The sequence below is a fragment of the Hippoglossus stenolepis genome, chromosome 2 (assembly GCF_022539355.2).
Source record: "Hippoglossus stenolepis isolate QCI-W04-F060 chromosome 2, HSTE1.2, whole genome shotgun sequence".
In the NCBI taxonomy this organism is placed as follows: Eukaryota; Metazoa; Chordata; class Actinopteri; order Pleuronectiformes; family Pleuronectidae; genus Hippoglossus; species Hippoglossus stenolepis.
The window spans coordinates 17,653,482-17,717,521 of record NC_061484.1 but is presented as its reverse complement, the minus strand read 5'-3'; the positions used below and the strand labels follow the sequence as shown (position 1 = coordinate 17,717,521).

The 64,040-nt window shown below is 40.5% G+C and overlaps 3 protein-coding genes across 4 annotated transcripts in view; 1 reads left to right on the top strand and 2 right to left on the bottom strand.

Annotated features, from left to right (window-relative positions):
* Window positions 1–19,590: 19,590 nt before the first annotated feature.
* gpr83 (G protein-coupled receptor 83) lies at window positions 19,591–29,320 on the bottom strand. Its single transcript, XM_035180723.2, has 4 exons — window positions 28,871–29,320; window positions 27,975–28,100; window positions 22,055–22,188; window positions 19,591–21,347 (listed from the first exon to the last, which is right to left on the bottom strand). Exons 1-4 carry the CDS (start codon window positions 29,318–29,320, stop codon window positions 20,639–20,641), a joined length of 1,419 nt encoding a protein of 472 aa, XP_035036614.2. The 3' UTR covers window positions 19,591–20,638.
* Window positions 29,321–37,516: 8,196 nt separating this feature from the next.
* On the top strand, window positions 37,517–44,275 carry ankrd49 (ankyrin repeat domain 49). The gene is made up of 3 exons (XM_035144945.2): window positions 37,517–37,664; window positions 39,353–39,585; window positions 42,031–44,275. The coding sequence occupies exons 2-3, from the start codon at window positions 39,355–39,357 to the stop codon at window positions 42,505–42,507; spliced, it is 708 nt and encodes a 235-aa protein (XP_035000836.1). The 5' UTR covers window positions 37,517–37,664; window positions 39,353–39,354; the 3' UTR covers window positions 42,508–44,275.
* A 4,671-nt stretch (window positions 44,276–48,946) lies between these two features.
* The window catches only part of si:dkey-117m1.4, a 17,997-nt gene continuing 2,903 nt past the window's right edge, over window positions 48,947–64,040 (bottom strand). The window contains exons 2-9 of one of the 2 annotated variants that reach the window (XM_035177276.2): window positions 59,112–59,206; window positions 58,699–58,777; window positions 58,133–58,487; window positions 57,161–57,235; window positions 55,546–56,678; window positions 54,473–55,302; window positions 53,938–54,186; window positions 48,947–50,815 (exon numbers count right to left, since the gene is read on the bottom strand). In XM_035177276.2, the coding sequence (XP_035033167.1) occupies window positions 50,562–50,815; window positions 53,938–54,186; window positions 54,473–55,302; window positions 55,546–56,678; window positions 57,161–57,235; window positions 58,133–58,487; window positions 58,699–58,777; window positions 59,112–59,206 (3,070 nt within the window). In that variant the 3' untranslated portion in view covers window positions 48,947–50,561. The remainder of the gene's footprint in view (window positions 50,816–53,937; window positions 54,187–54,472; window positions 55,303–55,545; window positions 56,679–57,160; window positions 57,236–58,132; window positions 58,488–58,698; window positions 58,778–59,111; window positions 59,207–64,040) is intronic. The other variant, XM_035177284.2, reaches the window with a different exon arrangement.

Genomic DNA, 64,040 nt, shown 5'->3' with positions numbered 1-64,040 from the left:
TAATCTAATTTTGGATATTTTGGATAATGTGGTATTTTTATTAAGTATCGGGACTTTGTAAACATTGTGTAAGAAACTGAGTCTATTCTGAAGAAAACCCCAAAGAAATTATTCATTTTGTGGAGGAGGAAATGTTTGGAAGTGGTTGACTGTGAAGCATCTGTGTGATATTCAAAGAGGTTTCGTAGGTTCACAATGAGATTGGCTCGAGATTTAGGATCCAGAAGGCTGCTGTGTTTTTGCAGGTAAGGGAGACATGGAGAGAAAGATGGATTTAGTTGTTCTCCTGCAAATCTAATGAGGTTTCTTGTATATCCAGTTGTTGTGTGGCAGTGTCCTGATCCAGCCGCATCCGGCCCGCCAGCTCGGATGACTTTGCTAAGTGTGAAAATTACAGAAAGACATAAATTGCATTTCTATAAAAGTAGCTGCTATTCCTAATCAGTCCACTGGGGGTCGCACTGTATCAGTAAGAGCATGCCATAGACTGTAAAACAAGTAAAGAGTAAGAGTAGCGATTTACACTTGTGAATCAGAATGTCTCTTAAGAATATGGAGGTTTATGAGTACAAACGTTTTGTAATTTTTTTAATCGATCCAGTAATTGCTTCAAAAACAGCGTAAATGCGATGTCTGCTCCGGAGGCAGAAGCGCTCGCTGCTCGCTTTGTGACGCGTCACGAAGCGAGGGAATCTGCAGAGGAGAGCCCAGGCAGATAAACAGTGGGCTGATGTCTGAGTTTTTGGTCTTTATGTTTCTAGTTTATTGTAGAAAGACCTTAAAATAGGGTTTATCATCCAAAAACCTTCACCAATGATTTAAACATAGAGAAATATTGTCGTTATGTATGCGTTATTATGCTATGATTTTACTGGTCTGGCCCACTTGAGATCAAAGTGGGCAGTATGTGGCCCCTTAACTAAAATGAGTTTGACACCCCTGCTCTAAAGATTCTTGATATAGATATTTTGGATAAAGTCTGAAATCTGAAAACTTTACTTTTAAAACTAAATCATTCCCAATGAGTTGAAGTGGAGTATAAGTGTTAGGTAGCATAAAATGTAAATACTCAAGTATAGTAAAAGTACCACAAAATCATACACTACCTAAGAAACTGCATTATTGATGTGATCGTGATGGTGGATCCTGATCATGGTGGCTGCTGACCGTGGACTATGATTACAACAAGACTGTTTGATATACAATATGTCTACTCAGATACTCGACCATTACTGACAATAATTCATCAATTCATTGACCTTCCATTATGCTACAAACTGTTTCTTCTAATCAATGCTGTAAATACACTTATTGTTCTGATGTTCTCCATGACACGTGGCATCTATTGCACCTTGTTAAAGCCTTATGAGACCAACTGTGATTTGTGAATATGGGCTATACAAATAAAATATGATTGAATGCCATCGTCTGGAGCAGAGTGTGAAAAACATTTTCTTTTTGGCCGGCCTTCAGAAATATAACACTAACAGCGTGACCTGATGATGTGTGGGTGTTTACACGTCAGTGATTTCTCTTGCTTTGCTGAAAACCTGGTCAGCAGGGGAAGGCTTCCTTCCATAGAAAACTGCTGCAGACGTGTCTTTTCTCTTGTGTGAGGCTGATCTGTTGCCAGCGAGAGCCCGGCTGATTGTCACTGATTCACATTGATTCTGTGAAGCTGGACCACGTCTGGCCGCAAACAATTTTATAAATGAATATCATCAGTAATTAAAAAAATCAAAATCCACTGCTTGTATAAATGGGCAAAAAGGTTGCTGCACCAGATGCTTGGTTGATACGAGCTGTACTTAGTTTCTTAAGGGTGTGTTATTGGTGGAACATGTAATAAATCTGGGCCATCTCCCATTCCCTGTAAATCCTAATGTGCTTACCATGTAGCAGGTTGTTAATATAAGGGGGGATCAGCCAGGAAGTAAGAGAGAAAGCTTCTCTGCAGATGAAATGGATCCCAGTTTATTACCATCTCAACAAAATGCCCTTGAAATAACAGAAACTCTGAGCTACTGACTTCAGACCAGGTTTTTGTTGGTCAATTACACAAATGTTTCCTCATGATAGCAACCATCCAACAACTGTACTTAAAATGTTTAATGATAAATATGTAAGAACCTTTTAGCAATTGTATGTACAACCCTTCACTTTATCAACCTCACTGATGGATGATTATTATTACTGATGGCAATTATCTGAGGGAAACTGGCAGTTACAGCGCTGACTGAGACACACACACAGGTCAACACAACTCTCAGGTCCTGGTTCTCCCAAAGGGTTTAATGCCACTGGCCTGGTATATACAAGCTCCATGTTATGACATCCTGGATATTTTTTCCCTGTGATATTTTTTCCCTGTGTCATAACCTTCAGTACAACATGTGGAGCTGTGCCTCCAGCACAAGCTCTAGGCCAATATTAGCTCACATGTATGCCTCACTGAATAAGAGCTTGCATTTCAAGAAGTCCCATTAATGCCACAAGTTCCGTGCATCCCCTTTAATTTCCTTGACCTTCTCGTGCACAGCAGCCATTAATGTTTCATGAAGTTGGAGTTTTACTAGTCATCAAGATAAAGTAGCTCATCTCATTTCAAGCGCCCTTTTCCATGAAACAATCATTCTGAATAGCACATCCTGCTGTCACGCTATGATCATCATCTCCTCAGGGTGACTGGGACAAGAGAGGTTACAAAATGCTAGTGTGTCTGTGGTCGCAGCAAATTTCTCACCAAGGAGCTGATGTTATTCAACAGGATTAGTCAAAACCTACAAAACCCATCTCCATGAAATTGTGGAGGGGTGGGACATGACCCAAGAAAGAAAATATTTGTGCAGCTCTGGATCTTGAGGGATTTTTTTTTTACTATCTTTAACAAAGTAAAATTGGGTGTTTTTCCACCTTTTTCAGATTTCTAGATGAAAAACTTCATACATACTATATATATATAGGACTGATATTAATGAGCGTGGGCAATTGGGTGCAGATTCATAAGGGGACTGTTGGTTCCAAAGCAGAGGTATTTGCCATTTTAGTTAAAATTGTGTCATCTTGCCTTGAGGTATCTCAGCATAACCAAGTGGTTTAGTTTTGATTGAGAATGAAGTATCTTCATTTCCAGAAAACAAAACTTTGCTTCCTCGAGATAATGAACCCAAAGTCCACCATCTTACAGGCGTAAAAGAACCAATAAGCAATCAATGAAATTTTATTTTCTTGACTTTGACCTTTACTTTTCTAAAGTAAATTGGTCAACTTTAGATCTAAGAGTCGAAGTCCGAGTAAGAAGTTCTATGATTGTGCTTGGAGCTGAAGGATTCATTTTGATGTTTTACATGACAAAACTCCAGGTTTAATTAATGAATCACTTGCTTCCTAATTAGGTTTTATCACTACCGCCGCCCTGAATGAAAAATCACAACAGCAAATAAGAGAAACACACCAACAAATGACCAATCACTTAGACAGTGCGGAAATCCAATGAGTGCCAATCTGTGCCGACAGCAGGTCCTGTTGTGTGTGTTGTTTCACACTTCAGGGCCACAGATTATTAGTGTTGAATGCAACACAGATAACTGTATATGCCACTAGACGTAAGGTGACAGCGTGAATTAGGAATGCATACTTTAGACGTAACACCCACATGTAACATAGACAGTGACAGCAATTCTAGCCTTTCATGGATGATGTGTTGTTGGAATGGGTGACGCAAGAAGAGGGAGATATATGAGGACGCTATGGGGGACATCTTCCAGAAAACGTCCATAACAATAACACATTGAAGGCATTGTTGACTTTGTGGCCTTATTTAGCATTTTCTATGCAATCATACTCGCAGAATTGTTAAACTGTTAAATTACACAGTTGGGCTGTTATTGGAGCAATCAGTGACAATTACTGTGGGCACGTGCATGCAAGTCCAGTTTATCTGGGTGGCCATGGACAAAGATTAGGGAGAGAGAGAAAGAGAGAGACAGAGAGAGAGAGAGAGAGAGAGAGAGAGAGAGAGAGAGAGAAGTGCTCTGTGCATAATGGAAGTTCATTCAAAAGTTGAGGTCTATATAAAACCGTTTTCGCTACTACTACTATACGAGCTCCTCAAGGTTCGATGGCGCTCAGTCATAAACAACCTTGTATGCAAGGAGAACAATTAAAAAAGATTTTCTCTTTCAAGTAAAAACCCAGAATAAAATTTCATTAAGTTCATATGGCCCTAGATTTGTGAGAAAAAAAATTGAGGAAACTTGTTTTTGTCAAGGAACCTTATCACATCCTTACCTCTACCAAGGAGGTTCTATGTTTTCATCTGCGTTTGTTAGTTAGCAGGATTTTACAATGGCCCTGAGAGCGCAACACACTGCAACTTAAGAAAACACATGCAAGTAGACAAAACACAAGCAAAGTAAGAAAACATCTTCATCAATTTGACAACACAACACATTACAGAAACACGCTGCAATTACAGAAAACGACAACGGAAGTCTTTCCAGGGGACAGACTAAAAGTGATGGACACGTCCGGTTGTTGTTGCTGCCGCAGTTTGGAGTTGTTAAAGTCGGTGTCCGTCTGATATTGGAAAATGAGATAAACTGTAATGTTTTGGTTTATCGCATGATTCAGATATTACTGCAGATGTCTAATGTTAACCGACGTTTTGCTTACTATTAGCCTGCCAATTCAAAAATACGGAATACAACGAAATACACACAATTAAACAACCAGACTTGTCCATCACTTTTAGTTGTCCCTTGGAAACACTTCTGTTGTCGTTTTCTGTAATTGCAGCGCGTTTCTGTAATGTGTTGTGCGTAATGTGTTGTGTTGTGCGTAATGTGTTGTGTTGTGTTGTCAAATTGATGAAGATGTTTTCTTACTTTGCTTGTGTTTTGTCTACTTGCATGTGTTTTCTTAAGGTGGAGTGCGTTGAGCTCTCAGGGCCACCGTAGGATTTAGCAAAAACTACTACACGGATTACCAGGAAACTTGGTGGAAGGACGCAGTGTGGGTCAGAGAAGAACCCACTAAATTTTGGTGCACATCGGGATCCAGATTTTTGTTTTTCAATCAAAAAATTAAGCATAGTTAAGGGATAGCTATGAGTGAGTGCAGTTTGATTGCATTTAAGGGGACCTTGGCTAGGTATGAGCTCTACTGAGTACCATTAGTCATATAGGCTACTTTGAAATCAAATGTAGCAGTAAGTTAACTGTCATAATGAGTGAACCAAATATAAAACACACGTTCAAGTGATCAAGTGAAGATTTATTGGGGATGTGAGGGATCTAACAGGTGAAGGGTGAGGGTGTGAAGATGGTGGTTTACAGGGAAGAGCCACAGAAAGGCTGAGCTGTGAGTGGAGCTCGGTGACTGGACAACAGGAAGGAAAATGAGCTGTGGAGCAGAGGCAGAGTAGCCTGAGATGAGCTATGGTTGATAAGCTAAAAGCTAGGTAATAGAGAGGTGTGCAGGCAAACAGGCAACGTAAGATGGCTGATCCTGAGGCAAATAAGAGGTGTGCGCTCTACTGTCTAGACGTGTCTGCATTACATTGTTGTGCCTGATGCAAAAACATGTCATGAACTTGTATCTCATAGAATATATAAGTTTACTTTTTTTTAATAATAATCTTTTCTTGAATTAAGGCCCCCACTTTAATGTTCAATAATACTGGTGCCTTTTTTTCTTGTTTTCCTACAATTTAGCTTAATTTCTGTGATAGTAATATATATTCTTTTGTTCACTGCAATCACTTTGAAAGCATAATTCTGGCTGCTGCAGGCAGCTGTGAACTCCCTGCAAACACCAGAAGGCTGGCAGACAGTCAATAATGTATACAACAAGTATATATTTTTTAGCGTGCTGAGATGAAGGTAGCTTTGTTGAAGGATGACTCATATCTGACTCATATCTGAAATATTCAACAAGCAAAATGCCTTTTAAAGTTCAACGGAAGCTTAAATGAGGCTACAGTATTTGTCTTAATAAGTGTGTTCTCTAAAGTTAAAGGCTTTTCAGAAGTTGTGGAAGGTAATTAAATATTACATATATATGTGTGTGTGTGTATATTTAAGTATGTAACTTTTTACCTCGGCCAACGAGGTTATGTTTGTTGTTGTTTACAGCAAGACACAAAAACTACAGGACGGATTACCACAAAACTTAGAGGAGGGATGCAGTATGGGTCAGGAAGAAAACCATTGCATTTTGGTGGGGGTCTGAATAAATGGGCGGATCCAAGAATTAAGTTTCCCATTCTCTGCAGCGTTGAATCTATCGTGTTAGCGGGGGGTCATTTGCACGTACACAAACATAGCTTTCAAGAGAAAGACAAGTTCTCGCCTGAGAGAGAACTGCATGACGTGCCACTTGCAGTTATGCACACACTGCAGCTGAAACTACGAGGTCTGACTGTCTGCTTGGACGATAACAACTTGATGAACAATAGCACAAATGAGCAGGTAGCAAATAACGCTGCACACAGCTTTACAGTGCAGCAACTGAACAAATCGCCAAGTTAGACATTTTTTTTTCCTGTGAAGAATGATCATTAGTCAATGTAATATTACTGGCTGTGTGGTGATATGAATCAGGTACCTGTATTTTTTTATTTAAATGTAGGTAGGTGAAACAAGACAATGACTTAGCATGGTTGTATACTGTGCACATCTGAGGCATGTTACCTCAAAATAAAAGTGAACTCTGGGGAAAATTCTGTCAACAGTACAAGGTTTAATGCATTTCACATTTACAATATGGCTAAAAAACTGTAAGAAAAGGGGCTTTGAGGAAATCTCTTAGAAATTGGGTCATTTACAGCAAAGAAAGCTTTGGTTGTCACGGTAATGCTAAGGAATGCTGCAATTTATGTTATTGTCAGCAATCTTGAAGAAAAGGCTTCAAATCTTGGAATAATGGAGGTAATTTATAAAGTAAAGCATATACTCAGCAAGAGTTGCAGTCAGCAGAGTGCATTCCTCGCCAAGGCCCCCTTACGAACCACATTTCAATTCACTAGATCCAGATTTTTATTTGGATCTGCACCAAATTTCACTTTCATTAATGTTTATATCATTAATCAAGATCCATGAATTATTCTTTGAGGAATCAATGAAAACATTCAAAAGGCCCTATCTCACAATGCTAAAGAAAGTGAAAGAAAAATCCTTAATCCAGCCCCTGGATTAAGGATCCACAAATTAAATGATGAATTTGGTGTATTTCTTTTAATGCCAACGGGTTGCCAGAAGAGCGTGTTGGTCATTTACATATTCTATAGAATATTTTGAATATAATTTGACTTTACAACAAAGCAACCTGCACAAGCACTCTGGACTCTGTTGCTCCTTTGAGGATGAAATGCACTACAGCACTTTCAGAGCCATGGCTAAAACCACAGGATCGTTTTTAAAATCCTACTTTTAACTTTTAAATCTCTTAACGGACTGGCACCGTCTTACTTATCCGAACTTCTCTGTATGCACACTCCAGTTAGGGAACTGAGATCAGCCACTCAACTGCTCCTTAACAAACCTCAGACAAGGCTAGTAACCAGAGGTGATCGTGCCTTCGCAGTAGCCGCCCCGAACCTGTGGAACAACCTACCACTTCACATTAGATCTGCCCCGTCTTTAACACACTTTAAATCACTACTAAAAACACACCTGTTCTCCCAGGCTTTCTCCTCGAGTTGAGTACGTTTCATCGCAGCTGATTTTATTTATCTTATCCTATATCTTATATTTTATTTTATTTTTTATTTTTATTTTTATTATTTTACAATAATAATTTTGTTCTATTTGTATTACTTGCACTACGATGTATTACGTTTTACTGTCCTTTTGTTGTACCATTACACCTGTAAAGCATTTTGGTCAACCAAGTTGTTTTAAATGTGCTATATAAATAAAATTGACATTGACATTGACAAAAAGATCACAGAAGTCTTGATGAACATAATGCCGATAATGAAATAGCATCACTAATATATTCTTAGAGCGGACAAACAGAGCAACGCGTACACACTTTAGAATTGATAGTTCTTTGGGGTTCCTGATGAAGACCTGCAGCTGTTTGACTGCCGTTTTGCTCAAAGAATAAATTAATAATGCTGTTTTATGGATGAAAATGGAGCGGCTCTGTTGTTTTTCCCATCCTGGTCTGCATTATTCAACATTCATTAACACTTATGGCAGCTTGTTTGTTGTTCTTCTACCTGCCTCACTAAGGAGCACCACGCAGCGCTTCCCTCCTCCTCTTTAAAGCAACGTTAAGATTAAATGCACTTTTATATACCATTTTTAAATGTATCAAAAGAAAAAACGTTGAAATCACCACTTTACATGACAGGCAGGTGTGGATCGTTGATCTTACCGTTGGCGCTCCTCATGATCTTTTCTGCTTCTGGCCCTATCTGTTGGCTCTCTACCTGGATCTGACTCTCAATGACTCTGAACTGTCTGTCTCCCACAATAGAAATAAGGTGTTTTCAATATTCATAACTACACACTTTAACACAACATTAAGACTAATGTCTTTACTCTTTACTAGTCTAAATACGAGAGGGCTTTGACATCATAACTCAGAGCCAAAGACTAATAAACTTACCTGAGGGTCTATGCCTCTGTCTGACTGTCCCTGCCTGTCTGTGCCAGGCTCCTCTCTCTGAGTTGCCTTTGCCTGATGACACATTTGTAAAACATTTCCACGAGCACTTCAATACATTCTTATATCAACTTGCATTTGATGTCACTGGGGTCCTTTATAATAAGTTGTTGTTTTGGTACAGTGAAAAAAGATTGGATATGTCTTCTTAGCAGGTTATTTACAGTAGCTGGTAAAAAGCAAACACCCATTAACCAATTAACTAATTAGAAACCGATCACTAATATTTTGATGTCAATGTGTAAAAGTCAACAACATTCTGAAACGTATAGACATTGAACATATAGAACAGCAACTCTGTGAGTTAGAACAAACAATATGGTTAAATGTGTTTTATTCTATTCTATTGAGTGATAAAACCAACATGTATGACACATCCTTTCTTCTTAATTATATGTTGTAAAGCTGCGGGGGAGCAGTGAAATGTCGCATAATGTTCTTTCTAGCATGTGCATTTTACAGGTAACAATCAAACTAAGTGATGCAGTATCCACAGCATCCTTTGAAACAGAAAACGTGGCATGACTACAGTACTGCATGAGTGTTACGTGGGTGGCGGAGGGCACAAGACGTGATGTCATTACTTCAAACATATTCAGAAGCACTGGATAGTGACATTTCGGACACTTACTAATCATCATTCATTATCCCTCCAGTGCAGAGACCCTGTCAGACGAAGCACAAGGAGGCAATTTCACTTTTCGAAAAAAAGACGGAGACTGCTGGAGTTTTGTAAAATTATGACACATTCCTGCATAGATCGAGGACTGTCGCCGGTTTCTGCGAGAAGGATAAGATTATTTTGAGACAATTGTGAGGTTCTCATACATCCATTATTTATAGGGTTGCAGGGGGTTGCTGGAGCCAGTCCCAGTTGACATTAGGCGAGAGGCGGGGTTTACCCTGGACATATAGCCAGTGTATCACAGGGGCAACATAGAGAGACAGATAACCATTCACATTACTGTCAATATAGAGTCTACAATCAACATTGCCCCAGTCTGCATGTCTTTGGACTGTGGGGGGAAGCTGGAGTACCACACAGATCCGTACAGCCGAACCTTCTTGTTTCCTCTTGCTGTGCGCTGTTTCATAAACCGTGCAGAGTAACATTAGAATATCTTTGCTTTTATCCTACCTGGTTTATCATCAAGAAGATTTTATAGTCTATGTTTTTTCATGAAATGAAACAGATTTTATTTGTATTACTGTTCACGTGTGGCTTATATAAGATCGAATGATTTAATGAATTTGTGTTGTTTTTTCATACATTGCATGTCGGCTATTTCAGAGGTGTGCTACCGACACAATCTTCAGGCCCAAGTTCACATCTTTTCAGAATAAAAGCTCTGTAATTCAGCTTGGTATAAACATAAGGCGTGTCCAAATCTAAGTCCAAGTCCCAAATTTACACTGCACCTTCTTCGGCAAATTACAATATGACAAGTTAGAAGCCGATAAGATGAACAGATGTGCGTTCCACATACAAACAGGCAGATGCACAGATGTTTGTGGAATTAAAGATCAAACAGAGAATAGAAAGTTTTGTACCAACTGTCATGTGTCAAGTGCTTTTCTGAGAAAGTTTCTGCACGTATACGTTCTTAGTAGATCCATTCTTACCCTGTGAGGAGAGAGAAGAAACAATGTTTGTGTTCTTTGTTGATTGTGTGTGTTGAAAGGGAGACTGATGAGCACTGAAGCTGTGCATCTTTAGTCTTATTCAGTTCAGGTGAAAACTCAGCCAGAGCTTTGGTGATGAATTCAACAAAACAAAGTTTAAATGCAGTTTGTATTAATCAATGCATCATTTGTTTTCTTTTGCCAACATCCTCTATAAAACCTTTTTAAGATCATATTTTTGTTGTAAGGAAACATGGGATGTTGAGAAATAAAGTTTTGAAACAGTAATCAATCACCTCATTGGACGTCAACATTCGCAGTTAGTAGAAGAAGGAATACCAAAAAATGTGTTTGATTGTTGCAACATTTTGCCGGTAAGCTGTGGCTCGGCTGAATACAAAATAAAAAGTTGTGCTCAAGCAGGTTGAGTTGGAAAGTTTGTCTGTCACCCACATAGTGCTTGTTTTATGTAACTGTGACTTCAGTTAGACGCAAACAGAAACAGGCTGCTGTGCCAGGCTGCTCACATAACCAGCATTTATAGAGTGAAGGCAAACAGAAATGTCAACCTTCTTAATGAAAAACTTAAAAGGAGCATCTCTGACTTATTCAAAACACACACAAGAAAAGAGATTTGAAAAACGCATCAATTAACTGAGACTTTGATTTTCTGAGCTGAAAATGTTCTTAACCTTGTGTCGATCAATAATAATGTTGGTCAGCTGAAATGTGACAATTCTTCTTCATTGTGCAATTTCATGTTCGCTGATAAATGAAAACAGAGAAGGAGCAGAGAGAGAGAGCAAATAGTCCTGTTATACATTAAAGTTTGGAGAGGTGGTGTGAAACTACCTTGAGCTGCACACGGCCAACAGAAGAACTCTAAAGTAAACTATAGCCCAAAACTCTGCCAAGGCCAAACAGTCCTATGGAATTCAAACAAGCTGCACCAAACTCCACACACTGTGCCTTGTTTTTTTCATGCAGGACCACGAATAATTCCCTGGGAAAACAGTGAAAATGAAAAATGCCCTGTGAAATTGATCTGGATCAGGATCAAAATGTAATGTACTTCTTTCTTGAGCCATGTCACATCTTTCCACCAAGTTTTGTGGAAATCTTTCAGCAGTTTGTGAGAGTCAGCATTAGGGCCACTGAGAAATCAGACTCATGATTTTAATCACATGATCATAAATTATTTAGCAGCAAACTCAAAGCGTGATTGGAATAACAAATAAAAGTCTGAAGCAGTGATTAGGCTAAAAATATTAAAAGTCAGACACACTTGGTACGTTGACATTTTCTAATGAACTGAAAGTAGAAGTTCTTTTATTTGTACCCTGCGCAATTCAGGTAATGAGACTACATTTTAGACCAAAATAGATATAGAAATAAAACCCCGGACATAATGGGGACTGGTCTGGGTCCATTTGCTCAATCATCCTTTCTTTCGTACATTCATCATCTTGTTTGTGCATACCTGTTGTAACTAAGCTGCTTCTCCCATCTGCTCGTCCTCCCCACTCATCTGTTCCCTCTTTGCCACAGTAGGAAACTGAACGGTCGTAGCTATGGAGCATGTGTATGACGAAATCAAAATCCCTCGGCAATGGAACGCAGGAAACATGTCATCATGGCATCAGTGCACTTGAAAATATTATATTTATAATATTATAAACATAATATAAGCATATATTCGAAGCAGAGTGTCCCACTGATTCAACTTTCATGATATACATCTGTGTATATGTAAGTGTGTATTTTATTTTTTATGCAGGTGCAACTAAAGATGGATTGGGTAAGGTCTAATTTCATCACAAGCCATTGTCATGAATAATTTCACTGTTTAACCTTAATCTTCAACCAGTTACTGATGGTGTGACCTGTCTGGTGGAGCCTTCTGCCATAATAAGTTATTTTTTATAATGTTTATATTTTGTATAAGCAGCTTCTGTAACAGTGGATTGTTGTAGTGTTGTACCATCGTACAAATTGTACCAAGAAATACTAGAAAGAAAGATGAGAGTGCATCCACATCATTTTAAATCTGTTCCTCAGCATTGGCACATGCATTGTAATGGACTCGTTTACAGATTGATATTAATCTGATCAAGACAATTGTCTGAATAAGACACTGTCCTAAAAACTGATTTTTTTTTTTACAATTTAACCCAAATGAGTTCATACTCAGAATAAGCAATCATCAAATTAAGACACAAGGAGTATTGAGATGTTAGTCACATTATGTGGCTCGCTGTGGCTCAGGAGGTAGAATAGGTCGTGCAGAAGCTCAGCGGTTCGATCCCCATCACCCCCATTCAGCATGCCGAAGTGTCCTTTGGCAAGATACTGAACCCAAACTTCCCCTGATGGCTGTGCTGACAGTGTGTGATAAAGAAAGTACTGCTCACAGATTCACTTTATGAATGGATGAATGGGAAACTGTAATGTAGTTGAGTTTTGAGTGCTCATCAACTCTAGAAAAGCTCTATATAAATACAGAACATTTGTCATTATGTAGACATGTTCATGCCTTCATCCCATTATTATCTCTTATTGGAGTTTTCACAGCATTTTGTGACATCAACATACGGCAATTACCAAGTGGAATTGAATGTTCTATTACCAACTCGTGTAAACATCACAGTCAAAGTAATGTCTTATTGATAATAAAATTAGTCTGTGAAACTAAGTAGACCTGGCTCTATGAAATCCATTACTGGTGTTTCTGTTGGAAAATTCATGAATGTAATTTAGAGATGAATCACATCAGGCTGAAAATGAAAAGGACGAAAATAGAAATAGGGTGGGCAAGTTGCCATGGGTGGATTATTCTGTTTGTCTGAACCTAAGCAATACAAACGGCTGGACTGAATTTTGCAGAAAGGAAAGAAGATTTCTTGTCTTTTTGCAGACACTGGGGGGATTATGTCATTCAGAGAAGAGTGTAGCATATTGTGTCTTTGGCTGAAAATTGACACATCATCTGATACCTCCTGCAGTATGAAGGCTTCAGCTGAAGAGAAGCAGAAACCCAGGGTTACAGAGCAGGTTAGATTTATAAGTTGTGTGGTCATGGTGACCGACTGACAGAGCTTTTCTTTATCCTTGTATCCTTCATTTTGAGGCAACTATCTTTGAGTTTTACTAAGCTTTTCACTTTCTGAAAAAGACCCCTAGTATAAGACAAACGTAAATATTCATGAGGGGTTTTGGGGGAAAAGTTGTATAAAGTAAAGATACGTTGCTGCTAATGTATGAACAAACTGCAACCCTTGTTTTAGACACCACAGCTTTTTACCTCCACCACAGGTAAAAAGTAGTTTTGTTAGTTTTTCCACTACATAAAAACCAAACCAATATCCTTGAACCTAGGTGGAAGGGTGGGCCGTGACAGAACTTCCTCAGTTTTAGTGCAGAATCAAACAACGGACCTGGCCCAAGAATTGTTTTGCACAATCTTTCGTAGCGAGACATTTTTGCGAAATTCTCAAGAAACACTGGTTGTCTATCTCAGTTTGCCGCTGCCATCCACATTTGAGTAACGGACATTCTACCATCACAACCTGTGAATACATTTTATCTCTGAATTTCATGTGAGGTAATTCACCAGTTTTCATGTCTCTGAACAAAGGCATCAACCACATGGGGGCACTATGGGAGAAGTCAACCTAAGTCTTTGTGATTCAGTGTGTTGGGGACTGTGTTTGTAATTATCCATGTGGTGGACTGATGAGACCATTACCTCGAGCCCCGCTGTTAGCTTAGACAGGCTCTGCCATTAAGTTGCTTTTCCTACAGATTCATTCTTTTAAACTGTTGGGCGAGTTGTGCAGCTCTGTGTTATGTGAGATTTGTTTTGAATCCTGACCAAACAAGCTGGAGGACTGCATGCATTGTGTGACGGCCGCAGGACAGAATTAGTTTGGACTCGTCTCTGCTTCCTTCTTTCAGAGACTCCCTGATTGTCTGGTCCCCCCGACCTCACTGAAGAATTGGCCTCACCTGTCTGGAGTCTGTATACAGACTGCTGAACACTGGAGGATTTTCAAACTGATAGATATTACGACAGATGTAACGCATACGCTAGCCGATCCACTTGAGACACAGTACCGCACTCTTGGCGTTGAAACTAATTATTTCTGAGTGGCGACTGATAGAACCTCGGGTGACCGGGACTTCAGAAAAAGGCTGGTGACGCTTCCCTGTGAGCTGTTTCTCATTGGTTATATTGTGGGTTTCTGCTCATTTGCCCAAACACTTTTCTATATATACTGCATGAGTCTTCTCCCGATTTTGAATTGTAAAAATCTAACGTGTCTAATTTTTACAATTCAGAGTTAGTGACACTGTAAAAAATCAGTTCAGAGGCCCTGCAATCATCAGGAGGGCTGTCTCAGATCGGAAATTGGTCTGCTTATCCTCTAGTGTGCAGCTGAAATGAGATGGGTGTTTTCAAGGTTGTTCTCTCTGATCCCCACAGGCCCTCAGCATGGTTTTTATTTGGTTTGTGCTGTATTCTTCATATCCAGCACTCACACTTGATTACTGACTTATGATTGGGTTTGCAAGTGATTAATTATCCTTAATACATTTCTTGTTTGCTTTAATGGTTGCTGTGTGGATCTCCCTCCTCGGTTATGTTCCTGAATGAGAATAAAAATTATTCAACTGAGCTCCTGGAAAAAAAGGAACAAATAGCAGCAAAAAAATGAAGAAATGTGAACAGTTACAAAAGAGGATGAGATCAGATGCGATATGTTAAGGAAATTTGTCTCAGACACACACAGTATCTGCTGTTAAAAAGCAGTGACATGTTTACATACACTACATACATACAACACTGCTCATCGTCACTATCAACTAAAACAAAAACAACTTTCTCGCTTTGACTTCCAATCATGTGAATATGGTGTATAGAAATGGTTTTCTACGGTCACACGCAAAGTTCACCAAAGCTGAGCTCCACTTGAAGCCACGCTGCGTTTTGCTTCGCCACAGGAAGCAGACGTTTTGTTCACGCCCTCGCTCACGCAGATTGGAACTAAACAGGCAAAGGTTTGCCGCTGCTGCATTTGCGAATGTGTGACTGGGCCCTTATACTTTCAATCAGGATTTCCCGCTGCTCTCAGTTGATGCCATGCCCCCCACGCCAGATCCCTGCTGAAAGTGTAAAAGTGAGAAAATAACAATCTATAAGTGAAAAAAAGATTTGAAAGTTAAAAAAATAAGGGATTTGGGAAAAATTAAAAGTAAGATCGGAATCCGAAAACATAAAATCTGCAGCTGAAATGAAATAAGACCTTGAATATATATAAAAGAGAAAAATGAAAATAAACATGAAATAATTCCCGAATTTACTCTAATAATGTTTACATAAAAAAAACCTATTGAACTCATTTTTTGGTTTAAATTCACTCCTGTTTAGCTTTTTTCAAAGTTAACTTTCAAAACTATTAGCCCTGATTTGGCTCCATAGTTGCAGGACAGTGATGGACTGATGGAAACAATCTGAAGAAAGAAATATGAGTCCCTGCTCATAAATTGTTTTTTAAGTGGAAAATAAGTCTTACAATTTGTTTGCTAATAATCAACAAAAATAAATTTTGTCGTGGACTTTTGGCTAAGGCTGGAGTGTTCAGGTCGGCTCGGAGTGGGTCGAGACTTGAAATGCCCAGCATGCTTCTGGTGTGAAGGCAGACGCACACAGTGAAGGTATTCAGGGAAGCTTTCAGCTGTGCGGAGACACAACAGTGAGTCTCACCCTCAATCATCTCCCGCAGAGATGATTCTGAACAGCTGTGCAGTGTCTGTCTGCCTATGAAGGAAAAAAATCGTACACAAACATTCAATGCACGTTATAATATTGGGCAGATAAAGTGCCACACTATGGTGGTTGTACAGGTTGAATCTTAACTAGAGGTCAGGTCAAGGGTCACGGGTCTGGAACATCCTACAATTTGTGCTAAGCTGTTTCTCTCGGAGCTGCAATTCAGACTCACAGCCAGTGGACATTAATGAAAACTTAAAATACCTGGTAACTTGCTCTAAGTTATATAGAAATGGCCTCAGGGTTTTCTGGGGGGGACTACATGGGGCATAAAGTGTGGGACAAAAGCAGAGATAGAAGGAGACCACCAATGTCTTAGTATGTCTTATATTGTTTTTATATTGGTATACTACTTGTGAAGGTAGACATTCATTTTTATAAGAATCAAAGAAGTTGTCTATGAAGCAGTGCCTCTGTAAGATGTTGAAGCCAGTGTTTAAAAATCACATGTAATTGTTTTTACTTCATATTTTATTTTGCAAAATATTACAAATCACAAACATTTTTATGACAAAGAACAAAGACAGTTAAACTTAAAGCATTACGTCTGGACGATAACATTTTACGATAAAAGACGATACATTTACAGAAGACATGACGCTGCATTATGGATCATTTCATTTGTCGACCACGGCAACAAATAAACCAAAAATAAAGCAACTGAATCATTAAATACATATTCTTCATAACTGTGCACATGTACGACTCACATGCACATGTACACACATTTTACTACTTCACTCTCGTAGACACAGACCATTTTTCTCACAAGCAACATTGAACATTTACAACAAAATATTTTCCACAAATTTCACATCAGTTTTTCTTTTACTGCATGAATGTCGACATGTTTTGCTGTGGTTGTGACAATGAGTTTCTGTGCTAAACTTAGTGCATGTTGGCCACTGTAATGGGAAATATGCAAAATCTATTTTTACAAATCACATCTTCGTCAAAGAGACGTTACTGGTTGCCCAGAGCATTCCAGGACAATCATAATTAGAGTTTTGTGCACAAAATGCAAAATAATTAATGTTTTTATACATCTTGGCAAAGATCAGTCAATGTACAGTAGTTCGTCATGACCACTGAGGCTAAAAGTTCAGAATCATGAAATTTGTTTGTTGCTTTTTTTCTTCCTGAAGAAATAAAATAAATATGGATGATCTAAGGCATGGAGCAAGCAGCAGGATCAGCTAATTGATTAGGTTAAAGTAGGATAGACGTGTATAATTTTCAACATGACCGTTCCTGGAAAACAACCACAGATTTCTCTGAAATACAGCAAAGATCACTCAACATAATAGCGACACTGGGCTTCCACAGAGTTTTTTATATACTGTTACCATGGAGAGAAATAGACCCGAGCTCCATTGATAATGTCTTTTTCATTCGCCCCCATTAAAGAGATGGAAATTCCCTCAATGTTGTCCTACAATATACCCAACAGGTGTATGTAAAAACACAGTCACACAAGTGCATTTTGCAGCTGATACTGTTTCCTTAGATGTAAAACAATGGTGTGATTGTAGGAGAACAACACATATTACATTGACCGTCCTCCTCAGCTCAAAGCTTTAGATCCTGTTTACTCCACACTGTCGAGACGCTGTGAAAGCCATCTGCTGTACATTCACTGGGTTGAGCACCATCAGACGTCGATTGGACTTAATGTGTCTCAGACCGTGTTATGGGATGTTCGGGGGACGACGTGTGTTACAGTAGAAATGAGCCCTGAACTTTCTATGTCAGTTTCTGAAAGGGAAAGCATGTTTTTCCCCTTTTCGATTCCTCCATGCTTTTCAAAAGGAGACAGAAAAAGGAGTACATAACACAAAGATAACCATGTGATGAGAACAAATAACCTTCCCACATGTACACATATTTCTATGTGTGCATTGATTTCCTGGACAGGTACTTTGCTCCCTCATGAGTTTCGTAACCACATGCACATACAACAAAAAGGTGTCTACATGAATCAGATCTGCAGAGACATGAAAAGGGTTGAATAAGTGAAGTATAGAATAGTTGGATATCTGCTAATACTGACTGTGATTCGTCTTTACAGTTTTTATGTCTTTATCTGTGTTTTTGCCCAGTTCTGTTCTGTCTTTGAATATAACTTTTAGAGATTATTGCTTTCTGTGTAGCCATTGTTTTCAATGCCCTTCACAAAACTCAGGACTGCAGAGGGAATCAAATATTCTGGATGCATGTTCTGCCCAATCTATAGCCTCCAAAGTAGAATAATGTGCTATTTTGCAACCAGTTTAAAGGGCTTTTCCAGGATGAATGGGAAATACGATAAAAAGTAAAATAAAATAAGCAACCACTTTATTGGGAAACCCTGCACAGCTCCTTATTCATAAAAGTATACAATTACCCAGTCATGTGGCAGTTTCCAGTTACTTTTAACAGAAAACCTATGTGCTGTTGCAGTTTGGTTGCATATGAATATAATCTGAAGGAGACAGGTTTGTTTTTTGGTCGCTGGCAGCCGCTGCACGTTTCTCTGTGACTCGCTGCTGACTTTCTCTGACATCACGCAAACTAAAATGACCTCGTGAGATTGGGGCAGCTGCAGCCTTTGGCGGCAGACTATGATCTGATATGAGAACAGATTGGTTTAGATGTTCAGACAACAACACTGCAACAAAGATTTAGCTTTTATTACTCTGATCTTGTTCTGAAAGGTTTTCTTTTGTTGCCAGGAATAGTTGGTGAATGACAACTTTTATGAGCCAGATAAGCTGGAATGAATTCAGTAGCACACAGACGGCCAAAATTATAAAGATACGTTTTCGTGCTTGGTTCTTATATGAAGCAACATCAAACTTTAAGCAAAAGGAGGACATTAAGATGCTTGTAATTACATTTTAAATAATAATAATTATCCTGTGACCTTCAAATGATGGATTATTATTATTATTATTATTATTGTATTCATTGTTTTTTGGATGGATGAACGGATAGATGGAAAATTATAATATATTGTTATTATTATTATTATTATTATTAGTAGTAGTGGTAGTAGTAGTAGTATTGCAGTATTATATTCATTTTTTTTAATTAAAATTTTCCCAGGGTGCGAATAAAGGGAACAGGTCCAGCTGAAAGTCGGACCATCAGCTGATTAATAGAAGCTATAAAGTTCAATGAGAAATGATTTAGTGATAAAACCCTGATATGATCATCACAGACAGAACATGTAGCATTTTAATAAAGAACCATCATTACACAGCAATTACTGGAGACTGGTAAAGACCTGAATTGATGGGTCTGAAAACATTTGATAAAATCTGGATCTAATGGATTGTGAGTTGTCTCTATGACTTTGTGAGGCAGTTGAAAACTACAGCTGTTTGTGGCTGTGTCCCTGCTGCTGCCGGTGCTGAGAGGTCTTTTATCAAGAAAAACTCCAGACTGACTGTCGGTGGACGTGTCTCACAGCGCTATCTCGTGCACACTCTGCAAACCCTCCGGCTGCATGACAGGGAATCAAAGAGGAGCACAAATATGTACGAGCAGCGGGACAGGTAGTAAATGACCCGTAAATCAACGTGAAGAGGATTTCATTGCCACTGAGATTCTGTCCATCAGAGCAAATCGATACATATTTCTTTCATACTTTCAGAGAGAGCGATTCAGAGGAATGATTGGACTTTGTTGTTACCCCAGCAGGATCATTCCTGCCTGTGGAGGCTTTTGAAAGAAAAAAAAACACAGTTCAAGAAATCAGAATGAAAGCATGATTTTTTTCATCAGATTCTGTTGTGTAGCCTGTGTTAAAAAAACTGCAATGAAGTAGTTTTGGCATAAGCTCATCGCAAAGGAAAGAAAGAACTCAGTTGCATCATTTCATTTTTTGCAATGTCACCATTACATAATAACCCTGTTTAAAAAGTCTAATGAAGTTAGTCTCTTAATATTTTACACCTCCTCAATGAAGTCACAGCATAAAAACATTTTTTAATGATCAGAAGGGTACGACTAAATGGACCTTGTGATGAGACTGTTAAGTCCACTGCTGTTTTAAAGATCCGAGATGTTGATTTCCAATGTTAAGCCAGCTTGGAGGAGTCAAAGGAAAAATGTAAATTCGAATATCTACAACTCCTGGTGAGGCATGATTGTGTGATAGTTATTTTGTCAGTTTCTAAGAGCTGAGTTCATATTTTTCTGCCAACAATGCACAAAAAAGAGAAAAAGTGTGAGAAGATCTTAGTGAAGAAGAAAAAGGCTGGAATGTCCGCAGACCAGTTGATGCTCTCATTGACTTATTGATTTCAGTTCAGACAGAGGCCGCTCTTCAGACGATGATTACAGTCTCTCTTTGGAAAACACCAGCGTCTTCTCATTTAAATCCATCACAAAAATCATCTTCTCTCGCAGCTAAAATCCGTTGTTGTTCTGATTTCCTGTCGTCTTCAGGACAAGATGAAATCCTCAGACTTAACAATCTCAGATACTGACGTTTGCCTCATCACAGTTTGGCAGATATATTTATTTCAGTCAGCTCACAGCCACAATGGGCTCCACTGACAGGATGTCAGCTCTGCCTGTGAGCACCTTTCTGGCAGTGAACAGCACATGTGTCTCTTTCAGGTTGTGTGACTGACTGGAACCACTCTGCTGTGAGGAGCCTTGGCCCGGCTGTGGTAAATCACGCCTCAGCCTCGAGGACTCGTGGTTGTCGGGCCACGCGGTCCTGTGACAGGGAGTGCAGATGGCTGCGGGCCGAAGTTCAGGCTCCAACCCGACCACCCTCTGTCTCCTCCTGCACATGTCATAGAGTAGCCGCAGCTCATGGCGGAAGGTGGGATTCAGGCAGCAGTAGATGAAAGGGTTGTAGCAGGTGGAGCTCATGGCCAGCCAGTGAAAGCAGAAGTAGAGGGCGTTGGACGAGTGGATGGCCTGGCTGGAAAGCAGCACCACGTAGCAATTGAGCGGGAACCAACAGACAGCGAACACCCCGACCACAAGAAGCAGCATGGCTAATGTCCGCCTCCGCTTTCTTCTCTGGGTGGCGTGCTGAGCGGTCGTGGTGTCGCCGATGGCGTTGTGGCGCCACAACCGACAGGCCACTGTGGTGTAGGAAGCAGTGATGATGAGGAGCGGCAGCACGTAAAGTAATATGAAGGTCAGGAGGTCGATGTACTGCCAGTAGATGTCTGATGGCTCTGGGAAGTCTGGGACGCACAGGCTGCGCTCCTTCTCCTTACTGGTGGAAACATTCACAATACAGAGGACAAAAAGAAGATATAGATTACTCTGAGGTTATTATGCTGATCAGTTTCTTGCGTAATTATTTTGACATTAAAATGTTACATTACATTACTTTACATTTCATTTAGCTGACGCTTTTATCCAAAGACAATAAATGCATTCAAACATGAGGGTACAAACCAAGAACAGCAAGAATCATGTAAGTACATTAGCTTCAAAAAAGCCAAACTACAAAGTGCTACATGTAAGTGCAACTAAACTTTTTGACTACATGTCAAAAAACACATTGTGTTTCAAGTAACTGTGAACTTAAAAACCAGACCACAATTTTCCTCTAACATGATAATCTTATCTTATCTTTCCTTATCTTATCTTATCTTTACTTATCTTATCTTACCTTATCTTAAATTATCTTACTTTACCTTATCTTACCGTTTACCTTTCCTTACCTTACCTTACCTTATCTTATCTTACTTGATCTTATCTTAACTTATCTTACCCTATCTTATCTAATCGTATCTCATCTTATAACGTGATACAACGGAGTTTCCATTGTCCACCTCCTGGCTTTCTCCAGCACCAGCAGCAGGGCCTGAACTCTAAAAGACGCTTCATATCAAGTGTGTTGAGTCCAATAGCCAAAGTAACATGTAACTGATCCCTCCTTGTTGAAATGTGTGAGGATGCAGTATTTCACGGTACCTGTATGTAAAGGTTAGGAGTTTCTGGTAGATTGCATGTGGGAGGGAGAAGCAGGTGGCCATTATCCAGATCACAACCACCCAAACACGACCTTGAGCTTGGGACCTGCGAGGTCTCAGAGGATGTAAAATAACCTAAAGGGAATAAATGAATGAATAAACGAATGAATGAATCACTTCCCGGATTTAAGTAAGATAAAACACATAAAACACACATTCCGCCCACATCTGTGTTTTTATCTGGTGCTTAAATATCAGCTTCCCCCGCTGTTCATCAGTGAACAATTAGAGGTGCTGAAATGACTCACATATGCAATTACAAACACACCAATGCAGAGTGTCAGAGACAAGGCCACGGTCTGCACGGCAAGCAAAGCTGCATACAAATTTCCTAAACTGTTTATCAGCCTCTTACTCTCTATTTGTAATCAGCTGTGTCTCAGAAACCGCCTGAATTCTTGTGCAAAACAAGTTCAGTTTAGTGATGACTCACTAAGTGCTGAAGGATAGATTATCCAAACTCAGACAAACTTTGGCGAAAACCAAAGACCCGGACAACCAGCCTGCTACTATAAGAAAATCCAGTCCAGTTAACGTTAATTGAATTTCCTGAATCCACATTTAAAGACATGAGATTTTTTCATGTGTAAGAAATGTATTTGCAAATATTATTTTGGTTTTAGCACTTTATACAGTGCTACATAATTTCACATTTTAACATGCTAGTTTTTCTTATCCAACTTTTTCCACATGTAGATGTAGGTGTCATGTGGACATGCAGAGCAGTGATGGAAGAAGTATACGGATCAATTATTTAAGTAAATTTACCAGTGCGATATGATTCATAACAAGTAAGAGCTCTACATTAAAAATGGTATGTTTAAGTACAAAGCATAGACTGTATTTAAAGATGGACGACGCATCTCCACTTCCTCCCGATATCCATCAAATTAAGCCAAAACGTCCCAGGAGTGATGGAGCTTTAATATCCAGGTCCCTCGGATGAACACACAGCTGTCAATCATGATGTTTTATTCAATTTCGATAGCATTAAATGACTAGTTAAAACCAAACTTACCAGTAAAAGAGTAACACCTGAAAATACATCAGTGTGATAAGAACGACCTAAAATGATTTTCATAAAAATGTGTTTAAGGTGTACTTTGACTTTTTACTTTGGTCCATATCCAATTTGCTGGGTTTATGACCTATACTGCAGACATCCACCACAGAATGCTTTGGCTTCACGTTTGGGGAGTCGTCATGTCCTCCATCTTTATGTACATGACAGTCTATGATACAAATTATAAAGATTCAAAAAACACACACATTACACAGAAAGGCCTCTTTCAGTTTATTATAGGCTCATCGATGTGTCAATGTGTCCGTGGTGCTTACCTCAGATTGCCTGAGGAGAGCAGCCTTAAGATTGATGTGAATCATCATTGCATATTTCTTATTTCCTTTCACCTAAAATACTTGAAGCAGTTCCTCATTGTTAGTGAGATTATATATTTGCTCCACTTTTTCCGCCGGCTATGGTCTGAGCTACTCAGGTTTCCAATTTGCCCCTGTATGTAGTGGTGTTTTTTACTGAATCATTATTCCAGTTGACCAGCTTTTGCTGAAAAGATTTGGGAAGAATTTAGGTTGCTCATGTTGATAAAATCAGTGAAGCGCCTGCAGAATTACATGGCTTAAGTAACAGCTGTGGTTCAGCAGCACACAGAAGTAAAGCACGAGTCAAACAAAAAATCTGTGGCTTGTGTGAGTGTGTGTGAGAGAGAGAGAGAGAGAGCAATAGATAGAGGCGGCTGGTGGTCTGCAGGTCTGGTCGGGTTTGAGTGGTTGATTTAACATATTTTTGCAGTTCAGGTCATGTGGTGCGAACTGAATCTCATTACAGGTCATTCTCTGACCCTGTGCATCCTAAACAATCACCAAGAGAAGTAATTCACCAAAAATTTAGCATATTAATATAATTATCAGCAAAGAAGAAAAATGTTCAAGTCCTACAAGGAACAGTTGATAGTTATATGTAGAAAAAATAGGATTAGGAGGATCAAGCAAGTCACTGCCACAGGGAGGAAACTGAGAATTATAGATTATAAATTCATAAACATTTGTTTATCCACAGTGGTTTTGGTTTAGTTAATTAAGACCAAGATTATATAATTTTGAAAATCGTTTGCCTCTGCCAGCTTGTAGAGTCTACATGCATTTTTCCCAGACACCTATTAGGTCACTGTGACCTTTGACATACTGAAATCTAATCAGTTAACTTGCGTTAACCTAACTATACGTTTTTACAAAATTTGAAGAGATTCCCTCATGGTGTTCTTGAGATACAGTGTTAACAAGAATGGGGCTGACGGACAACCCGGAAACACGAAGGAGAGTGAATTAAGAGATTTGTGATTTCACCTGCTACTTTTAACTGGTAAATGAAAAGCCACTAGAAATCACAGGTAAAGTCACAGGTAAGATCGAATGTGATCTGCTTCAGAGAACTATGTGTTCATTTCATAATTTTTCCTCAGATATCTGCACAACAAACCATTATGTTAATTTCGTTTATTAATAGTAGAAGCTTTTTGGACCTTGGTCCATTAGCAGCATAAATTAGGGCCTGCATTTACAGCCATTTCTGTCAAATCAATCCTCTTACCCTTTCTGCGTTCAACAACCCTACAGGTTTAATTAGATGTCATGGCACTGTTTATCCTTTATGGAAGTAAATCAAATACAGTACATATGAGGAACGGAAGAGAAATGTACAGATTTGTACATTGTACATTAAAGGGATAGTTCACTGAAAAATGGAAAATCACTCACTATCTACTCACCACTGTGCAGATGAAGGGGTGGGTGAAGTGTTTGAGTCCACAAAAACACTTCTGGAGTCTCAGGGGGTAAACTTTGTTCGAGCAGAATCCAATACAATTGAAGTCAATGGTGAGTCCTTCCCTCACCAAAAACTTAACATGCCCCCACACTGGTCGTGTGGTGTCATCCAAGTGTCCCCAAGCCCCGACATTCATATTCGACTAGAAACGAGGTCATTTACACCATGTTTTAAGCCTAAAGGTCCACTGATATCTTCCCACGAGGTGCATTCAGGGACCCTCGGACACACCATCGTGTAGCTAAGTCTGCTAGTTTAGACACTTGTGGTGGACTTTTAGGCTTAAACCACGGTGTAAATGACCTCGTTTCGAGTCAAATATGAATGTCGGGGCTTGCGGACACTTTGATGATACCACACGAGCAGTATGGAGGCATGTTATGTTTTTTCTGTTGTTTTGTTAGGTCTGAAGTCTCATTCACCATTTACTTCAATTGTATCGTATTTGGCTACTGACAAAGTTTAGTTCTGAGACTCCAGAAGTGTTTTGTGGACTCAAACACTTCACCCACCCCTCCATCGGCAAAGTGGTGAGTAGATAATGAGTGAATTCTTTTATTTTTCAGTGATTTATCCCTTTAAACTCCCCAATAAAATGTAATGCGATCAAAATGAGATGTTTGTGAGTTGTAGTGTGTAATCAGTGCAAAATGAAAAAAGGTATAGGCCCACTCAAAGCACTTAGAAAGCCTGCTCATTATGATAGCTTTTATTTTCAGATACTCCTGATGCTTTGCACGAAGGAAATAGGGGAGTTAAAAAATTGCATAACAGAATTTCTGTTCACTTAATTCATTGATTTCTTTGACACTAACTGCAAAAACACCGCAGGAGCCTGCTATAGATCTGTACTGTATACCAAGAGTAAGATATTAGATTTAATATGTTGTGCTGAACGTAATTTTTTAAAATAATAACAGTTGTAATTCATGTCTGTCCAGACTCATTTAATATCTGTAGCAATAACATTGAAGTTATCTAACAAAAGGCATCAAATGTAATGTAATTCTCCTGAAGCTGTTTTCAGCAATGAACTCTGGGTCTTGACAGTTTTCATTTAACCTATGAAGAACGCAGCAGGAGATTGTTCGGGTCCGACGCATTTACAACAACAGGAAAAGGTCTGGAACATTCAGGTGAGGGGTGGCGCCTGAGTAAAGCATGCAGGAGGCAGGACAAGACATATATTTATTATATATAACTTACACTGTACTGTATTTTTTTATATATATAAACACATTCTACTAATCGTCACTATCAGTACATAATCATTGTTACATTTATTTTCCCATCCCACCTAATTTTCCAGAGTTCGTGTCTTCAGTGGAAATTATTAATCGTCTGGAATTATACATAACTTCAATTTTGCCAGGAAATATCCTTAATGCCTTTTATTGGACAACTTCAAAATCTTCTCTACATATAATAAATGAGTCATGGTATTTTTACAAACATGACATTTAACGTTTATTCTGCAAAGAAAAAAACCTGCAGCCCAACATATTTATCGTTGATACAAATATCTCACTCCCAGTATACAGTATGAACTGAACAGTAATATATACCAGGCTAGTTTTGCAGTCTTTTCGAACCAAAGTTCATGGCTCCTCATTTTTCTTTTGTGCAAAGTTCATGTCTGAAAACGGCTTTCAAGGTCGGATTCTGATTATGAGCTGGGTGCAGTTCTGTCTAGAATTTTCCATTTTGACTTTCATGGTATTCACATAGCACCCAGACCTGCTTTAGAATCAAGACATGCACATCTTTTTTCTGCAACATGGGACCTTTAAAGTCTGTCACCAAGTCAAACTAAACAAAACTGAGACCAAACATCAACAATGAGAGCAATGCGTGGATGTGCCAGGTATCTGCTGTGGTTGTGCCGAGTTGTGCAAAAAAATGAAAAGAAGCAGATACGGAGTGAATCTGCTGTGAGGAGAGAATCATTATTTGTTGTGGCTCAGCTTGTATCAGTTTAAGAGCCCAGATGAGCTGGATCAGCTGACGGCCATTGCTTATCAGCCAATCACCCTGAAGTTAATGTGGAAAGAAAGTCAAAGGTGTTTGCTGCCGTGATCCAAATGGAGTTCAAACTGTGAGCAACTTTTAAACCGATAGAGACTCGAGGTTTTTACAAATCATCAAACTCAATCTGCCAATGAGGATCCAGTAAAATAATTCAAAGCTCCACAACACCTGCTATTGTACTTTAAAGGGGTATTGCAGTTGAAAACAGCTGTTTCCAAAGACAAGAATGAACTGCTGTGCTTCAGCTCCTGAGTAATAAATCACAGTTAGACAACAACACATTTGCAGCAACAACAGGATTTGTGACAGATATCCACCGTGTGCTCACTGAAGACTACACTTGGAAGACTTAAAATGTGAGGAGTGTTTGGTACTGATAACGCAGATACCCATAGGCATTACATTTTCAGGTTGTGAACACGATATCTCAAAACCACCCTGAGGGAATTTCTTCAAATTTGGTCCTTTTTTTGTGAATTCCGTGCCTGGGTTAGGGGTTAGCCATTGAAAAGAATGAACATGAGAGCGCAGTGGTGCAATTAGCGTCTTGTGTCTGAAAAGGCCTAGTTTGTTTGTTTGGGTTATTGATTGTCATGTTGTCATGCTGTCAAGGACAAACACTTATTTTGTAATAAAGGGTACATTTCAATTGAAATCTTATATATATTTATATTTTTCTGGTGAAGAAGCTGTTGCATTCATCATCGCAGACACCCAAGGTTCTATAGCCTAAGTGGACATTTTGTTGCCACCTGAGAAAAAAAAAATATATTTTGATATGGGCTCCAAACATCCGTCCACGACCATGTAAATGGGCGAGTAGAAATACAGTGCGTCTCTTGTAAACAGAGGCTTTACTAACTGTTATTACAACATTATGACATCTTCATGTTCACTGCATAACAACATAGTATCACACCACTAAGCTATATGAGCCTCTTCTAGAACAGAGGAGCATCACTGCGCCATCTCCTGAGAGTTGACAAACCTGACGTCGGTCCAGTGCGATGGCCGTCAGTGTGAGAGTGGAGACGTGCAGGGAGCAGTACTGCACAAAGCGGCTGATGTGACACATAGTCCTCCCAAACACCCAGGTGCTGTTCACGAACCGGACCTGAGGGAAAACAGACACACGCGCACACACATTTTTGTCCCCATAAGAAAGACAAGTGCGACTGCATAAAAATAAGTTATAGGTCCCCACATCAATAATACCTGTTCCACACACACACACACACACACACACACACACACACACACACACACACACACACACACACACACACACACACACACACACACACACACACACACACAGAGAAAGAAAGAAAGAAAGAGAGAGAGGGACTTCAGGTCATTTACATCTGTCAAATCCCATCTATCCATCCACTAAGTTGTTTTTCTTTTAAAATGGTGAAGTTGAGGGCATGTGACTCAACTGATTCTTTTATCCCCACTAAAGCACTGGATCAAACACCGATGATCAAATTACCTGTGAAGTCTCTAAATCAGTATTTCACTCACATTGGGGAAAAACTTGTAAAGCTTTTGTTTCAAAGAAAGTCATGGACCCGGGAGAAAAAGATTGAAACCCTTGATAGTGAGATAGATAGATATCTACATTTGTATTCACCAGCTTATTTCTCTGGGGGGAGGGACATTTCTTTTATTATTTTATAATTAGAATGTTCTATTTAAGAAAGTCTTTTTGAATATTTTAAAGTATATCTACATGTAATATGGTCCAAAAGTTTGAATAGTTTTATCTTTAGTCTGTGCTGCCTCTGCGGTAGAAGGAGTAAAGAACACACACACTTTACAAATATTAAGTCTTATACTGTATGTCAATGGTCAATTCAACAGGTTGGTGAGGGCAGGTCTTACCAGGGTGAACGGTGTGTTGAGGACAGTGATGAAGATGTCAGCCACAGCCAGGTTCATGATGAACAAGCTGGTGGCCGACTGGGTGCGCTTGTTTTTCACCAGCACATGGCACACCAGGATGTTCCCGAACAGGGACACCACGATGATGAGGGAGTAGGCGGCCAGCAGCAGAACCTTCACACCGCCCTCCTGCGACTCCCCGCCGCGGCTCTTCTTACTGGCCAGGGAGCGCCAGTCCTCCAGCAGCCCCTCGTCAAAATCCAGGTGGAAGAAGCCGGAGGTCCGGTTCTCCAGCTGGGCCACCGACACGTTCAGGAAATTCTCCCTGAGAGAGAACATCCCCTCCGCCACAAGTGAGGAGTCGTTGAGGGTCTGTCCCGCTGCTGCTGCTCTGCCAGAGCTGCCAAACACCCAGAGGAGCAGAGAGAGGTGCACACACACAGCTGTCATGTCTCTTCCTCTTCTCCTTCCTCTGAGTGTGTGAACTGGTGATGAAGATGATGGTCAGCGTGTGTGAGTGTGAGCGTGTGTGAGGGTGTGTGTGTGTGTGTGTGTGCGGTGCACAGCTGCACGCGACACCTGCTCTTTCTGCGGAGCCACTGAAGAGATGCGGAGCCGCTGGAGCAACAAGTTGAGTGACGCGACTCGGCAGCGCGACTGCTGCTTTTAAACCTGTGTGTGTGTGTGTGTGTGTGTGTGTGTGTGTGTGTGTGTGTGTGTGTGTGTGAGTGTGTGTGTGAGTGAGTGAGTGAGTGTGTGAGTGTGTGAGTGAGTGAGTGTGTGTGTGTGTGTGTGTGTGTGTGTGTGTGTGTGTGTGTGTGTGTGTGTGTGAGTGTGTGTGTGAGTGAGTGAGTAGAGTGAGTGTTGTGTGTGTGTGAGTGTGTGTGTGAGTGAGTGTGTGAGTGTGAGTGTGTGTGTGTGTGTGTGGAACAGGTATTATTGATGTGGGGACCTATAACTTATTTTTATGCAGTCGCACTTGTCTTTCTTATGGGGACAAAAAAGACCCCAAACTGTACATCATTCGATTATATGGTGAATATATTTTTAAGGTTAGGTTTAAGTTCATCAGAGTAAGGGTTAGATTAAAGTTTAGGTTAAGGTTAAGGTTAAGGTTAAGGTTAAGGTTAAGGTTAAGGTTACGTTTAGGATTAAGGTTGAAGGGATAGTTGAGCCAAAAATGAAAACTCACTCATTATCTGTACTCACCACTCTGCCGATGGAGGAGTGGGTGAGTGGGTGAAGTGTTAGAGTCCACAAAACCCTTTTGGATTTTCAGGGGTTAACAGGGTTGCAGCCAAATCCAACACTTAGTTATGACTGAAGGTTAGTCTAAGAGGCTAGGAAATGCTTTATGTAAATGAGTGTCTTCGCAAGTAGAAGTGTGTGTGTGTATGTGTGTGATTGTGTGTGTGGGCATGTTTATATATAGTTATGAGGGGCAATTTGGGTTCAATACCATCATTGTGAGGACATTTTGAGTGGTCCTCACGAATTAAATTGGCTTTTTGAGGGTTGAGACTTGGTTTTAGGGTTAGGGTTAGACATTTTGTTGGGATGGTTAGGGTAAGGGGCCAGGGAACGCATTATGTCAACGAGTGTCCTCACAACTATAGAGAGACACGCATGTGTGTGTGTGATCACAGAGACTGCAGTGATCTCCAGTTTCCCTGCTTATTGATTTGCAGCCCTTAAACGTAATCTCACAGGTCGGAGCAGAGTGGTGTGTTGTTTGCCTTCAGGCTTTTCTGAAAGTCCGAGTCTCCATCCCATGAGAATCTGCATTCAATCAAATATCCTTTAAAACATGGAGGAACTTCTCTCGTGTGAATCCACAAATTAAACTCTGGTTTGTTATGCAGACCTTGTGTATTTAGACCAGACTCAGCTCATCATTTACCTCATGTTTCGATTTGAAGCTGTGATTGTGAGGACAATAAATGCTCCTGCAGTAGTGTACCTCCATATGGAGAATAATAATCTATAATTAAGATAGCCATTTACAAAATTGTATTTGAAATTAATGGTGTGCCAATTAATTTGATATTTTAATGAGAAATAAAAAGATATTTACAAAAAGAAGACTATAAAAGAGCCTGCTGTACATCCATATGGAGCATAATTATCTGTAATTAAGATAGCCATTTATAAATGTTATTTGAAATTAATGGTGTGCCAATTAATTTGATATTTTAATGAGAAATAAAAAGATTATTTACAAAAAGAAGACACATGTTAAATATCTATCAATGAATAGATCTAATTAAAACGGGAGCCACAAAAACAACATAAAACAGTCATGTGTGTCAAAGTGTGTTATTTAAAAATACAAATGTATACATGGATATACATAATTGAATTTAACTATTTGAAAATGAAGTTTAAAAAGATGAATAAATAGCTGGACTCATAAACTGGATTGAAAATAAAAAAATTGACTCTGGTATTTAAAAGGACAATCATCTCTCCCATTTGGATTTCTTATTTCCAGCAGCTTCTTCTTTTCCTAGCTCCAGCTGAGTGGTTTAAATTTCCTTTTTGCCTTGTGCTGGAAAAAAATTGTAAATCAATTCAAATTAAACAAGGGATATAACACCCTCTGTGATTGAGTAGGGATCCAATACCCCAGCTTAATACCCTAGCTATTAGACAGCAAGTGGCTCCTGCACCAATAGGTTTTAGTTTTAAAATGCATCACATCAGCTATGTACGTCTTTCGAGTAGGAGACTTTTGGAGACGCTGCTGGCCCCATTTGAGTCTGAAAACTCTGGGGCTTTGTCTGGATGGGCAGAGACTGATTGAAACAGGAAACTGATTGAATGTTCCTGGTTGTGTCATCACTCATAACTCGATTATGGCAACATAAAAAATGAATAGCTCAGATATGTTACTTTCAGTGACAGATCCACCTCTTTGTCTGTCCAGGAAAAGAAATCCCAGCTTCTAATTTCCACTGTTGCTGTTCGTTGTTTGTAGAGTTGCCTGCACCTATGCAAACAACTGCACAGAGACAATCTGCCTCCTGTTTACACCCACGTGTGCATGACCAACATACATATGAGTGGTCACATGGTATGACATGCAATATGATTTATGATTCGCATCCCTAACACTCATCTGCACAGAGTTTAAATCCAAAACCTATTAGTGTTGTGGCCAATGCATACATGTAAGAAGTAAGAATTAAGTAGTATGAATGTGTGTGTGTGTGTGTGTGTGTGTGTGTGTGTGTGTGTGTGTGTGTGTGTGTGTGTGTGTGTGTGTGTGTGTGTGTGTGTGTGTGTGTGTGTGTGTGTGTGTGTGTGTGTGTGCGTGTGTGCGTGCATGTGTGTGTTTGCAGAAAGTGTGATTTCTCTGTAATAAAGTCATTCATTCGCCTGAGGCAAACTCAGCATGCAATCAATTCACCCATAGGCCAAATATGTATAATGTAAAACTGTTTTTGAAATTAGTGTATTATCGGGGGTTCCTGTAGCCTTCAACAGGTACACTATGTGCATCAGCCAGGTAAATGACAGTAGAAAACAAGGTTCAATTACTGATCAGCAAAGTTGTCCTTAAAGGCTGTTTCCTCCTCTGTGTGGATCACAGAGGACATTTAGGTTAACAATGGTGTAAATGACGCTGTTTTGAATTGAATTTGAATGCCGGGGCTAACGGGCACTTGAATGACACCACAGGAGCAGTATCAGGGCATTTAGTGTTTTTTAATTGTTTTTTGAAGAATCAGTCACCATTTACTTCAATTGTATTGGATTTGGCTGCAACACCGTGTACCCCTGAAACTCCAGAAGTGTTTTGTGGACTCAAACACTTCACCCACCACCTCCATCAGCACAGTGGTGAGTAGATAATGAGTGAATTTTCATTTTTCAGTGAAGGCTCCGTTCATTACTGTGCAGTGATTAGTTTTGGTCTTAATTTGATTGCTGATGATGTGTTTCTATGCATCACTTAAGTGCAATATAAAGTATTAGAGTAGAGTAGTCCACTGATTTGAAATTAGAGCTTGATCGTGTTTTGATAAAAAGCAGCAACTCTATTTGCGTGTGAGTATCTATTGGGAATCAACAGATGGAATGACTAAAACAGAGGAATATTTAAAAATAAATTCGGGAAGATACTCCATTTTTAAGATAAAAATGCTTATAATAATCAAGCAGGGGGGATTAAGCAATCTAAGACACAATCGCCACTAAATTTTATTATTTCAAATTTCTTAGAAAACCCTGGTTTCATTCCTTATCACCATCTGAGTCACAACTATAAACTATGCCTGTTGAAAGAGCAATGGTTGGTGCAAAATATTCATACAAAAGCAATGAATATAATAATGATAGATTCATTAGCACAGTCATTCATTTAGTCACAAAAATATGTGTCATCTTAATCCATAGTCATGAAAAAGAAAGAACGTGTTGAAGGTGTGTCTATACTCTGTGTATATGTTGACCAATTCCTCAATTCCCCACAGGATCAATAAAGTATTAATCTATCTATTAATGATTGTTGATGGTCATAAACACAATATATAAAGTGAGCACCCTGGGATCAGAAACAGTCAGTAAGTTTATCCATCACAGTCAGTGTGTCAGACATCAATGATTATATTTGATTAAAACTTGATTTATAAAATGATTCATGACACTTGACGACATTGAGGTTTGATATAAGATCATACTGGTGACTTTCAAGGCTGCTTGTGGCCTCACTCCCGTACCTATGTCAGGTCTTGTCATCTTGCCTCAGATATTATTCTGATTTAAAACCAGTGCAGAGAGAGCCATACCGTACAGAGTGGTTTTAATGGCATCAGTAAGCACCTTTTTCCTGAAATGTGAAAAGCATTAAGGAACTTTCTTAACAGGGATTATCACTATGAGTGCATTAACAAAACATCTATAGTTGCGGTTTAATTATATTTACCAGCTCAAGAATAGCCAAACCACAGATTTTGCTGAACAGCGCAGGAGCTGTGTATAACTCAGGACAAAAATAAGGAGACACTCAGACGTTGTGCTCATCTTATTATAATGCTCCTTCCAAGATGGACAGAACATGCGGTGGCTAATTTGTGAGGTCTTTTGTGGCTGGAGATGTGACTCACTTTTCAAAAACTCAAGCCATCTCTCTTTTCCCTGTGCAACCTTTCAAAAGACCCGTTGTGCATTCTGCAAAGAGTTTCATTAGTTTCTGTCAACGATTCTCTGTGAGTTTCTGTTGTACCACTTAGTCAAATCAGGGTCAAGGGTGCTCAGTGGCTAAAGACCAACAACACCACTAATCTTGCATGGACAATAGTGCCTGTCAAAAACTATAGCTGCTACTGCTAAAATTAAACAACTTAGGTTTTAAAAGTACCGAACATCTATGTGCAGCACTAACACACTGTTAGCAGAGACAATCTAGGATTAATTATCTTGTCCAAGGACACATTGGCTCATGGAATGGTTCGAGGACGACCTGCTCCACCTCCTGAGCCACAGCCTCCAATTATTTATGATGAATGCCTGAAGACATCTTTCTCATAGTCATTGTCAATATTTCCAAAGAGGAATGGCACTCAGTAGAGCACATAAATCTTCCATGGCCCAACAGTCTCCTTAAACCCATGAATTATTCCCTGAGAAATCAGTGAAAATCCGAAAAGTACAATGTTTAAAACATCAGTCCCCTCATCTAGATCTGCACCAAAAATGTAATGAGTTCTTACCGAACCATTACCACATTATTTCTGCAATTTTCATCTTGATTCATCCATTAGTTTTTGCTTATTCTTGTTTATAAACAAACCAACCAACCAACCAACAAACTGAGGTGATTAAAGTTATTACTGAATGATGTTTGCTCCCTTTATTTGAATGTGTTACTTATATTAATTACACCATAATCCTGTAGATACTCTTGTAAATGACAAAACACACAGTAGTTTTAAAACAAATCACGTCCCAGCTTGGAGACTCTTCTGTGGATGCACATACTGAAATTAAAACATGGGGGCGTTTTAATGCAGAAAAAGCATCTGCAGAGTATTGGGTTTTAAATTAAATGTTTTTACTTTTGTAATGAAGTTTCTGTCTGAGTACACCTGCTGTTAATGTAGCATAATGTTGTCCAATCACAGCCCTGAGCCTGTATCTATAATTTCTGATTATTTTTCCTATTTCTTTTCTTCTGACTGAGGATCCATCTCATGGATTTAGTCTCCATGTCAAAGTGTAACTTTAGCCCTTGCTCAGACCCTCACTCCACCCATGCGTGATTTGGAAAATGACTTTTAAATAAGGGGTAAAAGTGACTGAGGGGGACGAGGGAAGCACGGCTGCATGTGAGACTGACTGTCAGTGATGAACTCAAGCCACAAAAAAATGGTGCGCGGCCAGAAGGACATAGACTCACCAGGCACATATGTCACAGATGGCTGGAGGACTTTTTTTGTGGTGGACCATGGTGGTCTCGAGCAACATAACGTTAGTATGAAAACCAATGTTAGTGAACGTTCAAATAAGTTGTAAAGCTATATGTTACACAAAATGTCCAATAAATCAAGAGAGACGCATTGCCTTCCCTACCAGTGATGTCCCTTACCTAGGTTTGTGTGCATTCTCCTGTCTCACTTAGAGAACGTGTGACGTAGGGAGGAGGAGCCAAAGCTAACGATACGCTACTGGTATAAGAATAGACCAGTTTGACACAATTTTGAGCCTGCCTAAATTTGATTATAGGGCTTTAACTTATATATATATATATATATACACTACCGTTCAAAAGTTTGGGGTCACTTAGAAATGTCCTTATTTTTCAAAGAAAAGCACTGTTTTTTTCAATGAAGATAACATTAAATTAATCAGAAATACACTCTATACATTGTTAATGTGGTAAATGACTATTCTAGGTGGAAACGTCTGGTTTTTAATGAAATATCTACATAGGTGTATAGAGGCCCATTCCCAGCAACTATCACTCCAGTGTTCTAATGGTACATTGTGTTTGCTAATCGCCTTAGAAGACTAATGGATGATTAGAAAACCCTTGAAAACCCTTGTGCAATTATGTTAGCACAGCTGAAAACTGTTTTGCTGGAGAGAGAAGCTATAAAACTGGCCTTCCTTTGAGCTAGTTGAGTATCTGGAGCATCACATTTGTGGGTTCGATTATACTCTCAAAATGGCCAGAAAAAGAGAACTTTCATGTGAAACTCGCCAGTCTATTCTTGTTCTTAGAAATGAAGGCTATTCCATGCGAGAAATTGCAAAGAAACTGAAAATTTCCTACAACGGTGTGTACTACTCCCTTCAGAGAACAGCACAAACGGGCCCAGAGTAGAAAGAGAAGTGGGAGGCCCGGTGCACAACTCAGCAAGAAGACAAGTATATTAGAGTCTCTAGTTTGAGAAATAGACGCCTCACAGGTCCTCAACTGGCAGCTTCTTTAAATGGTACCCGCAAACGCCAGTGTCAACGTCTACAGTGAAGAGGCGATTCGGGATGCTGGCCTTCTAGGCAGAGTGGCAAAGAAAAGCCATATCTGAGACTGGCCAATAAAAAGAAAAGATTGATATGGGCAAAAGAACACAGACATTGGACAGAGGAAGATTGGAAAAAGTGTTATGGACAGACGAATCAAAGTTTGAGGTGTTTGGATCACACAGAAGAACATTTGTGAGACGCAGAACAGGTGAAAAGATGCTGGATGAGTGCCTGACGCCATCTGTCAAGCATGGTGGAGGTAATGTGATGGTCTGGGGCTGCTTTGGTGCTGGTAAAGTGGGAGATTTGTACAAGGTAAAAGGGATTTTAAATAAGGAAGCACTACAACTCATTTTGCAACGCCATGCCATACCCTGTGGACAGCGCTTGATTGGAGCCAATTTCCTCCTACAACAGGACAATGACCCAAAGCACACCTCCAAATTATGCAAGAACTATTTAGGGAAGAAGCAGGCAGCTGGTATGCTGTCTGTAATGGAGTGGCCAGCGCAGTCACCAGATCTCAACCCCATTGAGCTGTTGTGGGAGCAGCTTGACCGTATGGTACGCAAGAAGTGCCCATCAAGCCAATCCAACTTGTGGGAGGTGCTTCAGGAAGCGTGGGGTGAAATTTCTACAGATTACCTCAACAAATTAACAGCTAGAATGCCAAAGGTCTGCAATGCTGTAATTGCTGCAAATGGAGCATTCTTTGACGAAAGCAAAGTTTGAAGAACAAAATTAATATTTCAAATAAAAATCATTATTTCTAACCTTGTCAATGTCTTGACTATATTTTCTATTCATTTTGCAACTCATTTGATAAATAAAAGTGTGAGTTTTCATGGAAAACACGAAATTGTCTGGGTGACCCCAAACTTTTGAACGGTAGTGTATATAAATATTATGATCAGCATCTGCCTCGCAAGATCCAAGACAGACTGAAACACAAGGTGACGTTACGAACCCCATTCAAAATAGGACATGCTGTTTTTTTATGTATAAATTTGGTTCTAATGAATAAAAAACACCATTACTGTGTTGTACTTGATGCAGCTTTAAGTGATGAGACTTTCTGTCAGGCATCATGTGAGGTTGGTGCAATGACACATGGCAGATGACAGGGGGCAGAAACAGGCGGACACCGTCTCTGGACTACTCTCAATTCCAGCACCGAAGAAGACCCGACACAGCGCGGGTACTTATGGGTAGTGATACCTCTCCGGAGGAGTGCACTGACGCTAACACCGGAGAACAACTACATATCCCATGTTCCTCCGCGGCGGCAGCCAGTAAACCTGGGTTTGTTTTGAACGAGCGAAAGGTGAGGTTGAGTGAATGGTTTTATTCTGGTGAGTCAGTTAAATCTCCTGTTTAAGTGGGAAGAGATTCTGACGCGAGAAATGATGCTAATAGCATTAGCTCCAGTAGCCACATGTTACGTCTACGTACGTTTAGACAGCTGTTACGTTAACGTACAGTTTTCTTCCCATTAACGTAAGGATCACTGGTCCAATGTTGTTTATATGGAGCCTCGTCCACCACTGGAACTGTCGCTTGTGTATCAGGTGGTTAACATGTGGTTAACTCTGGTTTGTGCTTCGTCAGCAAAGACTTTACATCGTGTATTTATTTCATTGCATTTGTTTGTTTTTATTTGACAGGGACAGTGCTCATTAATCCAAAGCAAAATGAGAGTTAGCTCAACAGGCTAATTTCCTTCCGTTGTCCTTTTGTCAGTTGTTTAAAATGGCAACCCTAAAATTAAAATAAGCCATTAACCGATTTATAGACCGACCGCAGAAGATATGATTAACAGGCGTTCACTCATGTCACAGAGGTAAACCGTCTGATCATCAACCGCTGAGGTGTGTCTGGATAAACCATCTTTGGAGTTTGGATCATATTACAATAAATAATCAAATGAAATAATATTTCTTCCTTTAAACGATTACGAAGGAGAAAAGTAGTTGCCATTCTGTTGACGTAATAATCACAGTTCAACTAACTTTCAGAGAAACTACATTTTTGACTCCTCTGCACAGACGGACACATGATTCATACATAGAGTACATACCTACATACATATTTTATTGATCCCGAAGGAAATTTAAGAGCACAAAGCTAAAAGATGCTGATTCAACGTAATGGTCAGTCCTGAGGATTCAGAAAGTTCATCTGTTAAACTGTATTTCATTATACTTCAGAGTGTTTGTAATTCTTCTTCCTCACATTAGATGCCAGCATACAACACCAGCATGTTGTGCTGATATGTTTTATCATCCAACCTGTTCCAACATCAAACTGTTTTTTATTGTCCCTCCAGTACAAAATTAAATGTAAAGAGTCTGAGCAAAATTCTACAGCTGTTACATCTTTTCTGCGTTATGTTTTGTAAAATTTGTTATAAACATCAATACTTATATGTATGTTAAAGGTTCAGTTGGCCTTTAACTATTTCAAATCCTAAAGATTTTTAAGTTATTACAATATAAGAAAGTGGTAATACAGTAGCAGCGGATGTGCAGGCCAAGCCAAAAATACTGAAGAGGATTATTGTATTTTGATAACCTTGCGGAGCAAAGAAGCTATAGCAAATAATTATTGCAATTTCTGATTCTAAGTGTTATTTTGGGGGAAAGCTTGTTCAAAGTAAATTTTTTAATTTTGAAAGTCCTAGCTTAAATGTAGATGTTGTATACTTGCTGCACGTGATGCAGTTGGGATCATAACGGGCTGTCGGTGTACACTGGGGATGCTGCTGCTGGATTGATTTCACTTATATAAATGTGATAGATCCGACTCAAAGCAACAAAACTGACGTGCTGAAAGTTTTTAATTATATTTTAAAAGACTAGTTTGTCCCCATTCAGAATCAAGGTACCAGCTGAGTAACATCCTGAGGCTTTTCAGTCGAGTAAAGTTATTAAATTTAGATTGTTAACTTAGTTTTCAACATTAGTTTCTAAATCTCTAATATTCATTTCTTCTTGTGTGACTGTCTGATTTCAGTGATGGAGTTTCCTGAAGATTTTAATCAACTCGAGCTTCTGAACACACATGGACACTTGATCCCCCGTGGAACCAGCAGCCTGTGGACAGGCAGCAATGATGTGGAGGAAGAGGAGGAGGAGGAGGAGGAGGAAGAGGAAGGGGAACGTAGCGAGGAGTGGTATCTAGAAAAGGAGGAAGCTCTCAAAGACGAACCAGTTGAGCTCATTCTGTGGGCTGCAGAAAACAATCGTGTAAGTGATCAAAACCATTTGATTTGTCATTTAGTCAAACATGCATTTCCCTTGAAGTGGGAATAAACAAAGAGTTAACATTGAAACACACAGACAGAGACGAGCAGTGGTGGTGTAACCACTGACCACTAAGCAACCTTGACAGGTCACCAGCGTATCACAGGGCCAACATACAGAGACAGAAAGTCACATTCCCACCTACGGGCAATTCAGAGTTTCCAATCAACTGCATGTATTTGAATATCCAATTGTTTGTTGGAAATAACTGATGATGGAGTTAAATCCAGCCGTGGAGAAAGCTGATTTCAATTGAGAGAGAGTTTTTATCTGGCATTTCAGTAGGTCAAGAGCACAGGAATGCTTGTAGTCATTATTTCAGCTCTTTCGATAATTTCAGTAATTAGCCATTTCAATTTAGTGCCGTGATATACTTCTGTTACCTGAAATCAACCACAAATTGAAGCATCACACATGAATGTGTTTAATTTGTACAGTTTACTGGTTCTGAAGTCAATGTGCAATCAAAAAACAAAACCAAAGTGCTATATAATGTTTTTAATCCTTTGTTTGAGGATCCTGTCATCCTCATTGTCATTCTAAAACTCCAATGTGGAAACAAAGGAAGAAAAAGCCTCATTGTCATGCTCATGTTTAAAATTTGGATCTTCTGGCTTAAATCTGTGTGCCATTCAGAGCTCTAAGAATTAGTCAATAGAAATAATCAGTAATCATTGTGATAGGACCAAACATTCTCAACTTTTCAAATGTGAGGATTTGCTGCTTGTCCTTGTCTTAATTGAGTTAGGGTTAGGGTTTGTTGGACAAAACAACGTCAACATTCGGCTCTATGCAATTATAATTATAGGTATTTTCATAATTTTCTTCAATAGAATGGATCAAATTATTAATTAAAACAATAATTGTCATAATATTTTGATCGTCGTTACAGTTGCATAACAGCTCGTTCAGAGTAGCGGTTTGTTCTGCACAAGGATTTTTCTGTACGCAAAAGATTCAAAGTGTGAGGCTGTGATGTTGATGAAATTGTCTATCACCCTATGTGGATTTTAAAATGTATGTGTATCACAATTAAATCACATTTTCAGGAAAATCTAAGATTTCCACATAAAATCTGGCTAAAAATGCCAATTGTGTATAATAATTTAGCTTTGTATTGGAACATATGCTACTATATACTAGGACGCAGCAAAAAGAATGTGGCCTCTTGCGACTCAGACCACCTCCGAATGTGGTTAAAGCCGTAGTTAGAGCTGACCATTTGTGATCAGATAGACATAGTGTATTGTGAGTTTAAAAAAAAGGCTATATTGAAAACAGTTTAATCATAAGAATATACGGTGCAGCGCTCATTTTCTGACCAACAGTCCACTAACATAATGAAAAACAAAGCACCCTGTGTGGAATTGAACACTGTCTTGATTGGGGAAAAGGTCAACCTCAATTTAATTAAATCGCAGTTCCCTGCGTACGCAACCTATTTCCATGTAATTATTTTCCTCAACGTGCAAAACAAATATATATGTTTTGTTGATAAATCTCTAAATTATTTAAAGTTACTCGTTAATCTAGTGTTTCGTCTTTGATTAGTGTTTGGTAATAGATATTATCTCTCACCAAAACACACTTGTTATTTCTTGAAAGTATTAAAGCACCTTCATGTTTCTTTTTCTTTTTTTTCCTGAACACAAAGGCGTAGAGTAAAGCACAAGGTACAAACAATAGTGAGACCTAGTTGCCAAACATTCCTCTAAAGCCTCTAATGCATATATGGTTTTCACCCCTATCTGTTTGTTTGCTTGGTTCATATGGTTCTTTGTCTGTTAGTGAGCAAGATTATACAAAGAATGTCCTGAACCCATTACATTTTGGTGCAGATTCAGGAATCTTTTTTTATTTTTCGTACACATAATGGAGAGATTTTCCCAGGGAATAATTCATGGATTTTGATGAAACAAATCAGGCAGGGAACAGATTTCTATGAGTGTGTGATATTTGCTGCAGCTTGGTTGAATTTAAGGGACGGCTGGGCCTTTGTGGAGGTATGTGCTCTTCTTAGTGCCATTCCAGTTTATTAATTCATCAACAGAAAAATATTTTTGATCATCAATTAATTAATTCATTTAATTATAAAATCTAAATTTTGTTTAAGACAATTTTCCTTCCAACAAGGGGTCAGATTTGACCCCCTCTCAGATGGTCAGGTTTCAGTGCCACTGCAGTTTTAATACAGATGAAAAAGTACTGTTCTACTTATTTACACAGATCAATTGTGAGCACGCGACCACTGTGTTTTTGAGAATAGCAGCTCGTGCCGTGTGTAATGTTTAATTGACAAAGAGATAAAATCTACCCTCATGTAAGGCATCTACAAACTCTTAGTTTGTAATTTCCTGCTCTATGTTTTATGAATTTCTTTTCCTCCAGCTTTCACCCATCCACAGATTATTATCAGCTGATCCTCTGCTGGTGCACTGCTGTGATGCGGACGGTTACACTCCCCTGCACCGTGCAGCCTACAGCGGCCATGTGGAGGTTGTTTCTGCTTTACTCGCCGCTGGCTCTAGGGTTGACCCCCGCACCGTCGATGGCTGGACGCCGCTTCACAGCGCCTGCCGGTGGAGCCGCGTCACCGTGGGGAGTCTCCTCCTGCAGCGAGGAGCCGAGCTGAACGCTCAGACCAATGGCGGGCTCACGCCACTTCACCTGGCCGCTTCACACGCCAGCTCCTCAAAGACAGACTCCGCCCAGACGCTGGAGCTGCTGCTGTCCCACAGACACCTGAAGCCGGGGCTTCGCAGCAGCACCGGGGAGACGGCTAGTGAGGTGGCCCGACGCAGTGGCCCGCATCACTTCCTGTTTGAGATTGTAGAGGACTGTGTCAGTGTGGTACCAGACGCGTGAACAAGTGCACGTAGAGTCTCACATTTACTTACTTATGTTCTCAATCTGGACAGCAGCTACATTATCGACCAATCTGCACAATTATTAGCTGTTGAATCGTTTCATCTAATAAATATATTGTTACTTCCGACCAACAGTCCAGATGTTCAGCTTATTATCTTTTAGGACAGAGACCAGAGACCTTCCCTTGGACTTAACTCAATAAATCGTTGCTGATGTTCATGGTTATCATAATATAATAAGGCTGTATCTTTGTATTATTCCTTCTTCTGTCCGTCTCAAATTTTGCCATTTTATGCTTGAAGAACAACTTAATAATGAATTAATTACCCAATGTTTGTTGTCTAATGTTCTGTCAGTGAACTAAGTGACTAATGTTGTCAACCTTTCAGCCTGAGTTCATGGTCACTCTGTAAGTTTGTTCTATAAACTTCAACAGAAATCACTATTTTGATCTCACAATCGATACAACTGACATCAAAATGTCTATTTAAAGTAGTTTCTATGGTCGGAAACAGGTTCACGCGACCTCGAACTTTTATCCTTGCACTCCGCCTCAAAGCATTATGGGAACATTTCAATGTCAATGAATACAACCTCTTATCATCACATCTTTTCATGAAGCTGGAAATAAACATCTTAACGCAAAGCATGTTGCAGGGTAATGTCCAAAGACCGTTAGGTCTGAACAGATGAGTACTGGCTCTTCATGATTTCCACTCAACTACAGAATGCACTTCTACAGTCAAACACTGTTTTGTCCCTGCTGTCACAGATTACAAATACATAGTCATGAGGCCCTGCAGCCTTTTCCTGCAAGGGCAGAGATAATTTACATGATCTTTTTCTCCTTCCCATAGGCACGGTCACTCTGAGCTGTTGATTTCGTGTATCATCAAAAAGTACAGGATCCTCAAGTAAGCCCCAGGCCTGTAACAGCTAATAGTGCCATGTTGTAGTAACAACTTCAGAGGCTTTTTCCTGAAAGGCAATCGCAAAAGTCAGGTTCAAATATGAGACCTTAGCTGATAGTAAAGTCGAATGAAGACAAACATCCCCTCCTGCAGGGAAAATTCCCGTCTGGGGAGATTGAGCCACCCTCTCTTCTCTCAGTGTTAACACATTTACAGGGAACACCCTCTGCCAAGCTACAAGCCTCTTGTATTTAAGAGGTGAGGTTACATCAGAGCATGAAATGACACTTGATTGTAAGGTTTCAGGCAGCAGATTATAGACAACACATTTTCATAGACAACAAAAGTTCGTTGTACTATATAAGTAAGGACGCGTAAGGTGGGAAACAGGTCTGCTTTTTTTTCTTCTCCAAATCCCATCATTTACTATCATTTACCATCTCCTAGAAAATGAGTAATTTCAAGGAAATTGGGGAGTGTTCTGTACCATTATACCACGCTTGCATTATCTCTGCTTATGCATACTATTTCTCCGTGTGAAACTATTAAGATGACATCAGAGCCACATATCTGCAGAATGCTTGTCTCCCCCACCAAGACCTCGAGGAGGCCTTCAGCAGGTGTTTGTGTCTTATCTCCTGGGATTTTACTATTCACTCCGTTCACACACATAGTTCCCATAAACACACACACACACAGTTCAAATCTTCACACACACACACATTTCTTCATTGTACCTGCATAAAAAGCACACGCCTGCAACTGTTTCTTGGTCATTCCCTCTGCAGAATGCTCATCGCACACTGTGTGACTGTCTGACTTTCCTTGCAAGGAATAAAATCCTCTTAAAAGACTATTATTCTCGAATCTCTTTATTTCCGAAGTCTCCCCAGGTCAAATTTCCATCACAGTTCAATATCCTTTCAGAGAAAACCATCGACACACTGCTAAACCCACATCCTCAGAGAAACAATTTCAAAGCCTCAGATCTGTAAGTGCAGAGGCTCCATCACATCGACGTTCCGACTCAGCTGCAGAGTTGGGATGAGGCGGTGATGAGGTGCTCAGTATTTAAGCAGTTATTAAGTGTGGGTGAAAATGGTCCATAAGTGGTTTAACATTTAATCAGTGAGGGGGCTGGTGATTCTGTGCCCCAGCGTTCTCAAATGAATCCTAGTCATTCTGCTTTCAACTTGATGGGGCCACGTGGTTTGTCACCTGCAGCATCCAGGCTCTGAGGACACAGCACAGCACGGACTCACAGGAGGAGTTGTAGGAGCATCATTCAAATCAGACAAAGATTTCTTCTTCTTTTTTTTAAACAAAGCTTTCTTCCCAACCTGTAATTCTGCCTACGGGTCAATAACTGCAGAAAAGTGGCGAGAAAAGTCAGTCTGTCGAGTAATCGGAGCTGTTTTTCAGCTAATTAAAGAAGAAAAAAATGTACAACAATCATGGCATCATTAGAGCGGGTTTTCGTAAATGACAATGTGTCAACGTTATTACGTTTCTCACTGATTGTGTTCAGGTAAAGTGAAGAATCAGTCATATGTTGAAAGCCTATGACTGCTGTCATACAGTACATGTGTGTGATGATTGGGTTTATTCTTGAGATTACATGTGTTTAGCATGTTGCACTTTCTCACATACAAAAACTTGCTGTATCCTTTTTAACATGTTTTCAATGACAACGGTAACATCGTGCTGTATTGAATCTTTGACGCATGTCAGGTGCGATTCAAATTTTGCAGATTCCCGTCTCAAAAAAAAAATTCCCTAAATCACAATGCTGTCTCTGTTCTAGGTGTCAAAGACTGGAAACAAACCAGCATGTTGAATGACCTTGTTTATCCATAAAATGTATAAGCAGTTTGATTATTTTTTGTCCCATAATGAGCATCACTGAATATGTTCGAAGTTGTGCAATAGATTCAGAATAAACAACAAGCATAAAATACTTGTTTTAGTCTTTAAAAATGAGAGAGCAGCCAATTACTTCAGCAGTTTTTATAGATTTATGAACTAAAGGGTTACTAATGATGATTTCATTGGAAACTTCAAGGCTTTCTTTCTGATTAACATATATGAATGGGGAAAAGATTCAAGGTCAAACAAACACAGGTGTCCTGACTGTCGAGCAGAGCGGTTTTTCACCATAGTGAAATATTCAGTAACAACGATGTGGCACATCTGGACCAATCATTTTTACAAGGAATAGCTCTGGAGGTTTTTCATAACATCACTGTTTGGAGTACTTATCACTCAGACAGTGTTTTTTTACAGCAGGTATCATAATTGAGTGGCAGTTGATGAAGCAAGATGGAGAATGAAGTCCATTGTGTATGTAAATTAGCCTCGTTTTCACAGCAAGACAAGGCACTGCTCAAAGTTCCCTCCTAGCCTCACCACATCTTAGTTTGACAAATCGAACCCAACTGCATCTCGCAGTCTTTATTCGCAATGTGTCAACTGATCGTTTGATATATGTTGATGAAGACTGTGAGTTGTTGAAAGCTCTTCAACAAAAGTAGAATTTGAGTTTATGTTAATTACTCCTACTGAGTTTAACAGGTTACACACCTTAAACCTAAGGAAACCAGTAAAATTTTGCTCTGTTTTTGGTCTCTACCACCTCTGAAGGGAAATACAGGGATATGCTGCCTGACGATTGATCCCACTGATTTTGTTGATGTCCTGACTTTTCAACAAACATCAACATGAGGAGATTTCTCTTTATTCAGTTGTGAAATATCGCCACATATATTTGCATTCATGGTCACCAGAGAATGAATCGTAATAACTTTGGTGATCCTGAAAACTTTTGACTGGATTCCGAGGAAATTTGGAACAAACATACATTCATGAGGATTGATCGTAGTCCCATTGATCTCCTGACTTGTCCTTTAGCGCCACCAACAGTTGAAATTTGAAATGGGTACACTACTTGTCTCTATCATTTCATAGAATGAATGATATATTCTTACACTAAACCTTTTATCTATTGAAAACATATAATAATACAAACAAAATATGCTTTTTTAAGTACTAATTACAGATGTTAGCACCCTACCAAGCTGAATGAATATGCTGAGCAAAACGGTTAACCCTCCTGTATCACAATAAGTAGGTTCCGGGATTGAGCAACCATGGCCTTTCTGTGTGGCATTCTCTGATGGTTCCTCCTCCCACAGAACAAAGACATGCAGGTTCGTTTAATTGGACCCTGAACTGCCCGTAGCACGGATGGTTGTTTATGTCTATGTGTCAGCCCTGAGATGGAGTGACGATGCACTCCGCCTCTCATCCACTAATGAGGATTGTCTGCAGCTCCCCTGCATCCATCAAAGGACATGTGGTGTAGATAATGAGTGGATGGATTTTAAACCTTCAGCAGGTCTGCACATAACATGCCAGGAACATTACATCTCTGGTGCACTCAGAGAGAGCCACTCAGAAAGATACGAATTGATGACATCCACCTATCTTGTCACATGCTTTGACACGTGTTCCTGCCCTCCGACACGTTTGCTGCCCACCTGAGGCACAAGTTCAGAGGTTTGTACAGTCGCTTTCCTGTTTTGACCTTTGGCCCCAGATAGAGTTATTCTTTATTATATTTGGGTCCCTGTGACCACTGCATCCTGGATGTGCTGTGGGAGTATTCTGGTGGATTTATGATGGTAAATGGCCTGCATTTCTATCCAAGACTTTTTAAGAGCAGTACAAAGAGCTTTAAAAGGCCTCCAATTACCCACACACCCTCCCAGTATGTTTCCTGGTTCAAGTGCAGCTACTTTTAAATCCCGATCTCTGAAAGCTTAAACACATAACTGGTCTGCTGCTCTTTGTTCGCATGTCCTCCTCTGTGATTGCTTTATTTATTTATTTCTGAAGTAAAATTACCTCGACTTCTCAGTGTGATGCACGAAGAGTGTTCTTCAAAATGTCAAGTTTTGTCACAAATGTCAACCAATATACACTCTTAATCGCTTATATACAATTTGAACTATGATAGATTATGATGAGATGACGGCCCACAGTGTTCCTTTACCGCCATCTACTGGACACAGTGAAAAACAGCAATTCGTTTGTGACAATATTCTCTCAGTAGCTCAAACTATAAAACACTACAGTGTGGAGCCCCAACATTTAAAGAGGAGAATGACTCTGGTTATGAGAATCTCTCCACAACCTTCTGATTTTGTTCCCATCTACAAAACTCTTACAATGAAACGATGCAACCGTCTGTAGCTGGAGCTCTGACAGTTCTCAGAGTTTGATCATAAACACATTCAACAATAACTTTGTATTCGCTGCAGCTCTTGAGTTTACTTCTGTTTTCATCTCGTTCCTCAGCGTTACTTGTGTGAACAGAGTTCCCCAGGAAACGTCACGATGCAGAGCTGCTGCTGCTGCTGCTGGAGGAGCCAGTTGTGATAACTCTTATATATTATATTCCAACATCACAGACAAAATAGACGACGAGAAATGCAACAGCAAATAAGAGAACGCAACAACACATCCCTAAACACAATGACAAATAAGAGAAAGCGACAACATATCACGAAATAAAACTGCAAATAAGAAAAAACAACAAATAAAAAAACATAATAGCAATAACTTCTAATGGAAACGGTGGGTACCTGCTATCTACAAGGCTTGTCGTGAAATGATTTGTTGTGTTTTCATATTTGTTGTGTTATTTATTTGCCATTGTGTTTTAAATTTGTATTATTGTGTTTTGTCTTTTCATTTTGATATTTGCCGTTGTGTTTTCTCATTGGTCATTTTGTTTTGTGACTTGTAGTGACTGACACTGACTGACTGTATTTAAAAGGTCACTAAATGTTTTGTTCCCCACATCATTTCATAGTTAAACCAAGTCTGTATTTTAAGAGATCCTGTCTTTATATCTTCAGATCATATTGCGTGATTGATAACAGGTTTGCATAGTAACATATTTGCATCTCAAGGGTTTTTGGTGTCAGTGTAGGTCTCATCAAATCAGTCCGAATTAAAGTGCCGAGCAGAAAAAAATATTCATTCACATGTTTCCATTCGCATACTAGGATATTTTCATGATGTGTGAGTATATGTGAACATTTCCTCACCTCAGGTCTGAGAATTTTGGTTCTTCGCCCCAAATAGAAATAACTAGAGATTATTTTGTGTCATTTGAAAAGTTTTACAGAAAATGAAAAATCCGCCCTGTGCTGCGTTCTCTGATATTTATCTATAGATGATTCATTCTATCAACACATATTCATAAAACTGTTTCTTCAACCACCTGGAAATCTAATGATTTTCTCAGAAGTACTTTTTCACACTGATCTCTCAAAACTGTACATGAACCAACACTTCCATCTAGTGGCTCTAAAGCAGAACTGCATGTGGGATACAAAGCCATAACTACTGATTTTTATGACACAGTTCCCAACAAATAAAGTTCTTAACATTTAAATCACTATTATTTTCATCAAAAAAGAAGCTTTTTAACATAATAAAAAAAACGACAGCACAAAACAGAGCTTTCAATTTTTATAAGACTTATAAAAAAGAAAAAACATAACACAATAACCAAGGCATGTCATACATTGTGTTTTTTCTTTGTTTCTCTGAGGAGTATTTACAAATAGGCTTATGTACAGATACAATAACTCAGAAATGAAAAAAAAGCTACATATAGTCTAGCACAAACAACCAGTTAGCATAATGATAATATATTTGTTATGTACAATGTAACTGGCAAGGCTAGAGCAAGAAGGAACATAAAGATTCTGCAAAAAGGTTTAAATAACTTCAAGTTTCGTTTCGTGGAGGTTTTAGTCCGATGGACGCAGATTTCCAGAAACGCTGAAGAGAAACCAAAAAATCTGGTCGAGCTGCAAACCGTGTAGTGTGGCCGGGAAAAAGTACAGGATGAGCTCTAGCCGTTGGAAAAGTCGACACAGACGACGAAACAAATGTGGCAACACAGAACGATCACTTCTATGATAAATGCCCACTTATTTTTTAAGAAACTTTGAAACATTACCTCGGGAATATCTTTTCCGCATACAAAGTGGTATCCAGCTTATTGGCCTTTTTTTTTTACTTCTTTGAATAACAAATGTGCAACAGGCAGAAAAAACAACAAACAATAGGAAATATGAACACACTGTTCATCTGGGGGAAATGGGGGGAAATGGAGAAAAGGACAAGGACAGTTCATAGAGTAAGTTTCTTGGACTTTGTGGTTGAACTAAACATCTTAGGTATTCAACAGTAACTTCACAACATTCTGATGCCATTTAATTTTCTTTGCGATGAAATCCACAACTCAAAAAACCTACTATCGGGTTATGTTTCGGTAAATAAAAAAGAACAAACTTCATTGTAACTGCAAAAGAGTAACTCATTCATCACCTAGTACCTTGAGGTCCAAATATAATGAAACCAGTCAGAATAGCGACGTCAACTGTTTGAAAGCTAGCTTGTTTGAGGAAAGATCGGGCTATTCTTCTAGGTTAGCATTAGTTAGGCCTATTCTAATTATATAAAGCCACTATTAAGGAAAAGTGTGGCCCAGACTAAGGCCATTTGTCCTGTTGACGTCTCCAAGTGCATAAAACGCTAATGCTACTTCACGACGTTCATATAACAACACTGTAGGGCTCAGTCTCCTCCCTTGTTTACATTTCAGTTTAGTGTGTCCATTTTGGAAGGAGGAAAAAAAAAAACATTCACAACACAACACAACACAGGCTGCGGTCAGTGCCGTGGTCACTGAAGTACCCAAAGGCATGTCTCAAAGGGCACCCGTCCACGTGCACTGCTTTTGACAAGACTTGAACTGTAACCCTGAAAACAGGAGCACCCTAAAAACTCATTGTCATTGTCATCTTTAAGACCTTAAAGTAGAGCAGCGGAAATCGGAATTTCTGTTCTTGTTTGGCTGAGAATAAAAATGCCATCAGGAGTCAAATTAGAAACCATGTTTAAAAACACAAACCACGCTACCAGGAAGGTAGAGTGAAATTCATGACCGTCCTCTCAAAATTAGTGCATTTCCTGGGCAGCAGGGTACCATTTGAGAATCTGTTCTGATCAGCTCGTCTAGCCCCCTCCCTCCCTCCCTCCCTCACTCTGAGATGCCCCCTCTCAGCAGACGGTGAGGGGCTGTGGGTCGCTGTCACGCCGTTGGTTCTTCTTCAGCAGCTGAATGCGGTTGTGGCAGTAGAACTTGATGGCACGCCAGTCGCGGTGGTTGCTGACCAGCAGGGGGCACTGCTGCAGGCAGCGCTCACAGTCGGCCTTGGCGGGGACTCGGAGCTCGGTGATGTTTCGGGTCAGGTGCTCCTCGACGGCCGCACGCTCCGCCTCTGACCAGGGACGCTTTAGGACGCCTCGCTTACCTACAAAAATAGAAGAGACGAAAAGGAGTTAGAGTTTACACGTCTTCTAACAGCTTCTGTAACACCTCTGCCACCACACACCCTGTAAACACATTAAACCACAAACACTGAGATGTCAAAACTCACAGCTCTTGAGGATCAAACTTGCAAATGTGCACAGGTCCCTGAAAATGTTGAAATTATGCAGGGAACAGTAGAAACATAGCTAATACTTAGCTAAAAAAAAGCTAAGGTTCATTCAAGTTCATTCTCTGTCTGCTGATAAAGATCAGCTGATATGATGAAAAGCTGCAGCAACTAGATGACTGTCTCTTCAGTTGTTATCAAGGCTAAGAATAAACTTTGAGCCTCCGGGACTTGATTAATTAGAGAACACATAGGTGAGGGGCACTCACTGAATTCAATCAAAAGAAGAACATCTGACATTTAAATTGCTAGGCAATAGATTACTGGTGTGTTCAGAACCCAACATATAGCTTAAGTTTCCTACGGTGAGATTACATACAAAGTCAACACAAGGATGCAAATAGACATAGCTTCCAACCTAGTAAGTTGAAAAGTTTTCAACTTGAGTAAAAAGTAGAATTACTGCACTGAGGTTGTATGCCTCCGCCGAACCCGTGAAGTTTTCATGTACAAATTTCTACATACTTTTGTTTTCCAGATTTATGTCTTTTTTGTGTGTGAATTTTTTGAAACACTGTGACCTTTACCTTTGACCACTGAAATCGAATCAGTTAATCAGTGAGTCTAAGTGAATTGTACCAGATGTAATGAAATTCCACACAGTCCTAATATATCACATTCACAGGGACGTGAGGTCACCTCCAGGCACCAAAATCAAATCAGTTCATCTTTGAGTCAAAGTGAATGTTTGTACCGAATTTGAAGTAATTCCCTCTAGCTTATCTTAAAATATCATAAAACATAAACATACTTTGTACCTTGACCTTTGACCCCCAAAATGAAATCCAGGTGAATGTTTGTGACAAATGTGAAAGAAAGTAACAAGGTCTTTCGATACACATGCCCGATCAATCAATCACTAAGTCTCAGCTGTCAATTGTGAAATTTTACCTAGTTTGAAAAACACTGAAAAAATCTAGGTCATACAAAATACCTAAAATAACAGAAACCCTCTTTGAGAAAAATGTATTTGACATGTAATTTGAATTTTTAGGGTTAGGGTTATGTCCAATACATTAACATAGAGGAGGCTGGCTTTATACTGCAGCCAGCCACCAGGGGGAGATTGAGACGCTTTGGTTTAACTTTTAGGGAGCAGTCATGTCATCCATATTTATCAACAGTCTATAGTCTAATTATAACTGACATGTCATGTACTGTATTTGTCTGAGAACAGGCGAAGAATTTTACAGCTGCTCAAGAGTAGATACTGACAATCGTTTCTTTTATTTCTGGAGGCTTTTTAATAGTGTAAGTCACAGTGTTGTTTATTAACACTTATTGATATACTATAAATGAAGCATTTTAGCATGTTTGATTTATAGTCATTTTTACAATTATTTAATAAAGGTTCTGTAGTGTTTAACAAACTGTTTTAAATGATATTTTATCTTAGATATGTTTTTTTGTTGGGTACTTATACCTTGAATCTTTCTGTTGAGGAAGCAAGGCCATCCGTGTTACTAGCTCTCATTGGATAACTGATTATGATTTAGCCTTCTTGTTTTTTTTTACACATTCCGTAAATCAACCTGATGAAAACCCGCTGCCAAAACACACTGGGGAAATAACGGAGATTCTTCCAGTCGGTCAACTCGACTTGCCAAGTTGGGTTTTTTACAAATTTGCATGATATTGTAACTAAGTTCTCAGGGGTTTAAACTAACTCACATCAATACTTCAACAGGGGACATATTGTGACTTCAAATGGTTTAAAAACTAATTCACACCTTTCGTTTGAAGGCAGAATATTTTCCATATATGCTTCATGGATTCGGCAGCCATGTCAACCCCGCACGTTGAGTTTAATGTGCCCTCAGCCCCCTGCTCAGAAAACAAGCAAGCACAACTAGGAATAGAGTTTAAAGAGTTTCCTTAGATGTTTAAATTACACTGCTGCAGCACACTTCACTGACTGATGAAGATGTAGGCCACTTACAATCAGATCTAGGTCATTTTCAATCAAGTCACTAGCTTTACTCGTTTCATGTATTTGCTGTGTATATTTATCCATTGAGGTTTTTTTTAATCTGATTTACAAATTAGAAATGTAAATAATTGTATCTAAAATAGTCACCTTCCAAGGACATAGCTTTATTGTTTTTCAAGCAGAGGATCCTGACTGAGACAGTAACGTTAGTATATCAGTCTCCTATCAGCTATCATGACAGAATGAAGTCATCACATATTCCCCCTGTTAGGATTTTTTTTTTGCTAGTTAGTCCTAACTCTTTTTAAAGGGTTAAGGACAGAGGATGTCACACCTTGTTAAGCAATTGGGATTTCTGAATATGGGCTTTACATTCTAGACATGAACATACTTTTTGAGTCTGTTGTACGTGTTCAGCAGTGTTTATTTCCCACAGTTCGACCAGTGAACCTTTCCTGCTGAGACAATCATCTACTCTTGTGTTTCACCCTCAAATACGGACTCAGAGCAGTTGAACCACTTTTGTTATCATGATTTTTCTCCTCTATCTACATTGATACTAATGCCAGCTTGTATGCACAAACACACACTCAGACACTCAAGACAACCACGATTACTACTACTTATTACTGCTTTTTGGGGCTTTCACACCTACCTTTTTGTCCGGACTTTCATAATGTACATTCTAGTTCAAACCAAAATTTGTGAAAGGTGCCTCAGACACGTTCCAGACCAACGGACCAAGGTTTTATTTAGCCAAGAAAGGTGGTCTCAGCCCGGATCAAACTGAACCATGACACCATCAGATACCCGTCTACAAACAAATCAATAGTATAGGTAGAAGGAGCCCATGCAATAGGCTTGAGTCAGCTCCCTAAAGTGCAATGTGAAACCAAATCTAATTGGATCAAATGTAAACACTGTAATAAAAACAGGTGTGAAAACACCCTTTGTCTCATTTTCTTAGTTTTTCCTTTTGCGCTTCAGTTCTAAAACCTAAACAAACCTGATGTGAGCTGACCTGAGCCTCTCCTGCGGTTTATAGGTTGAGCCGGAGGAGGCGGAGGGGTAGACTGGGCGTTCTTGAGCTTCTTTGGTCGTCCCACCCGCCCATTGTTCTTGCCCTTCCTGACATAGAGCAGGGTAGGTGTAGGAGTCGGAGCAGGAGCAGGGGTGGGTACCTCTGGCTTCTCCTTTACCTGCTCCCCATCAGACTCTCCCTCTGAGTATGAGTCTGCAGAGTTCCCTGACATAACTGGAACGAGGGAGGGAGGGAGGGAGGGAGGGGGGTTGCCGGGAAAGAGGAGGTAAGAAAGGAGTGGAAAGCAAGAGAAGAACTTCATTAGTCTCGTCTGTTACCAATTTACATGTTTCCAATAAAACTCCATTCACACACAAACACACAAACTGGAAGAGAAGTTATTATCCTTTTCCAGCCAGAGTTTGTTTGACACCACAGAGAAAAGGAAGATACAGTTTGCCTTGGACGACAAAACAAAACATCTGTCCCACTCATTCGTTCAGCTCTTCATCGAACTCACCATCCAGTTCCAGGCAGATGTGGTTCAGGCTCATTCCTCTGAACAGGACTCCATCTCTCTCTCCACAAAGCACGACTCGGCCCACTCTGCCCATCAGGCCTGGGTCTTGGCCAATTCCGGCACAGCTCTGTGTCACATGGTACTCCCTCTCGAGGAAGTGCTCCAGCCTCTCCACAGCGCTGCCTCCTGGCTGCCCAGGCTCCTCTCCTTCACCCAGAAGCAACAGCTGGGTCAGGATCGCTACCTGGCGGCGAACCCTGGTCTGAGTCAGGGCACGGGGATTGCGGGTACCGCTAGAGCGGGCCAGGCTGCGGAGGAGATCAGTTCCTCGCAGTGGTGTGGCGGGGGAGTGGTAGGGCCTGGCAAACACATACGGGTTTGCCGGGTCGACTCCTACATCCTGCCGTGTCTGCAGTAAGAGCTCCAGACATGGCTCACAGTGAGGGGGGAGGATAAGGGGCTGGACTCGCCCACGTTTACCCTGAACTCCAACTCTAGGGAGATGAGGAAGGACAAGGCGTTCAAAGGGGGACAGAGAGGCCTCCAGTGGGGTGAGAGCTGGAGGGGCACCAGGTGGGACGGGAACGGGGCACTGGGGAGTGATGCGAGCACGATATTCAGCAATGGACAGTTTGGAGACCTCGCACTCACGTCGTCGGTTGTACAGGATTAGGAGAGCCAGACTGGAGTGGCAGAGAAGGCGCCAGGCCTCGGCTGACTGCAACTGCCGAGACAAGGACAAAAAGGCAGAGTGCTGGAGACGACGAAGGTACAGGACCAGAGAGGACAAGGACGAGAGCAGGGGCAGCAAGTGGTGACGCCCTGAACCACTGAAAACAGAGAGAGAGGGAGTTGACGATTAGTATATTGATTTGTATCATAAGTGAACCTATGAACCTTCCAAATTTATGATTGTGATCTCTAGATCTGTTTGATTTTAAATAATTATATGATGCTATAAAAATAGGGTGAGACAGATGCAAGAGGAAGTACAAATTATAATTTTGTAATATGTTTAACTCACACTCACAATCTCATGAATGTGCTCACAAAGCAGACAAAGAACAACTTACCTCAGCAAGTCCTTATCTTTATCCTCGGCACCACTCTCATCGTCCACCTCCATCACTCCATTCTCCTCCTCCTCTTCCTCTTCTTCCTCCTCTTCCACATCTTCCTCCTCTTTTGGTGTCTCCATCTCTTTGGCCAACTTGCTGCTGTAGGACTGAGGACACACCACCTCTACATCGTCCTCCTCTTTGGGCCTCGTTACCTCCACAACCTCCACATCTTCTTCATCTTCATCCTCTTCATCCTCCACCTGTGGGTCTTTCTTAAACCTCCTCATTGCTCCCTTCCTTGGCTGCATCACAGCCACAGGGGGTGGGCTCCTCTTAAGAACAGAAACTGGCACTGCATTCTGTCCTCGTGGAGGAGTCAGCAGTGGTGGGGTGGAGGTCCTTCCAGAGGAGGTTGGGGATTGGTTGGCTGCTGTGAGAGTGGGTGGAGACATGGAGAGGTCCTGGACGCCACTCTGAGGAAGATCTGAGCTGCGGCTCTGTACCGCGACCTGTGACGACCTTGAGTGCTGCTGAGTGTGTATGTGAGTTGTGGTAGGGTTTGTGCTGTGTGCATGCAGGCGCGGCATTTGTGTGTAGCGCTCGACAAGGGCCGAGCACACTTCTGGTTGGTGTGCGTGGTGTTTGTCTAAGTGGCGTCCCAGGGAGCGAAAGTGGCGGCCACAGTACTCACAGGTTTGGCGCATGGAGTCTATAGACACTCCTCCTCTAGGGACACTTGTGTTGATGTTGCTTGTGCTGTTGGCGCCGAGTGGAGCCGGAGCTTTGAACACAGGCTTAACTGGAGACGAGGAAGACGAGCAGGGTGGGGAGGATTGCGCCGGAGGATGGGATAAAGGGGGTGGCCTGTTGTGATGCGGAACGCCGGCAGGGGAGACTGGTGAAGGGCGCCCGGGTGGCATCCGATTGGGGGTCTTTTTCTTTGAAGGGGTGCCGCGCCGTTTCTTGCGGCGACGTAGTGCACGTCCACGAGGACTGGCGTTGTCCTCATCCCCGGCATCTGAGTCACTGGCATCAGAGTGGGATATGGGGGAGGAGGAGGGGGATAGGGACCAAGAGGGGGTGACGTAGTCCTGCTGCTGCTGTTGTTGACGCTGCTGAGCTGACAGAGAGAAGGGCTCATCCTCCTGGAAGTGATGGAGAAAATATCATCAATTGCCATTAGAAAAAGCTAAACTTTGAGTTAACCAATGGCTGGAGTTGATATGAAAAGGTAGCAAAAATCTACTTAATCAACCTTTCTCTCTCTTAACTTTCTTTTTCTTTTCTTACTCTCTACCTCTATCACCACAGCCAGGTGTTGCCACATAACTTCACTTCCTGCTATGAGTCTCTGCAGTGTCAGGTAATGACATACTGTAGCAATGGCTGCAATCATTTTGGTTGAAGTTGTGCACTGCCTCAAAATATATAAAACAGAAACGCTACTGATTATAGCCACTTTAAGTAATATTTGTCTTTATGCTGATAATCGGCACTTACTATTAATATTAAGAAAACTTGGGACTGCTAGCATAGTAAGTTCACCAGCTAACATTTAAGGGGAACAATTTAGGATAGTGTGATTGCTTTCTACAACAATGGGTTTAAGATTAAATTTGGGTGTTACCTTTTTGATATTGTTGTTATTCTCAGTGTCAGAGTTACACTCGTGTTGCACTGGAGACACGGTACCACGGAAACCCTGCAGGACACAGAGCAGTTGCATTACAACATCCGGCACATCCTCATGTTTGCCATCACAATCAGCCAAGCCATCACTCAGAGAGCGGGAGGACAACCCACCGGTTAGTCGTGAGCACAGGTTGATTAGGACTCAAAATCTCACACTTACACGCCAAACAAAAGCAGAAAGAGAGATATTGCTTTGTAACATTGTCAACATCTCATCAGTCAGAAATGGGGGGGGGTCAGAAATTGATTTATTCTAGTCATTGAATACAATGACTAGAATAAATCAATCAGCCAATAATATGTTTCAGAGGAAGTATAAACAACCCTGGTCCCACATAAACCTCTGATGTCAAATTGTCAATTCAATTTCTGTGAACAGATTCTGGTTTCTTAATCTTTTTGAGTAAATTGATCTGATCTAATGAGATCCATTAAAAGAACAGATGTCATGTAATAACCATGGTTACTGTTGCTAAAGCACTATAGGTAGAGAAGAGAGAGAGAGAGAGAGAGAGAGAGAGAGAGAGAGAGAGAGAGAGAGAGAGAGAGAGAGAGAGAGACCTGGAGCTGAGCCATCACCATGGTAACCCCGTGCCTTGCTTAGCTGTGTTTGTGTAGTGTGTGTGTGCCTGTGTGCGTGTGTGTCTGTGCGCGTGTGTGTGTGTGTGTGTGTGTGTGTGTGTGTGTGTAGCTGATCAACACTGTGAATACACATATGGTTGCCTATCTGAAGCCTTTACGGGATGGAGGCTTGAGGAAAATTGAGGAGTAATATCATTTCTTTGACTTGACCTAATGAAGCGATCAGAGTTGAAGTAGAATTTAGGTTTAGTTCAGGTAAGAAAAATTATACTAGGAAACTTAACAGAATAATTTGACAGTGTATAAATGATTTATAGGCACTGACCAGGTTCTCTCCCCATTCGGTCAAACTGTAGTCCACAGTGATCTCCTCCCCCTTGGTGATGTCCCGGATGGCGATAACAACCAGCCGCACCTGGCTGCCACAGTGGACCTCCCGAATGCGGCAGTTTGGGGAGGGAGGGAAGGAGCTAGCTGTTGGGGCCGGAGCAGAGGCCGTTGGAGCTGCCGGAGCAGTGGACGCGGGAGTCAGAGACGGGGCCTGAGCCGAGGTTGCCGTGGCGGGGGCAGGAGCGGGGAGCGGTGTTGGGGTTGGTGCTGAGGAAGCTGGTGTGGAGGCCGAGCAGGAGCTGATCTTGGATCCAGTGGAGTCTCTCTCATGAGCCTGCTCTGATGGACCACTGGGAGGTGAAGAGGGTTCAGGATTCATCAGTTTCCAAGATATTCCGACAAATTTCTGTTATGTTACAGACTAAACTAAGGATTGGTTCCTGAAAAAAGTACTGAAAAAACTGAGCACAAGAAGCAGCGTTTAAACAGACCTCTGATAACTATTTAACTATTTATTAACCTGCGCACACACACATACACAAAAAAAACCTGTCTACTCACCAGTTGTGGGGCACAGACTCTGTGTAAAAGGGTCCATCCAGTGTCAGACGTTTATTCTCTGCTGCTTCCTTACGATCACCTGAGAGCACAGGAACAGTCAGTATAAAAGGATTCCATATAAGTGTAACACACACACACACACACACACACACACACACACACACACACACACACACACACACACAGGTCATCACCCGATCTCCTGAAGCACATACACAGGTGCACATCGCAGCACATATGTAAGCAAGCACACACATACACTCTCTCACACACACACACGCATGTATGCACAGAAGTAGGTCACACTCACTTGTACATGCTCCACCCCCATAACAATCTCACACACACACACACATTCACAGTTGATGACAGTAAGAATATGCCGTGCCGATAAAACACACACAAACACACACCTGGACTGAAGCTGTGTTCAGGCACGCTCTCCTCCTCCGTGTGTGTAACAAAGACTTTTACAGGTGTCCCTTTCCGTTTCCTTCCGCAGCCGCGCCTGCAGAAAATGCACACACACACACACACAATTATCATTTAATCAATTGGTCTGCTGACCAAACTTCACATCAATCAGGTCAGAGAGTGATCAATAAGCTGATGGCCACCTAATGTGTCAATACAAACTGAGTTTAAACCTCACATATAAGCAAACAAAATATCAACAAATAAAAAAACACAGTGACAAAGACATAGTAGTGAGACAATGAAAACCAAAAACGCTCTTTACTGTGTATAGCTGGAGCATGAGATAAGTCTAGTGAAGGGTTTTACACTTTTTCTAAACCCTGCAAAACTCCCTGTGAATACATTCCCGAACAAACAGAATTTTAACATTTGCCATCTTTCCTCACCACTCATCAGATTCAGAAATTCAATCAAACCCAGCATTAAAGTCCGAATGCTCACACACTGCCCAAGAAGGTTTGTTTGGTGGCTACAAACAACCCCGAGTGGTTAGAGGTAACCTCTCTTGCATTTCAGCCTAGGACATTTATTTCACTGAGCTGTCAAACTTTGATGTGTGAATGGGAATATTGTCCCCTTTGGACACCATAGATTTTTTCAGTCAACAAAAACTGTCTGAATGAAAATAAAACAACCTCTACTATATAAAGAACTTCATTTGAATGGTTGACACTGCATGTTATGAATTCAATTACTTGAAGATGTAAAATAAATCAAGACCCAAGAGGTCAGAAGTGTGAGTAGTGTAATGCTTCACAAACTGTGAACATCAACAGTTTCATCACTTAAAGGTTCAAGGAGGAGACACACAACCAACTAAATCTGTTTTAAACATTATTTAGACGGATCAACACTTAATCTATCTTGATATGATTTTGTAAAAAGTAACCTCTATATAATAACCACACTGACAATTGCACAATTCTGCTGTCTAGTTAGTGTTACTAGCCGAGTGCTTTGACCCCTGGATCACCACTATGGGAGTGTGCCATTACCCCAGAGAGCTCGAACACCGCCACCTGTGTGAGCCCAGAATGGCTAGCAAGCAAGATTATCTTCTTCAGACTAAATCCATGCCAAAACCACCACGCTCAGAACGAGCCACGCGGATCCTGCCTCTGCCGATTCTGGGCTCGTTCTGCTACCACAGATCTCAATATTGTTTTCCTCAGTCTATTTTTTACTCACATGACATTGGAGGCTCTTAAAACTAGGCCATAGGAAGATCGTGCTTTGGATTTTGAAGTGTTCATTACTGTCTGTGTGGTGTGGTTACGTGTGTGTGTGTGTGTGTGTGTGTGTGTGTGTGTGTGTGTGTGTGTGTGTGTGTATGCAGACAAGAGAAAAAACCAAACAGAGGAGAAGAAAAAAGGAAAGAAGAAAAAAACAAGGAAAAGGAGAAATAAAGTGAAGCAGCAGAAAACAGACAGAGCGAGAAAAATTTAAAGAAAAAAAAAAAGAAGAAAGACAGACAGAGAGAAAACAGAAAGAGAGAAGGGGGAGATACTCATTCAGCAGAGATATCAACCAGACCCACTCTCTTTGTATTGATCCGCTCTACTCCCATCTGGACTCGTGATACCAAGCACGCATGTCTGTGTGTGTTTAAGCGAGTGTGCACAAAGAGTGTGCACCTGCATTTATGCTCACGTGTGTAAAAATTATTTATTTTCCTCACGAGACGCTTTTCTCCTCAACTGACCAAACAAACCTTGGCATTGAAAATAAAATCCAACATGACGATAACTAAGAAACTGTGATAAAGCTCCAGCGTTCAAATAACCGGTAACGTGTGAGAAGATGTCTACTTCAAAAAAGAACATTTCATCAGCGCTGACAACTAACTAAGACGTAAATCAAACTGTTATTCACAAAACTGTAAAGATCACAAGACTACACAACAAATAGCTCAACCGCCTTGATAACACACTGATTATCAACAGCAACCACAATACTCAACAACACACGTGTGTCACAACACACTGTTGTTACTGATGAGTATGCTTGACTGTACTGTAAAAATCACAGCAGTTTTAGATCTGTATTTTCAAACAAAGGGCTGTATACTTAACCTATCTTGAGTCAATGTCTGCTTACGAGCCTTTCAGTAGCTCTCATGGAGCCACAATTCAATGTCAAACTTAACTTACTTTCGGACATGCACTCAACGGCTGTATGAAACTCCTGAGAATGTCCGAGTGAGCCCATGTGAGAATACAGCAGTATATTGCCCAAAGAATTCACCGTGAGCGAGTGGGTGTGTTGATGAAGTTTCTAACACCCGACAGACGCAAAACTGAGAAAAAAAAAGAACGAATAAAAATAGCTCAGGGTGAAAAAGAGACGCCATATTCATATTAGATGCTGACGAAAATGTCAACTTAGAAAGACAACTGGATTCGAATGCTTTTGGTGATAAGAACTGACGTCAGGTTTGATGCTTGGTGCTGTAAACAAAAACACGATTTCCACAGCGGAATTTATACATCCTGCCTCCTGCCTCAACAGATTTTCCTGCAGTTGTGAACACTCCTGCGTTGTTCATATATGACAGTCTGGATAATGACCAGATGCAATTATTTGGACATTATAGTTAATGTCTGATTTCGACAACTGGGCAAACTCTCTGTACTGATTAAGACGTGAAAAGCAGGTAAAAACTCTTTAAAAACCCGACAAGGTGACAGTGAGGTCACATGATTCTGACAAATCAAGCTCATGTCTAAGGGAATTCACTTTCATACACAACTTGTCACATGTGCAACACAAACGTTGTAGCTTTCATGTACAGAATGGTTGAATATTTTATTTTGCTGAGCTACAACAGGATGTGGTCATATCTTCACAATACAGTTCCAGTGATATTCTTTAATACAAATCATTAGAGGTTCAGTTGTCTGCCACAGTTGTTCACGCTTACATACATTACACAGACAGGCTGAACTAACAGTCCTGAGCTGCACTCCCTCTCCACAGGTCAAGGACTTTTCCCAGAAAAACATAGTTTTCCTCAGAGTTTATATTTTGCTGGATTATTTTGGGTTTTCTGAGCGAGTGTGTGTGTGTGTGTTCAGTTCTGGTTCAGTGAGTTTCTGAGCACTTTGTTGCCAACCAAATCTGTCTCACCTCCGCTCCCTCAGTGAGCTGACCCTCAATCTCTCCCTCCATTTCTGTCACATTTTGTCTCACCCTCCAGATCGATTCTCTCATTCTTCTCTCCCTTCTTCACGCCAGCACTCACACACACGCACACACACACACACACACAGCCCCCTCCCGCCAACCCACATGTATGCACAAATACACAAACAAGTCCATACTCAAGACTCACATATGCGTGAGCAGAAATACAGACACACACAGCGTTCACACACACACACAGCATTCACACACACACACACACACACACACACACACACACACACACACACACACACACACACACACACACACACACACACACACACACACACACACACACACACACACACACACACACACCCCCCTCTCTGGCCCACATGCATTCACAAACACACACATACACCCAGGCACGCAAACAGCCACACATACACGCACTCACACACACACTTACACACACACCCCTCCCTCTCAGGCTTACAGGCATGCAAGCACACTCAACCACTCACACACACACACACACACACACACACACACACACACACACACACACACACACACACACACACACACACACACACACACACACACACACACACACACACACACACACACACACAGAGAGAGTACACACAAATATCCTCTCTCTAGCCAAGCTCACATGCACGCACACACACACCCCTCCCCCCTCTCTCTAAAGCTCACATGCGCACATACACACATAGGAAAGCTCACTCAAGCACACACACATCCTCTCTCTCTCTCTCTCTCTCTCTCTCTCTCCCCTGTGCTCAGTTTCTTTCTGCCTCTCTCTCTCAAATAACCAAACCCACAGTCTCATGTTCCATGTCTGACACACACACTTTTCTCTCTCTGACACACACACAAAAGAAAAGCAAGCACACATACAATCTGCACATTACAGATTCTCAGAGTCATGCATATCTGATACAACATATTCTCTCCTCACACACACACACACACGTTCCATACAACACATTCACTTCATTATTCTTTCTCAGTCACAGACAAACAATTAGAGTGCTTACGGATACAAACACACAACCTCCTGTCACGCAACTGTTTCAAGTCCTCACTCCACATACGTTTGGATCACACACAAACACCACTCACACACACACATGTACAAACTCACTCATAAGACTCTTGTACACTCCATCCTTCATGCAGAACGTGTTCTCTCTCTCTCTCTCTCTCTCTCTCTCTCTCTCTCTCTCTCTCTCTCTCTCTCTCTCTCTCTCTCTCTCTCTCTCTCTCTCTCTCTCTCTCTCTCTCTCTCTCTCACACACAGAATCCTCAATAATAAAACAGACAGAAACACACACCATCAACACCCCCTCCTTCTCACATTTACCATACCACCCACACACACAGTGCACATACATTTCTTTGGAGCATGCGTACACACAACACAACACACACACAAACTGTCCTTTCCTCTTTCATAAACAAAGTAGATGCATAAACACTCTCTCCTTCCCTCTGCATGACACACACAAACACACTGCCCTTGTCTAGGAGCCACACAAACACACACACACACACACACAAACCTTGTGTCTGTCTCCCCCTTGACACACACCCCTCCCTTTCTTACTGACTGCAGAACAAACACACACACACACACACACACACACACACACACACACACACACACACACACACACACACACACCTCCTTCCTGAACAAATACACAAACACACAC

Bases quoted from the DNA above. Each gene is read 5' to 3' on its own strand.
- gpr83 (XM_035180723.2), bottom strand. From the start codon at position 29,320: ATGACAGCTGTGTGTGTGCACCTCTCTCTGCTCCTCTGGGTGTTTGGC. The intron at 22,189-27,974 runs GTTTGTCAACTC...TATTCCCTTTAG, and splicing joins TCGCACTGGACCGACGTCAG to GTTATTTTACATCCTCTGAG. The intron at 21,348-22,054 runs GTACCGTGAAAT...TGTTTCCACCAG, and splicing joins CTCCTAACCTTTACATACAG to TAAGGAGAAGGAGCGCAGCC.
- ankrd49 (XM_035144945.2), top strand. From the start codon at position 39,355: ATGGAGTTTCCTGAAGATTTTAATCAACTCGAGCTTCTGAACACACAT. The intron at 39,586-42,030 runs GTAAGTGATCAA...CTTTTCCTCCAG, and splicing joins GGGCTGCAGAAAACAATCGT to CTTTCACCCATCCACAGATT.